Here is a 72,089-nt window from a genome sequence, read left to right on the forward strand (position 1 = left end):
AAAACTGTCTGAAATTTGCAGTGTATAATCAGCTTTATTTTCTGTCTTTTACTCTGTAAAATATGGCATTGAAAGATTTTTGTCATATTTGTTCCATAAGCTGGAAAAAATGTCTGTTATTCCTGCCAAAAATGTTCCTGTGTGCTTTGTCTCTGGTGACTGTTATCAGCTAACCTTGTTCCGAGCGCTCTGTGGACTATATACGGTAACACTGTCCTCCTATGTTATGAAGAAGAGAAGGGGAAGTGTTCTCTAGTCCTAAACACTTTTAGCTGGATTCAGGTAGACCTGCCTAACGTTAGGCAGGCGTAGCGTATCTCATATACGCTACGCCGCCGTAAGTTAGAGAGGCAAGTGCTGTATTCACAAAGCACTTGCATCCTAAGTTACGGCGGCGTAGCGTAAATGTGCCGGCCTAAGCGAGCCTAATTCAAATTGTGAAGAGGTGGGCGTATTTTATGCTAATGAATCGTGACCCGACGTGATTGACGGTTTTAACGAACGGCGCATGCGCCGTCCGTGGACATATGCCAGTGCGCATGCTCCAAATTACGCCACAAAGACTTATTGGTTTCGACGTGAACGTAAATTACGCCCAGCCCCATTCACAGACAACTTACGCAAACGACGAATTTCGATGCGGTTCCGACGTCCATACTTAACATTGGCTCCATCTTTTTGGTGGAATATCTTTAGGCCTAAAAAAAGCCTTACGTAAACGGCGTATCTTTACTGCGACGGGCAAGCGTACGTTCATGAATAGGCGTATCTCACTGATTTACGCATTCTAGGCGTAAATCAGCGTACACGCCGCTAGCGGCCGGCTTAAATAGACAGCTAAGATACGACGGCGCCCGCGGTCGTATCTTAGCTAGATTTAAGTTTATCTCAATTTGAGAATACACTTAAATTTACGACGGCGCAGATTCAGAGTTAAGACGGCGTATCTACTGATACGCCGGCGTAACTCTCTCTGAATCTGGCTATTTCTGTCCTCTGCTGTTCCTTCATACATTCAATAGAGTGAGAGAGCGTTGTCACTCGGACAGGAAGTGTGTTACTGGCAGGAACACCAGCTGAAAATAAACAAAAAAAAAAGGAAAGGAAAATTATTACAGCAACTACATCTAAGGACTGGTGCAATACAATATATTACATGTGTGCTCTTTGGTTAAGATGCACTTTAAGTGCCTTTGTATCATTGTTCTATTAGCAGAGTCAGCGACCAGCAGTCTTTGTTCAGTCAATAATGAGATATTCCATACATGAGACTGGAACATTCTGTAGCAGGAAAAAAAAGTCTTTCCTCTTTAGTTGTCCAGAACTCCACGTAATGTAATGTTGTCATAATCCCTTTCACCACTTTCCTGGGTTCCCCACTCATCTTCATCGTCCTGACCTCTTCCACCTTGCATTTTTCCTCCACTTCTGGGCACAGCATAATCATCCCATCCTGGTAAATAGGGAAACTCATAGCCCATTTCATGAGGATCGGTACCTTGAATTTTCCAGGCATCCACTCTAATGCCCTCTGGCTCATCATACACTGGATTAATAGGGGCTTCTGGATCATCATAGATATGCTCAAGCTTCTGAGGCTTTCTCGGCTTCTTCTGTGCTGATGGACCAAGAAGACCACCAAATCCTGTAGCTAAGAGGTTTTGAGCCACTTTATCAAAAGGAATAGCGTACTCACTCTCTGGAATTGTAGGGTTAGTGGTCACCTTGTTCTGAAGACACAGGGGTTGGATTGAAGCAGGCATAGTCAAAGAAACAGAACGCACAGGTTGCCTTGGCCCAGCGGACAGATCCTCATGGTATTCATGGCCAGTTGGTGAGGAGGCCTCATTGTGACCAGCTTTAATAGCACATTCAATGGCCTGGAAGATCTGACATCCAAAGGATGTCTCAAATTCAAAGTTTCCCTCTCCTGAAGTACAACGACGACCAGCTTCAAATGAAAACATAGTCTGTTGGTGAAGAAAAAAGGAATATGCTTAGTAACCTTGCTAGTGGATTTGATCTAAGACCATCACTATAATTACTACTAATTGTGCCCATTTTTTGACTTTAGGAAAAAGAAACTTGAAATATCAAAAAGCCTGAATAGGATTTATTCACAGAATTTTAGATTTTTTTCTCGTTATTTGAAATATGCAGGTTTGCGAAAAGTTGGGCAATAGGGTTTATAAAGCATATAAATTATAAATACGTATTTTTTTTTGTATTTCTTTATTAGGGCATTTATAGAAGAAAGAACATTACATTATGTATAACTATAATGGTGTATATAATATTGTTTGATTTGTTTGATCCTCAAGTTACATTCTAATCAGGGGCGTAACTAGAAATCACAGGGCCCCATAGCAAAATGTTGTATGGGGCCCCCCAGAGCCGCCCTAGTGTCAATGCAGCGTGACCTGTGCCCCATACAGCGTGACCTGTGCCCCATACAGCGTGACCTGTGCCCCATACAGCGTGACCTGTGCCCCATACAGCGTGACCTGTGCCCCATGCAGCGCGACCTGTGCCCAATGCAGCGCGACCTGTGCCCAATGCAGCGTGACCTGTGCCCCATACAGCGTGACCTGTGCCCCATACAGCGTGACCTGTGCCCCATACAGCGTGGCCCGTGCCCCATACAGCGTGGCCCGTGCCCCATACAGCCTGGCCTGCCTGTGCCCAATACAGCCTGGCCTGCCTGTGCCCAATACAGCCTGGCCTGTGCCCAATAAAGCATTGCCTGTGCCCAATACAGCATTGCCTGTGCCCAATGCGGCATGACCTGTGCCCAATACAGCGTTGCCTGTGCCCAATACAGCCTGGCCTGCCTGTGCCCAGTACAGTCTGAACTGCCTGTGCCCAATACAGCATTGCCTGTGCCCAATACAGCCTGGCCTGCCTGTGCCCAATACAGCCTCACTTGTGCAGAGGAAGAGGCAAGCCGGCCGGATCAGCAGAGAGCGGGATTGCCCGCTGTAATAGCTTTCATTTGAATTTCCCGTCTTCCCGGGGCTCATCGTCACATAGCCCCACCTCTTAGCCCAACGCATTTGATGACGTCACATGTCCGACACTGGACCGGCGTTCTGTCGATCAAAGGTGCCGGACCAAGAGGTGGAGCTATGTGACATGAGCCCCGGGAACACTGGAAGTTCTAATGAAAGCTATTACAGCGGGCAATTCCGCTCTCTGCTGATATGGACAGCTCGCCTCTTCCTCTCCTCTCTCTTCCCCTGGCTGGGAGACCATGCCAGCGATGCTATTATCCTCACCGGGCCCAGTGTTGCCAACCCCTCCAAGTGAAATTTACTGGCAAGTTCCCGCGCCGAACGTTCTGCGCATGCTCCGTGTTAAAATTTCCCAACGTGCTTTGCGCGAAATTACGGCGCCCCAATGTTTTTTTTGAACGGCGACGTGCGTTGCGGCGTTTCGTATTCCCGGACGTCTTACGCAAAAAAAAAACGAAATTCGACGCGGGAACGACGGCCATACGTTAACATGGCTGATCTAAAGATAAGCCGTGTTAAAGCAGGTGTAACTTTGCGACGGGAAAAAACAACTAGCGACGACGTACGAGATTGCGACGAACGCGTGGAACTTCATGGATCGCCGTAACTAGTCATTTGCATATTTTACGGCGACCGCTATGGAATCGCCACCTAGCGGCCGGCCTAGAATTGCATCCTAAGATCCGACGGTGTAAGTCAATTACACCTGTCGGATCTTTTGGCTATCTATGCGTAACTGATTCTATGAATCAGCCGCATAGTTAGGACGGGCGGATCACAGAGATACGACGGCGTATCTCTTCTGTGAATCTGGCCCATAGTATTTAGTCACTAAATTAAGACACTAAACTACAACGGCAAGCATGGCTGGTGCAAAACTATTTTGCACCCAAGGCGAGACCAGCTACTTGCGCGCCCCCCCCCCCCTTTAAAAAAATTAATAATCAACATTAATTCAATAATTTTAGCACCAGAACTCCTGGTGGAAGGATGGAAACAGGTGGACAGGAGTGCAGCAAGTTGGAGGGAGGATGGAGCCAGGTGGACAAGAGAGGGGGGGTCAGCCAGGTAAGGGGATGGAGCCAGGTGGACAGGAGAGGGATGTGTAGCCAGATGGAGGGATGGAGCCAGGTGGAGAGATGGAGCCAGGTGGATAGGAGGGGGTGTAGCCAGGTGGAGGGATGGAGACAGGTGGATAGGAGGGGGGTGTAGCCAAGCAAAAGGGATGGAGCCAGGTGGATAGGAGGGGGTGTAGCCAGGTGGATAGGAGGGGGTGTAGCCAGGTGGAGGGATGGAGACAGGTGGATAGGAGGGGGGGTGTAGCCAAGCAAACGGGATGGAGCCAGGTGGATAGGAGGGGGTGTAGCCAGGTGGATAGGAGGGGGTGTAGCCAGGTGGATAGGAGGGGGTGTAGCCAGGTGGAGGGATGGAGCCAGGTGGATAGGAGGGGGTGTAGCCAAATGGAGGGATGGAGCCAGGTGGATAGGAGGGGGGTGTAGCCAGGTGGAGGGATGGAGCCAGGTGGAAAGGAGGGGGTGTAGCCAGGTGGAGGGATGGAGCCAGGTGTACAGGAGAGGGATGTGTAGTCAGATGGAGGGAGGGAGCCAGGTGGATAGGAGGGGGTGTAGCCAGGTGGAGAGATGGAGCCAGGTGGATAGGAGGGGGTGTAGCCAGGTGAAGGGATGGAGCCAGGTGGATAGGAGGGGTGTAGCCAGGTGGAGGGATGGAGCCAGGTGGATAGGAGGGGGTGTAGCCAGGTGGAGGGATGGAGCCAGGTGGATAGGAGGGGGGTGTAGCCAGGCGAAAGGGATGGAGCAAGGTGGATAGGAGGGGGGTGTAGCCAGGCGAAAGGGATGGAGCCAGGTGGATAGGAGGGGGGTGTAGCCAGGCGAAAGGGATGGAGCCAGGTGGATAAGAGGGGGGTGCAGCCAGGTGGAGGGATGGAGCCAGGTGTATAAGAGGGGGTGTAGCCAGGTGGATAGGAGGGGGTGGAGCCAGACGAAAGGAATGGAGAGCCAGGTGGATAGGAGGGGCTGCAGCCAGGTGTATAAGAGGGGGGGTGTAGCCAGGTGGATAGGAGGGGCTGCAGCCAGGTGTATGAGGGGGGTGTAGCCAGGTGGATAGGAGGGGCTGCAGCCAGGTGTATAAGAGGGGGGGTGTAGCCAGGTGGATAGGAGGGGCTGCAGCCAGGTGTATAAGATGGGGGGTGTAGCCAGGTGGATAGGAGGGGCTGCAGCCAGGTGTATAAGAGGGGGGGTGTAGCCAGGTGGATAGGAGGGGCTGCAGCCAGGTGTATAAGAGGGGGGGTGTAGCCAGGTGGATAGGAGGGGCTGCAGCCAGGTGTATAAGAGGGGGGGTGTAGCCAGGTGGATAGGAGGGGCTGCAGCCAGGTGTATAAGAGGGGGGTGTAGCCAGGTGGATAGGAGGGGCTGCAGCCAGGTGTATAAGAGGGGGGTGTAGCCAGGTGGATAGGAGGGGGTGGAGCCAGGTGGAGGGAGTCACACATCAGTGATAAGGTCTGACTAGAACTTGGAATCCTTCACCCCCAGCGCTTCCCCGACCACCTCTTACCTTGTACACTTCTCTTCAGATCAGCTCCCTCCACATGGCAGCGGGCAGCAGTCAGTGTCACAAGTCCCAGGATTAGCAGATGAGATCTCTTACAGGCTGTGAGTCACAGCTCATGCAGGGAGACCTCCCCCAGCTTGTCCCCCGTCCGATCAGCTGATCTGTTGGTTCCACCCCCGGGCTTCGGCAGACGACCGCGGAGAGGCTGGGAAAGCAGGGCAGGCTGCAGGACCCAGCGTGTGTCCTATGGCTAGTCCATCCGGGTGTCTCTGTGCACAATGTCCCTCATCCTGCTCCTCCAATGGCTGCACGCCTGCACATCACCCAGGGAGGGAGGCGGGGCGGGCAGAGAGCTAACACCCACAGCTGCTGGACATTGACATGGTCACTCTCTGGGGGAGGGGGGGTCTGCCTGCTCCTTCTCCCAGCCAGCCAGATGGAGCTGCGGGAGCCGTTTCCCACTACACTATACTCCGCACCGCACCAGCCACCACCTGCCAGGTCCGGCCCGGGCCCCCCTGATCCTCACTCAGCTGCGGGCCCCATAGCGCCCGCGTGGGTCGCTATGGCGGTAGTTCCGCCACTGATTCTAATTCAGTGTTTGTTAACCTATAAGCTATCAAGGGCCTCAAATGCCGTACCTGACATCACCAAAGGGTCACACATAATGTTCAATATATGTAATGCTTGAGAGGACTGTCAGAAACTGAAGACCTAATAAAGGAAATGAGGGTCAGTGTAGACATGTTACATTTTTGGTTGAGGTCTAAGGGCCACACATCATATACCAAAGGGCCGCAGGGTGGGCACCAGGGTTCTAATGTGATAAAGCGGAGGTCCGCCTAAAAAATATATATTAAAAGCCAGCAGCTACAAATACTGCATCTGCTGACTTTTAATAAATGGACACTTACCTGTTCAGGGTGCCCACGATGTCGGCAGCCAAAGCCGAGCAATCGCTCATCTCTCGGCTGCCCCCGCCGCCATCCTCGGTGAGGGAACCAGGAAATTAAGCATTGCGGCTTCACTTCCCGGTTCCCTACTGCGTATGCGCAAGTCGCGCTACGCGTCCTCACTGGTCCCCGCTGTCTCCTGGGACCAGTGTGTTTCCCAGTAGACAGCGGGGGGAGGGGCGTGACTCCCGCGGGAGTCTATGCCCAAAAGTGGGTGCAAATACCTGTATTTTACTGGTATCTGCACCCCCCCTTCCCCCTGAAAGGTGCCAAATGTGACACTGGAGGGGGGGGAGGGTTCTGAAAAGCGTAGGTTCACTTTTTGTGTGGACCTAGTGCCTCTCCTATACTCTTCTTCTATTTGTCAGTTAGACATCACAAAAAGATTCAAGTTACAACTGCTCTGTACTACATACGGCACCGCTTATCCCAGACACATTCTTGGACAAGACACACAATAACTATACTTTTTAACATTATTATTTTTTGTCTGCATTTTGTTTTTTTAATGCAATAATTTGATTTTAGTTATTAAGAACATATTAGATTTTTTTATGCAAAAAGTAAAATGCTTTTATTCTTAAAGTCCTGATAGATCACTTCATGCTGATCCCCTTTGCAGGTGAAACCTATGAAAAACATTACCCCCTTGCTGCGAGTCGTATGCATATATGTGGGCCCTCGGCGGGTGGGCTTAAACATCGAGAGGTTGCATAAATGCGGCCCTATGTAAACACATTACTGTGCTGAGTACGCACTACCTGCCCGAACCCAGCACAGTAACACGTGGGTACTGGAAAGCTCCCAATGCATACTTTGGAGCTTTCTGATCATGTGACTGTTGTGACTGTCAATCACAGTGGTCACATGATTGAATTTCTCGACTCCACCTCCCAATATTTATAACCTCCTAAAGGGCCAGGCAGTAGGAAGGGGTTAAAAATAAGTGTCTGCACTGTTTAAAATCCAGTAATACACTGTCTCATCCTGCTCACGCTCAGTTGCTCTTCATTTTTGGCATTGTGCCAAAAATCAGAGCCACTAGAAGCCAATCTGCTGACAGCCTAAAGATTTACTGCTGCTTAGGGTCTCTGGGATTCAGCAAAATGGCAGTCTCCGGCAAGAAGAAACAGGAGCAATGCTGGAGGCAATTTACAGCGCACACTAATTTTGGTAGCATAATTATTATTGTGGAATGTATGATCTACGTTAAAGAACATTATTTTTGATCAAGTTGTTATGGGTAAAGTTCTGCTTTAAAAGGAATGTATCAAAATTAATTAGATATTGGCTATAAACATATTTAAAGGGGTTTTCCACCCATTTTTTAAGTTTATTAAAAGTCAGCAGCTACAAAAAGTGTAGCTGCTGGCTTTTAATAAACAGACACTTACCTGCTCCAGCGTTCCAGCGACACGCCGGCCGGGGCTCCGCTCCTCTCCCCCCCTCCCCGGCCGGCGTCTTCATTGTCACTGTGGGCACCCGGCCGTGACAGCTTTCGGCTTCACGGCCGGGCACCCACTGCGCATGCGCGAGCGGCACTGTGCGCGCGCGGCGTGGCCCGGCGCTGCGCTGTTTGATTGGACAGGCGATCGCCTAGGACCTGTTACGTGTCCTAGGCGATAGCCTACAGGGAGGGGCTGCCAAAAGGCGATTAAGCTTAATCGCCTTTTCAGCCCTTCGGCGGAAGGAGGAAGTGGGTCAGGAAGTCCCCAAATGTGGCATGTAAGGGGGTGAGGAGTGGGATAAGCGGAAGTTCCATTTTTGGGTGGAACTCCGCTTTAACAGTAAAACTGACCTGAGGACATCAGCACCACTCTCTGCACCATTAAACAGTGAATGCAGGGCACAATGGTGACGCTCCCAAAGGAGACCATCACATGATGCCCTGTACTCACACTATGTTCTCACTCTTCCAGGTTGAGTGATGCTGGGTATCATTCAAACCTGAAGCTGGCCCTACATGGATCAACATTTCAATCCATGTATGGGTAGGCTGGATGTACAAAAGTCGATCTACAGATTGACTTCTGTACAACTACCCTACAATAACTCAGCAGGAAGGACACACTTGATGTGGGTGGGGCAATCTGCTAATTTTTTTCATTCAACTCGCCTGTTGAATGAAAAAAAAGAGTGTAGCTGTTATAAAAAGAGTGAACTATTTACCTTGTCTCTCCCAAATCTTCTTAGATATGGATAAGGCCAGCTGAAAAGCAGACTGCCCCCCTGACGATCTCGCAGCAACAGGCATTTGCTTTCTGCTACAAGTGTGTACACACCGGACAGACCACACCGTACCGAAGCTTCCGTCTGTCTCACCCGCACTGCAAACTGACCTGTGAATGCAAAAAGCTTGCGGGTAACTTCAAGTTAGACTATATAAAAAAGCAATAGAAAATTCACAGCACTCATTATACTGATAATGATTATAAAATATTTGGGGGAGGGTACTTTAGGATGTTAGTGCTCCATAATGTGCACATATGCTGTTCAAGAGCACTGAGTGTCTCTAAAGATTAAATACTTTAAGTATCAGGGTCTGTCTGTCTACTGCCCTTGAGTGACACCTTGAGTGACCCCTGGTCTGTTGAGCTTCTAAGACCTCCGTAATAGAGGTCCACCTGATCTGGTAAGCGGCCCCTCTGTTTAAATGTGTACCAACGGCTGAAATTTTGGATGTTTTTTCCTTCTCCCCCCGTGATTACAGCAAATCAACATCAGCTGTAGTGGACACTAATTTTGTTTAATACCATCTGTACTTATTTTGGGTTCACAATTTCATATTTATTTTTACATTTCTACACCAGGACACTTTGTTTGTTTGCACTTTTTTGGTTGCACATCTTTTACCTATTTTTGACTTGAAAAATTAATTACCATGTTCAGGAAAGACAAAATATAATATAAATATAATATAATATAATCCTTAGCTTTAAATGCAAGTATTTCATAGCAGTAAATTTAAAGACATTGCTGGAGAATGCAAAATTTGTCCTAAAGCTTTGTGCAGTTTTGCAGGAAAAGCCAAGTGGCAATTACACAAATAGGTGGATCCAGCTTCAGTCTAAAAATGTTATGTTGCCATAGTGGAAAAAATAAAGATTTTGAAATATACTGCATTTTGTCAGCTTTATGAAATTCAAACTCCAGACTTCAATTGAAGCGAAAAGCTAATGTTAAATTACAAAATGACTTATGTAGCAATATAAATTATACTTTGTAAGGAAAGTGAAGCTTTCCTTTGATGTGTCCAGCTCTCATTTCTATAAGAAAGAATCATTCTTACCTGGTGTGGCCTCGTGGCTTGTGCTGTAAAGGGAGTTTTCCTGCAGCTGTAGTCCTTCTGAAGGCAAGGGCTGACTGCCTGATCTCTCAAGAATCCGTCGTTCCTGGAATCAAAGACAGCTTTGTAACTGCAGAAAATGTTGTTTGTTTAACTGCAGCTTGAGAACAAAAGTTTTTCCACAATGGTAATAACTTATAAAAATTGGGGTTCTTTCTGAGGTGTCCCACCAATGAGGATTTAAACCCAACTCTGGGCTTGGATTCCCCTTTCCTTGCATCCCACTCCCCTTGAAGCACCCCCACATCCCTTATAAAAGTCAGTATACATACCTTTTTCTTCAGGTGTCTTCAATCCAGTTATGTCACAGGTCCTCTTCACCCTCTACTTTAGGCAAATGATGGTGATGCAAGGCGAAGCTTAGAGCCTTGACACTCTGGGTTCATAGGAAGCAGGTTGATTGATGCTGGGCATCATTCAACCCAAAAGCAAAGTGGCACAATACCTCTGAGTGGGTGTATATTGCAGCCAGAATTGGCTTTTTATTTTTATGAGCTGCTGGAGGGTTGTATTTTGATGCACATTGCCCACATTGGAATTGGGTCCTAAGCTGTCATTTTCCAAATAGGCAGAAAAGTGGCTTCATTTAGAATTTTTTTTTTAATTCTTAAAATGTTCAAACTAGCAAAACTCTCCAGCAAGTTCAAATAGTTGTTTGTGACTCTAACAGCATCTTGAATCAAAACTAAAACTTGCCATAGAGGAGTATTTTTAAAAAAAATTGTGTGGGGTTCCCAAATGGCCTGGGGGGCCCACGCTGTTTTTAAAAAAAAAAAAGTTCTGTTGCCGGAAATGGTGTTGTATTGCCGGCAATTTAAATGTAATTTTTTATTCTTTATAAATGTCAGTTTTGCTATAGCAGGTTCTATACACAGTACAGATGTGCCACTTTACAGGCAGCCTTATGTCCCGTACACACGATCGGAATTTCCGATGGCCTAAAATCAGATGGAATTTTTCGTCTGAATTCCATTCAAGCTGTCTTGCATACACACTGTCAGACCAAATTCCGCGGTTACGTAAAACACTACGACGAGCTGAGAAAAATGAAGTTCAATGCTTCCGAGCATGCGTTGACTTGATTCTGAGCATGTGTGGTTTTTTTCTCCGTTGGAGTTGCACACAGACGATAGGGATTTCCTATTGTTTTTTTTCCATCGGAAAAATAAATAAAACATGTTCTATTTCTAAACACTGATGGAAAAAAGTCAGATGGGGCCCACACATGATCAGAATTTCCGATGAAAAAAGTTCATCAAATCGTGTGTACCCGGCATAAGGGGACTCCCCATGCACTATATTTAAAGGAATTTAAAATTATTACTGTTTCACTTCTCCTGAGAATATTTTTGCATTGGTGCATGTCCCATGGGGCAGTACCTGGGCCCCCATACTCTTTTCATGGGCTATAATTGGAATATAAGCCTGGGCACTTTTGATTTTTCACGTTAGGGAGGGACACGCCACCATCCCCACCAGTAAAAATCAGGCTGCTTTAGTAGGAGGGTTGTTGCTTGACCTTGGTACCCAGATATACTAAGTGCCTCGGGTCTATTTTGCAGTATTTGCTGCTTTCACCCCAAAAAATTTTCTCTGTCTAGACCAACACATCAATCTTTGGCGTACATCTTTTTTTACCCCTTCCTGTCCATAATTTGTAAAACTGCCCCATGTTCGGAGAGCATAATTGTTCAGAGTTTACAAAGCTGGCAGCAGTAACTTTGACAGCAGAGTAAATAAGGAGAGACACTCTCCCGGTGAAATCTGAAAAACTGAATTCAGCCTTGAACAGTACAGAACACAGCTGGGTGATACAGAGGCAGGAGAGGCTACAGCCTCAGCACTTTCCCCTGCAACATGGTACCCAAAGCAGTTGCTACTTCTGCCTTGACCTATTCCCAATGTTATGAAATAAGCAAGTTAAATCAGATTTTTTTTCACTTTTGTACCCTTTTCTGCTTATTAAAAAACAAATTACCAAATGAGGGCCCCAGAAGGGCTAAAAAAGGGTGCGAAAATCATTATGGTAAGCTAAGAGGTTTAAAAAATACCAAAGCTTCAAAATTTCGTCCGATCACGGGTGTTTTGTTTATCCCTGGACTTGAAAGAGTTTAGCTATGATGATGCATTTAATTTATGTCACATCATTGTGTGTATAAAATTAGAGTTAGGACTGTTCTAGACACATTCATTTTTATATTAGAAACCATTAAAAGACAATCCCAAGTAGCAGCTTTTTGCTTTGCTGCTTAATTAGAGCATACAATAGAAGTTGTGGGGTTAACAGTAGTATAGTATTCATACAATTAATGGAAAAATTGAACCCACGGTTATCAACATTTAAAAAATAAAATGAACAAAAATATATATATATAATCGCCCCTTAATAAGGTTTTATTGGCATATCTAAAAATATTTGCTTTTCAAGACTACAGCATTTTTTTTAGATTGTTTCCCTTTGATCATCTGTATTTAAGCTTTCAAAACTCTGTAAACACTTATTGTTACAGGAAAGAAAAAAACAGGTTATATTGATTCAGTCTAAACTGCATAGTCCAATCTTGTCATTCAGGGGGATTGTCATGGGGCCGGAGGGAATTGCCTGCTGATTTTAGCAGTAAAATACAAATAATATTTGCAAAAATCTGCTATGTAAGCGCGCAGACATGCAGACAGGATTTACATTTGTTGTCTGACTTTCTATTAATGGTGCAATATTGATAAGGTCCAGGAAAGAATAAAATAATCACATTATACAGATGTGAGAACATTTTTGCACAGCATAGTCAAGTGTAATAGATAACAGTGTAGTATGTTTGGATACATAGGCAATTAAACATTATTTTTTTATTTATTTTTTTCAAATATAATTTTTATTGAATCCCAGAAAGGGCAAAACCAAGTCATTACACCCATGACATTGAAAACATCAATCATATAACTTACATGTCCAGCAAATAAAATCGTTGTCTGAGATACATAGGTCTCAAGTAAATAAAAATAAAGAGTATGTCATACAAGTATCTTCTTTTAGTTAGTTCGTCACAAAACTTAAGGTTGAACTAATGAGTAAGGTATGGGGTTGCCCAATCCTATTTTCCATTTTCCAGGAACCAGAGTAGACAAGAGGTGCTTGGATCAAGAGAGGGAAAGTAGAGAAGAAAGAAAAAGAGAAAAAAAAGGGGGGAAAGAAGGGGGAGGGAGAGAGATTTGAGATGGTGATAATTCAAGACAACAGAGGTAGTCATTCAATATGGCTTGTTAGAGGATTTATGATCCGAAAAGGGCCGTTCCCTCTTCAGAGAGGACAAACAGGTTCCAGAGCCTCCAGGTCTTAGAATATTTTTCACGTTTATGTTGTGCTGTAAGTATGAAGTCCTCCGTTTTATTGGTATCCTCTGTCTTGTGAAGCCAACTAGCAATAGTCGTGGTAGTTGTTTTTTCCAGTGAAGAGATGTGTCATACAACTGTTTTTTTATACATTTTTGCGGGAATGGTGGAAACGTGTAGCAGGAAGAAAGCTTGATCATCAGGAATCTTGTATTCTGTAAATTTTTGAGTAATTCTTTTGGACTTCTGCCCAAAAGTATGTCAACTTATGGCAGGATCAAAATATGTGGAGCAGCATTCCTGTGCCCTCCTGACATCTCCAACAATGGTCAGTTTTATTTCGATAGCATTTATGTAACATATGAGGAGTAAGGTACCATCTTGTCATATGTTATAGTTGGTCTCAGATCGATGATTTTAGAGAATCTGTTAATATGTTGTTGTTGGGCTGACGTGAATGTACGATTCAAATCAGTTTCCTATTTTCTCATATAGGGTAGATGTCTCTATTCGGAGGGAGTATTTAAAGATTATAGATTTTAGATAAAACTTGTGGTAGGGCTCCATGATCTGAGCAGTACTCCTCAAAAGTTGTCAATTGGTGAGCAAAACACTGAGAATTTGGAAAAGAATTTAGGAAATGTTGTAACTGGAGGGTGTTCTAAAAAGGAAGCTTAAAGGGGACTGTGTCGCTTACCAACGATGCTATAGAAGGCCACCGATCCACCACTAAAAAATTAGCTGCCTGGTCATGACCTGATTGGTGTAGGATCCTGAACGCATGAGGTCTGAGGTCAGGAGTAAATTGTGGGTTCCCTAAAATAGGGAATAAGTTGGAGTCCCAGGTAGAGAGGGAAGTCTGCATATAGACCCATGAGCATATACAAAGTGTTGTGCCTAGTAAAGGGTGCGATGTTAGTGCAGGTGGTAAGTGATTAAAGCACCACAAAGCACCTTTTAACGGAATGTCCATTTGCACCTGTTCTAATTGTGCCCAGAGTTTAGAACTATGATGACAGCGCCAATCGATAAATCTACCAAGATGGGTCGCCTGATAATACCAATCTGCCGTATTGTTTGGGTAGTGAGAGTTTTCGTGTGCCCAAAGAACCCAATAATGCCAATTTATGCCAATTTTGCAAAAGGAGGGGTGGAAAATAAGATTCATAAGTACGGGATAAATCAGAGGGGATATATGTGCCTAAAAAATTTAATGCTGAGTCTGTCCATTTGATTTTAAAACTGGATTTTTAAGTCAGTAAGAGGGTAGAAGATATGTCGACTCACATGGCTTCTGACTTATTAAAGTTTATTTTCAAATTTGAAAGTGCCCCACAAAGTTCAAATTCTCAGAGGAGGGTCCATTAAAGAGAAGAGTAAATTGTCCACATACGCTGATATTTTGTATTGGGTACCACCATATAGTGGACACCCCTGTCTTGTTCAATTTGTAATGGGGAAAGGGTTGGAGAGTATTCCATTGGCCTTGACTTGAGCAGTCGGGTTGGAATCGATTTTGGCGATCCATTGTATCATGGTTTCCCCTAAGACCATATGTCGAAGAACCGAGAACATAAATTTCCAACTTACACAATCAAACACCTTCTCAGCGTCTGTGCCAAGAAAAACATAAGGTGAATGAGTTGTGTTGGCTACATAAAGCAGATTGAGTACTTTGGCCGTGTTATCCCTTGCTTCCATAGAAGGGATAAATCCCACTTTGTCTAGATGAACTACCTCTTGTTGGTGTTGTGCTAGATGGGTTTCTAAGATCTTAGTGAACAGGGTCTGTAGCTGCCACCCAATGTTGGGTCCTTACCTTCCTTGGAAATAACAGAGATATGAGCTTTCAAGGTTTCTCTAGGAAAGACTGTGTCTGACCCGACCGCATTAAATAGTTTCACCATATAAGGGCCAAGGATCGGAAGAAGAGTTTTATAGTATTGTAAGTTAAAACCGTTAAAGCCTGGGGCTTTACCCATTTTCGCTGTACTGACTGCCTGCTGTAGTTCTTCTAGCTTAAAGGGGGTTTCCAATTCTTCCTGAATTTCGGTTGGAAGCTTAGGGAGCTGGCACAATGAGATATAATCTTCAATTTGAATTTTGTGAGGAGACTAATCTAGTAGGTTATACATTTCTTGAATTGCTGTACAATCTGTTTGGACAATACTGCTGGTGGCACAATTTGAGGTATGTACATTGTCATTTTATGCTCTCTGATCGATCTGGCCAGAGCTTTCTCACCGGAGTCATAACTCATTTTGCAACAGAATTGCAAAGCCGCTTTGGTTTTATACTGTAATAGGTTAGTGATTTGTTTACGGAGGGACATAAGTTCTAGTTCTCGAGAGGGAGTGGGGGCATGTTTGTGCCGTGATTCACCAGTGTACATTTTGGAGATGAGCATAACAAGCTGTTTCCCACATTCCTTTTTAATCTTTGAACCGTGCTTAATAAGTATACCTCTGATAACTGCTTTATGAGCCTCCCACAGAATCCCTGGGTCACAATCTAAATGGTCATTTGTTTGGAAGTAAAAGTTAAACTATAGTTACCTCTTCTAGTACCTATAGACTTTCATTCAACCTCCAAAAATGAGTCCTGGAGGAAGGTAAGTCCAAGAGTGCATAAGTCAGTACAATGGAAGCGTGGTCAGACCACATTATTTCACCAATGGAAGAGTCATGTACAGCATGAAGTTGTCCATGAGGAACCAGGAAGTAATCTATCCTTGTGTAGACTTTATGGGTGGAAGAGTAGAATGTGTAATCTCTCTCTCCTGAGTGTTGCAATCGCCAAATATTTACTAGTTGAGCTCTATGTAGGGATTGTGCTATCCATTTGTGGCAGCCAGGAGGGACAGAGGGAAAGTAGGTGTCTACAGTGGGAATCAAGGGGACATTGAATTCTCCACCTAAAATCAGCTGTCCCTCTGAAAATTCCATAAGTCTGTCTAGAGTACGGTTAACAAAGATATCCTGATGATCATTGGGTGCATAGATAGTTGCTAATGTCACTTGTAAGTCACCAATTAAACCCTTAATGAACACAAAGCGTCCATTCGAGTCTATGAGTGTGTCAAGGCAAGTCTATGGTAGTCTACTAGATAGTAGTATGAAGACTCCTTTGGATTTAGTGATCTTGTTAGTAGAATGATAGGTCAGAGGATAAAATCTGTTTCTGAGAATAGGAAGTTTATCATCTCTGAAGTGAGTTTCTTCTACAAATGCTATATCAGCATAGAAGTGGTTCAGATAATTTAAAAGCATTTGTCTTTTCTCGGGTATGTTAGACCCTTTGCGTTCAGTGATATGATGTTTACATTATCCATCTCCAACTCAGGAGGGGCAGGAAAAAAAGGGGGGGCATAAGAAAAGAGTTTAATAATGGAAGATAGAAAAAAAGTGTAAAAGATGGCTATCAAAGCATCAGTCACTACCCTTCAGTCAAAAGTACACGCAGACTGTAGTCGGGAAGACGTGTACAGTCCTATGTGGGGGAGCGGTTAGAATTAGCCGGGGGAGAGCATTCATAACCCATCCCAACCACCCCAGCAAGGATGAAAGAAAAATAAAACAGCTAAGAAGAAAAATAACAAACAATTTATTTCATATAAACAAGAATCACTGATGTCCATTTCTTATCCCCACAAGCTCCTCCCTTCCAATAGTTAAAGGGGTTGTAAACCTACGTGTTTTTTCACCTTAAAGTGGTTGTAAAGGTACAATTTTTTTTTCTAAATAGCTTCCTTTACCTTAGTGCAGTCCTTCTTCACTTACCTCATCCTTCGATTTTGCTTTTAAATGTCCTTATTTCTTCTGTCTGTAACTCCACACAGCTCCTTTCGCTATCTGCAATGTAGAGAGCATCCTGACTCTCCTGTAGTCCAAGAGAGGGGGTGAGCACGACACTCCACACCAGGGAGAAAGTCTTGCCTTACTGTGTGGAGTTACAGACAGAAGAACAGGAAGTGAGGATTTCTCAGAAGAAATAAGGACATTTAAAAGCAAAATCGAAGGATGAGGTAAGTGAAGAAGGACTGCACTAAGGTAAAAAAATTGTACCTTTACAACCCCTTTAATGCATCCTATGCCTCTTGCTGACCTCCACATTGATACAGGATACAGTAGTTAATTTCTCAGAATTGAAGGCAGCTTTCAACAGTGCAGGCGGAAAATGTAAGTATTTGCAAACCCTAACAATGAACATTAATTGTCTGTTAACTATTGGTCTGTTAACCCTTTTGCTGCTGTAACATAAACAGGAATGTAACATAAATATAATGCATCGTACACACGTCCGGTTTTCCCGTTGGTGAAAAAGCTATGACAGCTTTTGGCCGGGAAAACCAGCCGTGTGTATGATCCATCTCAGTTTTCCCGACAGGAAAACAGCCGGGAACCCCGGCGGGAAAAATGAGAACCCCCGGCCGTGTGTAGGGGAAAAAGCTACCGAGCAGGTTCTCGGTTTTCCCCTCGGTTTTCCCGACTGACTTTTTACCGCCAGGAAAACCGATTGTGTGTACAATGCATTAGAGTAGGGAAATTGTGCCAGTAGCTGAGATGTGATGTGTAGACGTTGTGTAATTGTAGATATAGTTGTGTTAGAGATACAATATTCACAGTATTCAGTAATCAGTCATTAACATATATTCTTCAATTAGCATTTGAAAGGACAGAGTCAGCTTCTAGGCTAGAGATGACATCTAGATGCCAGTAAAAGTATCCCATCCAAGTTAAAATAGATTGCCACCTTTCTGAAGCCTCAAAAGGAGAGGCCTAGTCATTTTGGCTAAAGAAACAGCAGGGGACAGTCACAAGGCCTGCCAACTTTGATTGATATCAACACATCTAAGGATTCTATTTTATCTCTCATAAAAGCTAAAATAGCTTCAGATGAAAATAATTCCTTCTGAAGGTACACATGTTGGGCTACAAGTACATGTAAATCTGTATTTGAAGCGCATTTAGAATCCAGGAGAAACACACAAAACTGTTATATGGCGCCTAATTGCAGCAGCTGAACAGTGATTGCTACTGTCTCGATCAGGCTAATTCACTGGTGTCGGAAATCCTATCTCCGACACAGCGATTGGAGTCATCCTGGAACAATTCAACTCTGGTAACTTAGAAAATGTAGTAACTTGGAAACTAGAACACCCTGTGGGCTGGGACAGGAACACCTCCCAGGGTTGATTGGCCAAGGGGAAATGTCCAACCCGCATCCATATTTCAATACATTGAGAAACATGGGATATGGCCGACGGGGTGATTCCTACAAAGCCGATCCCTCTGGCTGGGGAACTTCCACATGGTTTCCAACATGCTTCTGTCAACGGAGAGATTTCAGTAAAGTTCATTTTAGTTTTTAGTCTTTTTTATTTTCATAGTGAAAAGCCAATTGTGTATGTCTTTTTGTCTTTTTTGTAATTCATTTTTTCCTTTGTATATACTTTATGCACTGTCCTACTTGTGCCATATTCTTTCCATTTTCAGATGATGGATTGAACAGTGCTCCATGAGATGTTCAAAGCTTGGGATATGTTTTTATAACCTAACCCTGCTTTAACCACCTACGGACCGCCCGCTGCAGGAATATGTTGGCTGTTTGAAGAGGAATAGCTAGCTACCATAACCCCAGTATCCTCTTCTTCAGCGAGCGGTCCGATACAAGATAAAAGTGGTCTCTGTAGCGGCTTCTTTTATCTGCGGCAGGAGAGCCCCCCCTCCTGCCGCTCTCCAGTGCCCTCCGCCGCTTACCGGAGCAGTGTATGGAGACAAGTGAGGGGAAGATGGTCCCCACCTGTCTCCATATTACTGCAGAGAGGAAGCGACGTCAAAACGCCACTTCCGCCCATTGCTCTTAAAAGGGACTTTTATATATATATATTTTTTTAGAATGACATAATTTTATTTTATTTTTCTTGCATTTTTGCCTAAATATCAAATTTAAGAGGACCTGTCATGCTTTTTTCTATAACAAGAGATGTTTATATTCCTTGTAATAGGAATAAAAGTGACCCAATTTTTTTTTTTAAAAGACAGTGTAAAAATAACGAAAATAAAGTAAAATAAATAAGAAAAATAATAATAATTTTAAAGCACCCCGTCCTGACAAGCTTGCGAGCAGAAGCAAACGCATACGTGAGCAGCGCCCACATATGAAAATGGTGTTCAAACCACACATGTGAGGTATCGCCACAATCGTTAGAGTGATAGCAATAATTCTAGCACTAGACCTCCTCTGTAACTCAAAACATGCAACCTGTAGAATTTTTTAAACGTCGCCTTTGGAGATTTTTAAGAGTAAAAGTTTGTCACCAGTCCATGAGCGGGAGCAACTTTAATGGGTATCAATTTACTGGGCGTAACATTATCTTTCACAATATAAAATAAAATTCGGCTAACTTTACTGTTGTCTTATTTTTTAACTCAAACAAGTGTTTTTTCCCCCCAAAAAAGTGTGCTTTTAAGACTGCTGCGCAAATACGCTGTGACAAAAAGTATTGCAACGAACACCATTTTATTCTCTATGGTGTTAGAAAAAAATATATATAATGTTTGGGGTTCTAAGTAATTTCCTAAAAAAAATGTTTTTAACTTGTAAACACCAAATCTCAGAAAAAAAACTTGGTCCTTAAAGCGGGAGTTCACCCATTTATTTATTTGTTGACCTTTTCCCCTTAGATAGATGCTCGTTTTGTCTAGGGGAATCGGCTAGTTGTTTTAAAATATGAGCAGTACTTACCCGTTTTCGAGATGCATCTTCTCCGTCGCTTCCGGGTATGGGTCTTCGGGAGCGGGCATTCCTTCTTGATTGACAGTCTTCCGAGAGGCTTCCGACGGTCGCATCCATCGCGTCACTAGTAGCCGAAAGAAGCCGAACGTCGGTGCGGCTCTATACTGCGCCTGCGCACCGACGTTCGGCTTCTTTCGGAAAATCGTGACGCGATGGATGCGACCATCGGAAGCCTCTCGGAAGACTGTCAATCAAGAAGGAACGTCCAGTCCCCCAGCCCATACCCGGAAGCGACGGAGAAGATGCATCACGTAAACGGTAAGTACGGATCATATTTTAAAACAACTAGCCGATTCCCCTAGACAAAACGAGCATTCATCTAAGGGGAAAATGTGTTCTCTATGGGTGAACCTCCGCTTTAAGTGGTTGAACTTCTCCACAACTTTATTCCTGACCTGTCTGGTGTGTTCCTTGGTCTTTGTGATGCTGTTTGTTCACTAAGGTTCTCTAACAAACCTCTGAGGGCTTTACAGAACAGCTGTATTTATACTGAGATTAAATTACACACAGGTGGACTCTATTTACTAACTAGGTGATTTCTGAAGGCAATTGGTTCCACTAGATTTTAGTTAGGGGTATCAGAGTAAGGCCTCATTCACACTTGGCGGACTCCGTTGCTACGGAGTCCGCCTGCTCCCATCGGCTCAGCGGGAGATCAGTCCGCAGATCTCCGCTGAGCCGACGGATGACAAGCTCCTCTCTGCTCACTGAGCGGGGAGGGGCTTGTCGGGCACCGCTGTGTCCTATGGAGCGATCTGATGAAAACGGACAGCATATCCGTTTTGATCAGATCTTACCCGATCCGATCCGCATGGACAGATGGGGACGTGGCCCCCATACGTCTGTTTTTAGCGGATCGGATCGGATGTTAGCGGACATGTCTCCGCTGACATCCGACGCTCCATAGGAATGCATGGAGCGGCCGTTCAGGTCCGTGACAGACGGACCCGAACGGCCCGTAGTGTGAATGAGGCCTAAAGGGGGCTGAATACAAATGCACGCCACACTTTCAGATATTTATTTGTAAAAAAAATTGACAACCATTTATCATTTTCCTTCCACTTCACAATTATGTGCCACTTTGTGTTGGTCTGTCACATAAAATCCCAATAAAATACATTAAAAAATGTTGTGGAAAATATCAAGGGGTATGAATATTTTTTAAAGGCACTGACTGTATTAGCGACAGATGCACGATTACCCTGCAGTGCACCTGAACACATGCCATGCTATCTACTCAAACGTGCTTGTTAAAAGCATATTAAAACAGTATTCATTTTGACTACCGGTAATGTTTTTATAATGTAAATGCTATACTTTTCTTTGACTTCAGGAGATGGACTTTTTCTTTGTTCTAAATTTGATCACCGATGAACTAGCCCATCTCCAAGATTGCAATAAATATAGGGACTGATGCATGAAAGGCGTGCTCACGGGATTGTTTCTATTTTAATTATGGGCTGCAGAAATGACAATGGAAGCTTGTTGCTATGGCCACCCGATCAGCGTGATGGGCCATTTGTAGGGCTCAGAAGGGTGCGGAGATGGCAAGTGTGACTGGATATTAGTATTTTGGACTTAAATAGCAGATTCCTCCCAGAATGGCTAAAGTCTTGGAAGTGCCTTCTTTTCACAGTAGGTAGCAATTTGTTAGTTTTAACATTAGCATGAGAAGTGTGAAAATGCTGATTATTCAGACATTCTTCATTCTACTAAAGAACAGTGGAGTGGACGGCAGGACATATAAGCATTTATTCTATTTTTTACAGAGACATCTTTTTTTGTTACTCTTTAATCTAGCAAAAGTGTTGCTTTAAATTGGAACTCTTGTCAGGGGCTATGGGCAGTCAGATATTTACATCATTTTCTCAGCAACCCTTAATAACACTTTAGAACAAGTCCCCACTGATATCTGTAGCTGAAAGCACTGTGGTTGCTCCAGTAGTTTTCTTTTTATATGACCTGTTAGACAGGGTCAATTGGGTTTTGTTGCAGGCTAGCTGGAAATTTATGTTTATTTTTTTATGTGCGTTGTTCTTCCATGTGCTCCTTGCAGCCAAGGCAAGATATAGGTTGGGGTGGTTGTTATTTGTTTTCACAGGTGGTAAATTGGCGTAGGCACGCATGGGATACCTTCAGCTACTATTGTGCCCTTGCTGGGTGTCTTGTGCATCCCTATACCTTTGAGGCCCCGTACACATGACCGAACATGTCCACTGAAACTGGTCCGCGGACCAGTTTCATCGGACATGTTCGGTCGTGTGTAGGGCCTAGCGGACAGTTTTCCGGCCTAGCGGACAGGTTTCCAGCGGACAAAAGTTTCTTAGCATGCTAAGAAACTTGTCCGCTGGAAACATGTCTGTCGGACATGTCCGATGGTTAGTACGACTCATCGGACATGTCTGCTGGTTATGACGTATAACCAGCGGCCCGAAGTCCCGCGCATGCGTCGAATTGATTCGACGCATGCGTGGAAGCATTGAACTTCCGTGTTAGAGAACGTCTGTGTCTTCTACGTCACCGCGTTCTCTGTCCGCGGGGATTTTGGTCTGATGGTGTGTACACACATCAGACCAAAAGCTCCCAGCAGACATGTCCGATGAAAACGGCCCGCGGACCATTTTCAGCGGACATGTCTCCTTGTGTGTACAAGGCCTAAGGAGTCATGGGCTCCCTTCAGGAAAACCTGCCCCTGATTGGAACAGGTGTGTGACGGTATCGGTATGATATCCCCGTCAACGTTCCCTTCTTCCCATAACGAAAATCACCCCAATATTCCACGAGGAGGGATATCCCTGGAATCGCCCAGAAAGCCACACATGAGACAAGCTTACTGCTTGAACAAGACAGACTTTAATGGTTTTTCTTCTCAGCTTTTTATACAGTCCAAGACATTGAAGCAACAATGAAATCTCCACCCCCCCCCCAATCACACACTAAGGCTAATTACTAAAACATTCTAGACAGGTCGGCACCGACCGACAATTATCATGTCTAATCACTGCACATTCCTTAAACAACAAACCACCTTCACACACTTGAGTTTCCTAAGCAGACGTTTTGTCTGCTTCCAGTTTGACACCTATTAACACCTCTGAGAATCACTAGGTTGTAGACAGCGTTGTCACACAATTAAAGGCCTTTCAAAAGCTAGCCTTATTTAACATATGAACAGTCTTTACAGAGAGAGATGAATCACACATGAAACACCTGTTACCTGTAACCCACAGCATTAAGTTAGCAGGGAGAGCATTAGACTGAAGCATATAGGCAATTGCATCACAATGGCCCCCCCTTTTCTCCCTGCTCCGGCAAACCCGGTTGGACCTTCCCTGGTCCAGTAGGGTTGACGGGTTCAGAGCTTTTAGTCCGAGGTTAACTCCCTTGACAACTGCTTCAGACTCAGGTATGTCACCGGGTCGTCAGATCACACGCCGGTCAGTCCAAGTCTGTGTGTGATCTGCAAAGTCACCAGAAGTCAGTGTGAAGACAGCGAATGGGTCTGTGCGCCGCCGTCTAGGTGTCCCGCTATGGGAGGGGGCAGGTTATGGCTCTGAAGTGACAATCACAGGAGATTCATAAAAAGAAAAAGTTATATTTGTTGAAATGCTGTAGCACTGGTGCTCAGAGTTCGGGGGGGGAGGGGAATCAGAGCCCCATAAGATCAGCCACCCCCTGCTCCCTCCGCAGCCGCCGGTTCTCCTCTTGGAGCTTCTCCAGCTCCATCTCCAGTTCATGGAGCCTGGGGGGGTCAGCCTGCTGTGACCTCAGGTGGTTGTTCTCCTCCTCCATGCGGCTTATGCATTCCTCCAGCTCTATGTACTCACGGATCAGCTCCTGCTTGCTCATGTCCTGCAGGCTCTCCACGTGGTCCTTCATCATCAGGAACTGGGTGGTGGTGTAAGGGGCCACCGGTGGGCCCTTGGTGAACATCTCGGCCCGCATCTGGGATGCCCGCTGCGACTCCCTCTCCTCCAGTCGCTTCTTCTCCTCCCAGGTCAGCTTGTTATACGGCTTCCAGGACCTCTTCTTCTTGGGGGGTAGCTGGCGGTGCCTCTTTCTGCTCAGCTCCCTCCAGGGCCCCTCCGTCTCATGGCTGTCGCCCATGACCAGCTGACAATGGTGTTCCCTGTTGTCCGTAATACCAGATTGTACCGTGAGGACTTCGTAAACGGTGTCCGATGGTTCTTCCGGACCCAGCTCCTGGAGATCCCAAGCCGAGTCTACACAATGGGCTGCTGCTGGTGGGCGGTACCCAGGTTGAGACCAATTTGACCTGGTGTTGTCGTTCATGGGGCAATTCTGCTTGAAGTGACCCAGCTGTTTGCACCGGAAGCAGCGTTGTTCGTTGTCCTCCTGGCGTGGGTAGCGAGGGCTAGATGTCACCGGTCTGTTAGGAGGTTGGTATCTAGCGGCTGGTGGGTGTGAGGGCGCCGTTGGTCGTGGAGGTTGTACCCGTGGTGTGACCTGGTTCGTCTTGCGAGTATCCGCATATTCATCCGCCAACTTCGCGGCCTCTGGTAGAGTCATGGGCCTGCGATCTCTCACCCAATCTTTGACATCCGTCTGGATGTGATTGTAAAATTGCTCCAGGAGCATTAGTTGCAAAATGTCCTCTGCGGTGGTGGCCTGGCTGCTGTTAACCCAGTTAGAGGCCGACAGGGACAACTGGCATGCCCACTCCGCGTAAGAGTCTTTCGTGGTTTTGCGTGAGTCCCTGAACTTCTGTCGGTGGGACTCTGGGGTTACTGCATAACGAGCTAGGAGCACTTCTTTAACCCGGGCGTAGCTATGGATATCCTGATCTGGCACGGTCCGGAAAGCATCAGAAGCTTTGCCTGACAGTTTGCCTGACAATATTGCAACCCAGTCTCCTCTAGCTATTCGGTGCAGGTTACATTGTCGCTCAAAGTCTGCCAGGTAGTTATCAATCTCACAGTCCTTTTCATCAAAAGCTTTAAAAGCGCTAAACGGAATCTTCCTTGTGTCTGCTGTGCTGTACTCACTGTTTGGAGGATGTGCGGCTGCTTGTTGGACTGCTGCCAGTTTTAACTGTAGCTCTGCATCTCTTATTTGTTTATCCTTCTGTAGCTCTGCGTTTACTAACAGGTCCATCACTTTCAGCACCACATCCGGCGTTGGGTTCGGGCCGAACCACGCTAGCTTCTCTCTCATTAGCTTGTTGGCTGGCGATTCCTCCTCCTGAATCACTGGTGTCTCCATCTCTTGTACTGCTGGCGTTGCTGCAATCCCGTCCTCCTGGTCTATCTCCATTGATTCTGCTATGATGACCCGCTTGGTTTTGTTGCTAGCAATCCTTCCACGAACTTCCAGTAGTTCTTCCAGTGTCTGCTTGGAATCCGGGTGTGAAGGGGAATAGAAGGGAAAATCCCACTGCTACCAACCAATTGTGACGGTATCGGTATGATATCCCCGTCAACGTTCCCTTCTTCCCATAACGAAAATCACCCCAATATTCCACGAGGAGGGATATCCCTGGAATCGCCCAGAAAGCCACACATGAGACAAGCTTACTGCTTGAACAAGACAGACTTTAATGGTTTTTCTTCTCAGCTTTTTATACAGTCCAAGACATTGAAGCAACAATGAAATCCCCCCCCCCCCCCCCCCCAATCACACACTAAGGCTAATTACTAAAACATTCTAGACAGGTCGGCACCGACCGACAATTATCATGTCTAATCACTGCACATTCCTTAAACAACAAACCACCTTCACACACTTGAGTTTCCTAAGCAGACGTTTCGTCTGCTTCCAGTTTGACACCTATTAACACCTCTGAGAATCACTAGGTTGTAGACAGCCTTGTCACACAATTAAAGGCCTTTCAAAAGCTAGCCTTATTTAACATATGAACAGTCTTTACAGAGAGAGATGAATCACACATGAAACACCTGTTACCTGTAACCCACAGCATTAAGTTAGCAGGGAGAGCATTAGACTGAAGCATATAGGCAATTGCATCACAAGGTGCATCCGAGCTACTACCTCCTATGTATTGCCTGGTAAACCTCAAGAACACAGCGCTCAGCCTGGGAAGTCTCTGATAAACTCCATGTATAAGCCTTGCAAGAAAGGAGAAAGGCTGGTGCCATGAAAGTCAGCTAAATCATTGTTTCATTGATGCAGGTGAATAACAGTCAAAAAAGCCACCAGGCCTTAATCATGGCAATGATTAAGGCCTCATGGCCGAAACCTGCCCTTAACCCCTTTGCGTCCTTCTGGCCCTTTAAGAACTTCTAGATGATTGAAAAGCTCCCGATCATAAGAATGCATCATGAGCATTCTGGCCCCCGCAGGTGATTGTGCTGGAAGCATACAAGGCACGAGCTGTCAGCACAGTTTTGTGTTTACATAGGGCCGCTCAGCTTTAAAGCCCCACCCACTGAGAGGCTGCACATATGCGTGTGGGTGGGAAGAGATGAATCTATCCAACTGCAATATATGTGCTCCAATTGAGACTCTCAAAATTAATATAGTGTTAGGACTGCCTTCTATGCATTAAGGTCAAAAACCTTCTGTGCTGCAGAATCCCCACCAGCCCCCCCCCCCCCTTATTCTTACATGAGCCCAATCCGATCCAGCAATGTGCATGAGAGCAGGGGCTCTCACCACTGCAGGTCCGAGCCGCCCGCTCTGCGTCAATAGACACAGACAGGGTGGCTTGGGAAGGAGCCTACATGGGTGGCACCATGGAAAGCGGCTTTCCATGAGGGCACTCGCCGAAGAGGAGGAGGACCCCAGAAGAGGAGGATTGGGGTTGCTCTGTGCAAAACCATTGCACAGAGCAGATAAGTATGATATTTTTGCTATTGTATTTTTTTTATGAGGTTTTAATGTCGCTTTAAGGATTAGGTTTAGGGGATAGATTAATAGTTAAGCATGGCAGTGAGGTTTAGGGCAGTGTTACAACAAACCAGAAGTACAAAATACTGACAGTAACGCAGAACCTCTAAGAATGAACTTCATTCTCAGAAGACACAAGAACAATCAAAGTGCAAACCGACAACACAAATGTACAAATTAGAAAGGAAAAAGCTGCATGTTGCCTAAGCTCCGCCATTTTGACATACTTGTTGGGTTTACGTCTCACCTGAGGAAATGCCAAGCTGCAGAGTGCCTTCACCCAATTTGGCTGTTCGGAGGCCTCACTGGCAATAAGATATACCCTCTGGGTGGTCTCGATGCTAAAGACCCGGGTGTCCTTTGGGCTGCTCTCATTAGAGCGCTCTGATAAGCTCACACATTCGCTGAGCTGAAGTAACTTCCAGCACTCTTGTTTGCGGCAAATCTCGGGGGGCTGAAAACCCTCGTACAGTTCTAAGCGGGCCAATCCTGTGGGTGTAGTTCCATACAAAACTCCCCATACCTTCTTCCACTTCTGTAACAACAAAAAGAGAGGGTCATTTCTATTCTCCATAGAAGGCAAAAGTACATTACACAACGTATAGGATATAGTATATACACAATACCAAAATGTGTAGCCAGACCAAATGGCAGTCATATGAACTACAGTATATTTACGTCTCATAGACGTGGACCTAAAATATTTTAGAACTGGGGAAATCAGCCTACTGGCATTTACACATAATTATAGACATAGATGTGCGACATAGATGTGCGCAGCCTATTGCATCATTGCATTAGGGTGTGGACCCCAAAGCTCAAACACACATACCTTTCTCTGCAGCCTCAGCTGCATGGGACAGTGAATGAATGGGAAGTGCTCCATGCTGAGTGGCTTCCTGTTCATTCACAAACTGAAGCATGGTACACATAGTTTACTACACAGTTATTAGGGAACACAGTGAGTGTGTTCACTGCAGTGGCATCGGAAGGGGGGCTGATGGGGGCTGGAGCCCCGAATGTGCCTCCAAAAAGCCTCAGGTCTCGATATCCCTAAATGCATTATTACCCCCGAGCCCTTTACACAGGCAACAGGGAATGATCTCCCACTTATTCTGCGTGGCTAAGTGACATACAAAAAGTCCAGCCTGTGCGTGTGAAGTTCATCATAGGTGCTGTTGGGTCCAGGAGGAGGTGGGAATGACACTGCGGCTGCGCTGGATACTGGAAAATCGGGTTAGCTGCGGAACGGCTCTCCTATACTGGCTCTCTCTCTCTGGTGCGTGCAGCTTGCTGTCTCAAAGTGGTCATGAATGGGATGCGCTACACTACACAGGTAAGGCTACACTACACAGGTCACCTGTCACAGTGGGGTCAGTGTATGTGTCGGTGGGGTCAGTGTATGTGTCGGTGGGGTCAGTGTATGTGTCGGTGGGGTCAGTGTATGTGTCGGGGGGGTCAGTGTATGTGTTAGGGTGGTCACTGTATGTGTCAGGGGGGGTCAGTGTAGGTGTTGGGGGGTGAGTGTATGTGTCAGGAGGATCAATGTAGATGTCAGGGGGATCAGTGTATGTGTCAGGGGGATCAATGTAGGTGTCAGGGGGGTCAGTGTAGGTGTCATGGGGTCAGTGTAGTCCCCTTTATGGACATTGCTTTGTGCACTGGTGCGCAGTCATGTTGGAAAAGTAAGGGGGCATCCCCAAACTGTTCCCACAAAGTTGGGAGCATGAAATCATCCAAAATTTCTTGGTTCCCTTCACTGGAACCAAGGGGCCAAGCCCAACCCCTAAAAAACAACCCCACACTATGATCAACCCTTCACCAAATGATTTGGTCCAGTGCACAAAGCAAAGTCCATAAAGACTTGGATGAGCGAGTTTGGGGTGGAGGAACTTGAGTGGCCTGCATAGAGTCCTGACCTCAACCCGATAGAACACCTTTGGGATGAATTCGAGCGGAGACTGCGAGCCAGGCCTTCTCATCCAACATCAGTGCCTGACCTCACAAATGCGTTTCTGGAAGAATGGTTAAACATTACCATAGAAATACGCCTAAACCATGTGGACAGCCTTCCCAGAAGAGTTGACTCTGTTATAGATGCAAAGGGGGGGCAACTCAATATTGAACCCTACAGACTAAGACTGGGATGCCATTAAAGTTAATGTGCGTGTAAAGGCAGGCGCCTCGATACTACTGACAATATAGTGTGTGTATGTGTATATATATATATATATATATATATATATATATATATATATATATATATATAAACAAACAATGAGAAATAATCATACGGATAGAAGATATTTCTCCCTCAGCACTCATGCAAAAATAATGATATATAAATAAGCTACTACTATAGTAAAATAAAACTGCATCAAAAATATATTAAAATAAATAAATCAGCAACCCACGCCGTTGATCAGCTGTAATACCTTACCCAGGAACACTGCTCCAGCGGTGAGAAGGTATATCAGGATCCAATGATATATTACATGCATTTTATATTTTGTTAAAATGTAAGTGCGCACTCACTTGGGATCACTTTTATTTAATTAATAAATCATTTTTTACTGGATTACGCTATGTGCACTTTTGTTTCTTTGCTTGTCATGAGCAACATTCAGATGGAGGTATGCTGAGTGTGCTATTAACAGCCATCCAACATCCACCCACAGATCCAGCCTCACCTGCTAAGAACAACCAGTAAAACATACGCTGTTAACCTGTTAGGCTGCATTCACACCTCCGCGACAAGATACGCCGCGTACGCGGCGTATTTTGCCGCGAGTGTGTAACTTTTTTTTTTTTTTAACAAAGCCTTCCCATTGCTTTGTATGGCCGAACGCCAATGCCGCCTGAAAAAAAGGGTCCGGGACTTTTTTTCAGGCGGCAGGCGTACGGCGTCTATGAGATGTGAACCATCTCCATAGACAGCAATGGGAATTCTCCCCTCCAGCGGCACGAGCGTCCGGCGTCGGGCGTTTTGTTGCGGAGGTGTGAATGGGCTCTCAACCTGTTACCATCTGGTAAGTGTATTACCTTTGGGGGATTCCCATACAAGCAATAAGGATATTATCTGGAATTTGGATCTGCAAAGATTTGGGTTTTTCAACAACTTTTTTTAAAGTGGACTATCAGTTATCCTACATCCTGCTTTTTTTATTGACACAAGTGGAACTGTTATATCTATACATGAACTTCCTAAGCGCTATGAATATTTTAATGATTTATTTTAACATATTTTTGATGTATATGTGTATATATATATATATATATATATATATATATATATATATATATATATATATACACACACCATAAAGTGCGCTTGTGCAATGTGATGTAGAAGAATACATATTGGCCTAAACTCATGAAGATTTTTATATATATATATATATATATTTATTATAACAAAAAGTAAAATATATATATTTTTATGTTTTTCAAAATTGTCGGTATATTTTTGTTTACAGAGCAAAAAATAAAAACCACAGAGGTGATCAAATACCACCAAAAGAAAGCTCTATTTGTGGGAAAAAAGGACGCCAATTTTGTTTGGGTACACCGTCGAATGACCGCGCAATTATCAGTTAAAGCAACGCAGTGCCGTATCACAAAAAATGCCTTGGTCATTAAAGTGATTGTAAACTCTGTACAACCACTTTCACCTACAGGTAAGCCTATATTAAAGGGTCACTATAGAAATTATTTTTTCTTTAAAATAACAAACACGTTATACTTACCTCCACTGTGCAGTTAGTTTTGCACAAAGTGGCCCCGATCCATGTCTTTGGGGGTCCCTCGGCGGCTGTCTCTGGTCCTCCCTGCAAGAACTCACCGCATTCATGCGAGAGAGCTCGCATGGTGGTGAGTCCTTGCGGGCGCGCTCCCGTGATACAGCGAGCGGTCATAGCCGCTCACTGTATCACTCGGACCTGCCCCTCGGCGCGCTGCATCACTGGATGTGATTGACAGTAGCGCCAGCCAATGGCTGCGCTGCTCTCAATCCATCTATCCGCTCTAGCAAATCAGCGGCCAGGCTGAGCGGCGAAGAGGATCTCGGGACCAAGCGCGGGACTTTCGAGGGGTCAGGTAAGTAAAACGGGGGGCCTTAAAGCATTGATTGCATTAACCACTTAAGGACCGCCTCCTGCACAAATACGTCGGCAGAATGGCATGGCTGGGCACATCCACGTACAGGTGCATCCTGTACTAGTACCCCAGCCATGGGTCGCAGGCGCGCGCCCGCGGCGCACTCCTGCGACCCGGTCCGAAGCTCCGTGACCGGGACCGTGGGACTCGCGGACCCGATCACCGCTGGAGTCCCGCGATCGGTCCCCGGAGCTGAAGAACGGGGAGAGCCGTGTGTAAACACGGCATCCCCGTTCTTCAGTGTGGTGGCAGCATCGATCGTGTCATCCCTTTTATAGGGGGACACAATCGATGAAGTCACACCTACAGCCACACCCCCCTACAGTTGTAAACACACTTCAGGTCACACATAACCCCATCAGCGCCCCCTGTAGTTAACTCCCAAACTGCAATTGTCATTTTCACAATAAACAATGCATTTTAAATGCATTTTTTGTTGTGAAAATGACAATGGTCCCAAAAATGTGTCAAAATTGTCTGAAGTGTCCCACATAATGTCGCAGTCACGAAAAAAATCGCTGATCTCCGCCATTAGTAGTATACATTTTTTTTTATAAAAATGCAATAAAACTATCCCCTATTTTGTAAACGCTATAAATTTTGCGCAAACCAACCGATAAACGCTTATTGCGATTTTTTTTACCAAAAATAGGTAGAAGAATATGTATCAGCCTAAACTGAGGAAAAAAATGTTTTTATATGTTTTTGGGGGATATTTATTATAGCAAAAAGTAAAAAATATAGAATTTTTTTCAAAATTGTCGCTCTATTTTTGTTTATAGCGCAAAAAATAAAAACCACAGAGGTGATCAAATACCACCAAAAGAAAGCTCTATTTGTGGGGGAAAAAGGACGCCAATTTTGTTTCGGAGCCACGTCGCACGACCGCGCAATTGTCAGTTAAAGCGACGCAGTGCTGCATCGCAAAAAGGGGCAAGGTCCTTTAGCTGCATTTTGGTCCGGGTCTTAAGTAGTTAAGGTGAAATTTTTTTTTCGTTTACAACTCCTTTAAGGCTTACCAGTAGGTGCTGGAAATATCTTCTAAACATACATGTTTAGGAGATATTTACAATGTACCCGTGTGCCAATATCTTCGGCGCATGCAGACTTTAGAAAGGGCACGACCGTCACGACATGACCCCATTAGAAAGGGCACGACCGTGCCCTTTCTAAAGGGGTTATGTCGTGACTGGAGGCTCCCACGTGACTCCGGCCAGTCACAGAGCCAAAGTCCGTGGGCCCCGAAGGAAGAGGGGTGAAGATGGACGCTTCCAGCCTGTGGAACAGCGGTGACATCCCAGGCTTCGGTTTCAAGTAAGTGACACATAATGGGCTACTATGCAATGCATAGTAGCCCATTATGCTTTACCTTTGCAGGGTTTATTTCCTCTTTAAGGGGGCAAATTTTCCGGTCCTGAAGTGGTTAAACTACTAGTATGTCTTTGGTGTGTGGAAGGAAACCAGAGTACTCTAAGGAAGCCCACACAACCACAAGTCTGCTCTGTGCTGACACTTTTATAGTGAGGGGCTGGCTTATCCAAAAGCCCTTTATTGGGCCTTCTAAGCCCGCTGGCCATACCTCAAAGGCCATATATAACACTAAGGCCCCTTTCACACGGGGCGGATCAGTAATGATCCGCCCCGTAAACCTCCGCTTGCTCAGCGGGGATCGCTCCGTATATCCCCGCTGAGCCGGCGGATGACAGGGCGGTCCCCGCACACTGTGCATGGAACGCCCTGTCTTTTCTCTACTCTCCCCTATGGGGGGATTGGATGAACACGGACCATCTGTCCGTGTTCACCCGATCCGCCAGACGGATGGAAAAGTAGGTTTTCCCTCCGTCACACTTTGGCGGATCGAAGCGGGTCACCGTTGACATCCGCGGCTCCATAGAGGAGCATGGATCGCCCGTTCAGGTCCGCCTAAAAAACTGGCAGGCGGACCTGAACGGGCCGCCCGTGTGAAAGAGCCCTAAGGTTTAACAGAAAATCTCCTGGGCAAATCATCACATCATGTAAATTCGCTGGGACTGCAAATCTTTACCCTGCAGGATTCAAATCAAACCCATGGTAACAGTGAACCTCATGCCTAAAAGTGATGATGACAATTTGCGAAGGTGACTCTCCCCAATGGGGACACAGACGATAATAAACATCTTACAGAAGTTTTATCTCTATCCAGGGTCACTTCTATCCTCAGGTGCTTAGGGCCGGATCCACAAAAGGGATACGACGGCGTATCTACTGATACGCCGTCGTATCCCTGTTTCTATCTTTGGAACTGATCCACAGAATCAGTTTCCAATAGATAGACAGAAGATCCGACATGTGTAAGGGACTTACACTGCCGTATCTTAGGATGCAGTACCGCATCCGCCGCTGGGGGCATTTCGAGTCGAAATGCCGCGTCGGTTATGCAAATTAGCACTTACGGAGATCCACAAAGCTTTTCAGCTTCGTTTTTTCTCCGTAAGTATTAGTTTGCAATCGTAAAATTAGGGCTGCTTTTACAAGGCCTAAACTGTTTAGGCCTTGTAAAAGTAGACCCTTCTATCCCGCGTCGCCGTCTTTTTTTTTTCAAATTTTTTTTTTCCCGCCGCAACTCGTATTTTTTTTTTACGCCCGTCGCGATTCTCAAAACTCGGCGCAACGTAAAACCGCGCTAAGCACGTCGGGAAATTGATGTCGTGAGCATGCGCAGTACGGCCAGCGCGGGAGCGCGCCTAATTTAAATGGGACTCGCCCCATTTGAATAGGAACGCCTTGCGCCGGCCGGATTTAAGTTACACAGCCGAAAATTTCTAGGTAAGTGCTTTGTGGATCAGGCACTTAGGTAGAAATTTTCCGGCCGTGTAACTTGAATTGAAAAAGTTACGTTGCGCCGGGTTTTTGTGGATCTGGCCCTTAATTTCGACCAAATCAGATGATGTCAGCTGCATGACAGAAAGGTGTTTTTTGAACACCACTATTCCATCATTCTGGATAGAAATGCTGGTTATAACTTTCAATACCTATTTTGTGGCATAAAAAAAAAAACATTTACAATGCAAAAAATAAAATTCTGTGACCACAGATGTTCACAGCATGTGACAAGCAAAGTTCCTGAAAATGGTACTAATATGTCAAATCTGCAAGGCCTGGGACTTCCTCCCCGAAATGTTTCTGCAGAAAGCAGCAGAATAAAACAGGTAAAACAACTGCCATTTCTACGTTTCTATACATGTCTCAATGTAGGGAACTCTCTAGTCAAATTTTCTAGCAAGTTCAAAGCCACATCGCAAGTGAATACAAAAATAATTTACGAAAGGGAAAACTGCAAGTAAACATTTCAAATACTTGATTTTTCTGTGCTTTAAAGTGGAGTTCCACCCAAAAATAGATTTCCGCTTTTCGGATTCCTCCCCCCCTCCGGTGGTCACATTTGGCACCTTTAAGGGGGAGGGGGAAGCAGATACCTGTGTAATCCAGGTATTTGCTCCCACTTCCAGGCTTAGATCGATGCAGTATCCGTGGCGATCTACGCCATATCCAGCCCCTCTTCCGTCCCCCCCGCTGTCTTCTGGGAGACACACAGGTCCCAGAAGACAACATGCGCAGTAGAGAACCAGAAAGTGAAGCCACATGGCTTCACTTCCTTATTCCCTTACCGAAGATGGCGGCGTCTCCACCCAAGAGCCGAGGGACAGATTGGCTTTGGGTGCCAATATCGTGGGCGCCCTGGACAGGTAAATGTCCATATATTAAAAGTCAGCAGCTGCAGTATTTGAAGCTGCTGACGCTTAATAAAAAAAAATTGTCGAAACGCAGCTTTAAGTTGCTTACTTTCCCTGCAATTTTTTAAAGCGGAGGTGCAGCCGCGATTTTCTTTTTTAAGTCAGCAGCTACAAACACTGTAGCTGCTGACTTTTAATAAGGACACTTACCTGTCCTAGGTCCCCGCGATGTCGCCCCCCCCAGGCCGATCCCTCGATTGTGGCAAGTCCCGCCGCCGCCATCCTCACTAAGGCTTCACTGCCCGCTTCCTACTGCGCATGCGCACTTTATGAAGGGGCGGCTGTTCTCTGGGATACACACAGATCCCAGAAGACTGAGCGCCCTATTCCCCAGAAGACAACGTGAGGAGGACAACCAGCCGCGGACTAGGAAGAGGCAGATTAGGAAGATCTGCCTAGCAACCACCATTTCTGGAAATAAAAAAATAAAAAATAAAATATATTATTTATTTTTTTACCATTTTTATGTAATTTTTATTTTTAGGGAGGACCTCCGCTTTAAGTTGGTGTTGGGTCTCATTAAATCAGACCTGCAGTAAATGAAAGTGGTTCTAAAGTTTAGTTGTTTTTTACTTTAATGCATTAAGGTAAAAAAGACTCCACTAACTGCCCCCCCCCCCACCCCAAACACCTACTGTACCTGAGTCCTCCAATGCTCTTACGCGTGATTGGACAGGTTTGAAAAAGGTTAATTATGTTTTAAAATGTGTGATTTATTTAACATTTTCAATACTTGATTCTTCTATTTGTCATTTCAGAACTAACCTAAGGTTGACCAAATGGTAACTGAATAGGATTTTCAACAACATCAATTGATTTTCTCTTGACTTAGGATAAAAGATTTTGTTGAACTGAAGGAACACAAAAAAGACATGAGTAAAAAAAAATGTCTTTGGATAAAAGATTTCATTGAATTGAAAGAACACAAAATAAGATGTGTAAAAAAGTGACTTTAGTTAGATGTCATTGATTTGATAGAACACACAGTAAGTTGTGTAAAGAAATGACTTTGGATAAAAGATTTCATTCAGTCGATAGAACACGAAATAAGACGCTTAAAATTGACTTTTGATAAAAGATTTAATTGAATTGAAAGAACACAAAAATGGTCATGAGTTGGAAAGAAAAAACACCAGATCTTAACAAAAATTTTGATCAAATAGAAAAAGGTCAAATAAAAAAACATGCGTGGCTAGCACTGCTAAAATGTATTTGAAGGACACAGTTTTCCCCCCACTGCACATATTATAGCTATTTAGCTACATAACATACGTGTTTATAATCATCGTCTGTCACCAAATAATTGCCACCCAACTAAGTCCCCAGCATGCAAGAGTTTTTTGCTATTATGTCCCTAGGGCAGTGGTAAAAAGAAAGCTGCAATACTCAACTTCAAACTGGAGTAGTTGTCCTCCAGCACTATCTATTCTTCACCACAAGATGTCCTGAGTCTTCCAGATTGAATGACATCCAGTGCTGCTCAACCTGAAAGACTGAGAAAAGACAGTGGGGTAGATTCACATAGATTTGCGGATCTTTAGATCCGCGTAATCTATCTGATTTACGATCCGCCGGCGCAATTTTGCGAGGCTAGTGCAGTATTCAGAAAGCACTTACCTCCAAACTTGCGCCGGCGGATTGTAACTCACCCGGCGGAATTCAAATTCCGCGGCTAGGGGGAGTGTACAATTTAAATCAGGCGCGTCCCTGCGCCGATTTAACTGCGCATGCGCCGCCGGTGAAATTTCCCAGTGCGCATGCTCCAAATGACGTCACTAGGACGTCGTTGTTTTCGGCGTGAACGTAAATTACGGCCATCCCTATTCGCGACCGACTTACGCAAACAACGTAAAAATTCAAAACTCGGCGCGGGAACGACGGCCATACTTAACATTAGCTACCCCTCATATAGCAGGGGTAACTTTCCGCCCGAAAAAGCCGAACGCAAACGACGTAAAAAAAAAAGCGACGGGCGAGCGTTCGTTTCTGAATCGGCGTATCTCCTCATTTGCATATTCGTCGCGAGTGAAACCCGAAACGCCACCTAGCGGCCAGCGGAAGATTGCAGCCTAAGATCCGACGGTGTAAGTCACTTATACCTGTCGGATCTAAGGGAGATCTATGCGTAACTGATTCTTATGGAGCCGTTGTCGTATCTCTTTGTGAATCTCCCCCAGTGAATGCAGGATGTCGTGGCCCTGTCCTGTATACAGCTGTGTACACTCACTGGGGGTGATTTACTAAAGCCAAACAGACTGTGCACTTTTCAAAGTGCAGTTGCTCCACAGCTTAGTAAATGAGGTAAAGTTTCACTTTGCAAAGAATACACAATCACATGCAAGGAAAACTGAAAAAAAAACCAAAAGAAAAAAAAAAAAGCATTTTTGCTTGCACGTGATTGACTGATGAAAGTCAGCAGACCTTTACTAAGCTCTGAAGCAGCTGCACTTGCAGAGTGCAACTGCATTTTGCAAAGTACGCAATCTTTTTGTCTTCAGTACATCAAGTCCAGCAAATCTCCCACAGAAAAGTTACAGAAAGCAATAAAAAAAAAAAAAAAAACTAACAGGGGTTCTGAAGCCTCGTACACACGACCGAGGAACTTGACGGGCGAAGCACATCGTTTTCCTCGTCGAGTTCATTGCAAGTTTCTCCATTCCCGTCGAGGAAAAAGAGGACATGCTCTCTTTTTGGCTCGACGGGATCCTCGACAGTTTCCTCGTCAAAAAATTTACACACGACCGTTTTCCTCGCCAAAAACAAAATCCCAGCAAGTTTCTTGCTGGTTTTTGCCGAGAAACTCGGTCGTGTGTACGAGGCCTAACTCTTCCCTAGTCTGTACTTTTTGATCTGAGAGTGTCACACCTATCAACAGGGCCTCTGTTAGGAATCATGGGGCCCATACAACCTGCCTGATGCCCCCCCCCCACACACACACACACAAACCTGGTGGTATTTTTATACAATATTTTCACAAAAAAATACATGAAAATCCCACCCCAATTCACCCTCCTAGTACAAATCTCCCTCACCCCAAAAATTCCCCAGCCTAGCACACATCAAACTTTCTATCCTAGAACAAATCTTCTTCTGCCAAATCTCCCCTGCCAGCACAAATCCCCCCCCCCCCCCAATCCCTCCTATTAGCCCTGATTTCCCCCATCGGCTCCTGGTACACAATCACCCCATCTCCCCTCCCAGCACAAATCTTCTTTCTTCAATCCCTCCCCTAGGACACAGGCCTCGTACACACGACCGAGAAACTCGTCGTAAAAGAAAAGAAACATCGTTTTCCTCCACAAGGTTCTTGTCAGGTTTGTCGAGAATCTTGACAAGCTTTCTTTGCGTACACACTGTCAAGACAAAATCTCATTGTTCTCAAACGCGGTGACGTACAACACGTACAACGGCACTATAAAGGGGAAGTTTGATTCCACTGGCGCCGCCCTTGGGGCTGCTTTTGCTAATCTCATCTTACTGCGTGTTAAGTAAAAGTTTGGTGAGAGACGATTCACGCTTTTCAGTCTGTTACTGCGTGACAAATGTGCTATCTCCATTACAAACCCTACTTTTACCGAAGGTGCACTCCCGTCTCATACTTTATTCTGAGCATGCGCGGGTTTCTAAGCATACACGCGAACGTGTTTCTCGTAGTAAACCAGCCCGACGAGGAACACAACGAGAAATTGAGACTCCAGACGAGGAAAAAGAGAACTTGCTTTCTTTTTTGCTCGTCGAGATCCACGACAGTTTTTTTCGACGGAAAACATACACACGACCGCAAAAAAGCTCTGCCACCAAGTTTCTTGATGGATTCTGTCGAGGAAAACGGTCGTGTGTACGAGGCCTTATTCCCACAAATCCCTCCTCCTAGCACAGGGGTCTCCAAACTGCGGCCCGAGGGCCAGATGTGGCCCTTTTGCTTGCTTCTATTCGGCCCTTGGGGAGCTATTGCTTCCACTGATATGAGGCACTATTCCTCACACTGATGCCAACTATAGGGCACTCTTACTTCCACTGATACCAATGATGGGATACTATTCCTCCTACTAATAGGGGCACCACTCCGCCTATTGACCACCAATCCTGAGGCCATTTTTATTGTCACTGATGCCAAAATTTTCTGCCCCTGCTGGCCACAAACCGGCCCTCCTAAAGTCTGAAGGACAATAAACTGGCCCTTTGCTTGAAAAGTTTGGAGACCCCTGTCCTAGCTAGCACAACCCCATCTAAGTTACTCTTCCCAGAACAAATTATTCTGTAGTCACAATTCTGCAGAGATACCAATAAGCTTACAGATTTTATTGCTAAAGCTTAATTAAGCTGAGATTAGAAGCCGATTGTTTTTTTTCTGCAAAATTGTCACTACTTTTGCCCTCTCTAGCTTTGGTAATAAACTCCACAGTATTGTACCGTGCAGCAAATGATTTATATAGCATTTGGATACTTGCACGTACATTTTTTATTCTAGATTGTCATAGATGCACGATATTATGAACGCTGTGACTTCAAGCATGGTTTAAAATGGAATTTCAGTAACATTTTTGCATAGTTCACTATAATTTTACATAAGAATAGCGATTTCTTGCCTCGGCCTTCTCAAGAACCTCAGCCCCTCTGACAAACCAGTTTGAGTGTACAAACATACAGTGCAATATCGCAGGAAATCACTGAAAGTAACTAGTAAGTAACTAGGCAAGTATACAATGTATTAATAATGGTAATAACACAATTTAACATTACCAGTAGGCATGGGCGTCCGCTGCGGCGATACACAATTAACCCTTTCTTCAAATGCTAGCAGGGGTTAAAAGCGCCCTGCTAGCGGCCGAATAGCGCAGCTAAAACAATGGTATAGCAGCACTTTTTTGGGGCGCTTTACCGATAATGCGCTCAGCTGGCAGTGTGAAATAGCTCTTGAGATAATTCAGCTTCACTCCATGCCCATATAAATATAGCCTAGAGAATGTACAGACCCCCCTTCAGCACAGACCCCTCCATTCAGCACAGACACCCCATTCTGCACAGACCCCTCCATTCAGCACAGATGGACCCCCCCTTCAGCACAGACCCCCCCATTCTGCACAGACCCCTCCATTCAGCACAGATGGACCCCCCGTTCAGCACAGCCCCCCCATTCTGCACAGACCCCTCTATTCAGCACAGACCCCCTCCTTCAGCACAGATGGACCCCCATTCAGCACAAACCCCCCCTTCAGCACAGACGGACCTCCCCTCCCCCCATCCCATTCAGTACCTCAGATCAGCCATCAGCACGGCCGGGTCACAGGCTCACAGAAGGTTCCCTCCCCTGTGTATACATAAACACTGGAGGGGGTGGCGGCTTCACTCTGCTCGCTGTGTCTGTGTAACATCTGGCCCGGGAATGCTCAGACAGCCCGCGGCCGCGAGACTCTTCAACACCTTCTCGATTTTCCAGGGGGGTCATTTGCCCCCCCTTGCCCTATGGAGCGGACGCCCATGCCAGTAGGGGCTAGGCATAAGATGACATTTGGCATCAGGTGAACAGTAGCAAGGCTGTCTCAAGTGAAGCAGTGAACAATAGTAAAGTTTAATCTGCCAGAGAGCATTTATGGTGTTTTTGTACAACATTAGACCCCCTCCCCCCAGCAGCAACAATGGTTCTACCAGCAGCCAGCATCAATAGACCTCTCCCTCAACAGTAGATCCCTACCAGCAACATAATATCCCCAGCAACAATAGACTCTCACACAAAAACAGATCCCCAGCAGCCAGCATTAATAGACCCTCCAGCACACCCCACGCCCCTTGCTATTACATACATTCAGTGCTGGAGGTGCCGGAGCTGTGTCCCCCTGTGTTCCCACTGAAAAAAAGCCCTGTGTTCAACCAATTTACATGGTACAGTAAGGAACCTAAAGCAGCATTTTTTCCCAAAATATATTTCAGCCTTTCTATAAATCTTCATTGATTATTTCCAGCAGACGTTGAACACAGTTGAATGGGCTGCATTAAGTAAAGTTCAGCCTAGTACACACGGAACGAATGCCTGGCGGCATCGGCCAGTTCAATAGAAATTGGCCGACATTCGGCTCGTCTGTACTGCAGCTGGTCCGACAGAAGCCGGCTGAACTGGGCATGACCAAAAAAGGTCTGTCGATCACCTCCCAATCAGCACTCTTGGCCAATGGCTGACCAGAGGGTTCTGGCTGTCAGAACAGATTAGAACAGCAGGGGGGGATTTATATACTAACATCGAATAGTGAGTACAGCGGCTCCTGGTGGTCAAAATTGTCAATATCAGAAATATTCAGGAATTCTCATGTGTAATCCTAGGATGATGCCATTTCTTAAGAAGAATGCTAAAAATAGATGTAATAAAATGTAATATTTTTCAAAGAATCGTACAAGCTGTTTTACTGGTAAATCTCCAAAAAAACTGTCAAAGTCTTACCAACAGGTTTAGAGTCATGGGAAATGTTATAATACTACCTTTTATTAATTAATGCTGGGCGTTCATTCTGTAATGCATTCCCATAGGACAGTGATGGTGACCCTTGTCACCCCAGATGTTTTAGAACTACATTTCCCATGATGCTCAATTACACTGCAGAGTGCATGAGCATCATGGGAAATGTAGTTCCATAACATCTGGGGTGCCAAAGTTCGCCATCACTGCCATAGGACATCTGGCCTGCTTTACTTTTCTAGTTTTCCCAGCCATATTTCCAGAATGTGATGGAAGTATATTATCCAAGCTAGCAAGGAAAACTTGCAACACATTTGTGGCAGTATTGAATTGTTAAGTCTGTTAACTTGCTGCAAATTTTCACTGGCAAGTTCTAGTTGACACTTTTCCAAATTTTTGCAAAATTTGCATGGCAAGTCTCCAGCAAAAGCGAAGTTGCAGTGGTGAGTCTACTGCAAGAGCTCTGCAAGTCTACAGTATGAAAATTCAGCCACAGTGACCCCTGTGGTGGGATGACTATTGCACAACATAACTGAACCAGAACTTGCAGAATGTTTGCAAAGAAAGTTGATCTGGAGTCATGTGATGTTGACTTGCTGCAAACTTGTGAAGCCTGGCAAGTCTAGGAATAGCTTAGCAAGTCATTTTTAAACTTTCAGCACAATTTTTTGCTATCTGGGATGATATTACAGTTGGTTTTGTATCTTGTCTTTTGTTGAAAAATCTATAAATGTGATTGAAACAGAAAAAGTTGCCAAAGTCCAGTTCACAAAACATTGTTTATTTGTGAATTTATAACATCAAACTCCTAGCAACTCAGTACTATTTTTTTGTTTCTAGTCTCACTTCATGTCTACAAACACCACCAAAGGGAAGTTATGTGTATATTTTGGGCATCATGCTGTCACACGCTGTACAACAGCATTTTTCAACCTTTTTAACACAGAGGAACTCTTCAATTAACTTTCCGGGTTCTTCATGCACCACAAAACTCATAAAAATCTTCTTCTAAAAATAAAATCTTCCTGTGCTCAAGGAACCCCTGCTAACAATTACTATGTCTACAGCGCATAGTACATTAGTGTGATGGTTGATAGAAAGAATGCTCCTTACTTTTTTGGTCATTGGGTAGAATCCCCCCTTACATATATTTAAAAAGATGGATGGTGTCAGTGGTTACCCTTTAAGAGAGGCAGAATTTGATCAAGGAACCTCTAGCAACCTCTGGAGGAACACTAGTTGAGAAAGGCTGCTTTATAGTCTTTATCATGCTTTAAAGGGGTTGTAAAGGTAAAAGTTTTTTCACCTTAATGCATCCTATGCATTAAGGTGAAAAAACATCCGATGGTACTGGCCCCCCCGAGCCCCCGTTTTACTTACCTGACCGTTCGAAATTCCCGGGCGTGTTCATGTGATATTCTTGGTTTCCCAGCCTGGCCGTTGATTGGCTAGGCTGGGCGGATTGATAGCAGCGCAGCCATTGGCTGGCGCTGCTGTCAATCACAGCGGATGACGCGGCGCGCCGGGGGGCGGGCCGAGTGATACAGTCAGCGGCTATGGCCGCCGATGTATCACGGGAGCGTGCTCGCAAAAGCTTTCCACCATGCGAGGGAGCTCGCATGAACGTGGAAAGCTTTTGCGAGGAGGAGCCGAGACAGCCGCCGAGGGACCACAGAAAACACGGATCCGGGTCACTCTGTGCAAAACGAACTGCACAGCTGAGGTAAGTATAACATGTTTGTTATTTAAAAAAATTCTGCCTTTAGTGTCCCTTTAAGTCGGACATAGGCGGAGCAATTATCTTTCCTTCTCACAAAGTTATTGTGTTCTCCCGGCAGTGAAAGCTGTCCCAGCAGAAGAACACAGTGATAATTGCTAGCGGGTATGTAGCAAGGTCCCAGCCCATGCTCCCTTCTGTTCAATGATAACCTCCAGGGCCAGAGATAGCTGGCATCTTTCTGTGTATGGTGGGTTGTGAGGCATAGTGGGTGCAAGGTGGATAGAGTTATTGGGCACCAGAGACTTCTTGAATGCAAAAGAGATTTTTATTTCTCTTAACAAACTTTTCTGGGTGAGAGCAGGGCTGTCTTTTCCATTGGGCACGCTGGGCAGTTGCCCAGGGGCCCCACTTGTCTGGGGGGCCCCCATCGGCTGCCCAGCGACCCCAGTAAAAAATGGTGGAGAGCAGCGGGTCAGAACTGTAGAACTGTATCGTGTCTACAGTCTCTGAGGAAGAGTCTGAAGAGGAGTCAAGAGTGGGAGCGCCACCGGGATGGGGGTCACGGGAGATTTCAGACATGAGGAGACAGTAGGATAAAACCAGAGCAGCCAAGCTGGAGCCATCTGACTGAGCCGTGCATGTTGCACCTGAGAGGAGGTCAGTGATAGCGCCGCCAGTCCAGTCTAAGGGGCGGGTGGTTTCTGATGTAAGGGGGAAGTGAATACAAACATATTAGTGACCCCCCCCCCTTAGTGTATTTACTCTACGGAAGGTGGTCTCTGGTCACCAGAGTGCCCCCCACATCAGAGTTCCTGGTGTTCCCCTTTACACCAGAGTCTGCAGGATTCCCCCTTACAATTCAAGGACCCTGATGTAAGTGGGAACTCTTATGTAAAGAGAAAGCAGTGAACTCTGATATAAGGTGGTCTCTGGTCACCAGAGCCCCCCTCCACATCAGAGTTCCCCCTTACATCATGATCTGCAGCGTTCCCCTTTACATAAGAGTTCCCTTTCACTGTAAGGGGGAATCCTGCAGACTCTGATGTAAGAGGAAACTCTGAGCAGGCTGGGTTATAGTAACCTAACCTTCATGTCAATGAAGAAATTTGTAAAACTGTAATTCTAGGTACTTTTTTTGCAGTGCCAGTAATAAAAATGTGGTTCTGCCAGTAAATTTCATGATTTTTGTCAGTAAATTCTCGTGCACGATTGTGTAGAAAGGGCCCCAGTGCACTGTATTGCCCGGGGGCCTATAATGCTCTTAAGATGCCACTGGGTGAGAGAGGGTAAGGGCCAGGACACCCTTGAGTAGTCGCAAGTTCAATTGGTAGACTCTGAGACTTCAATAAGAGGATAGCCATGTAGGGAAAGGCATCCAGCAAAACGCCCTATCTGCAGGTGCAGAAATGCTGTCTCCTATTGCAATAGTCTTTAAACAGTTCTTAACATAAAGCGTAACAGTTCTCTCACTTCTACTACAATCACTCCTTGTAGTTCCTCAGCCCACTGAGCTCCCAGTCTTTCACTAGACCCACTGATTCAACTGAATCCCTTGTGCTCCTCCAATCTTCACGGTGGTATCTTCCTCAATCGGCACCCCCGTCTCTCTGCTGGGTCCCTAGCTTGGCACTCAAGACACCTCTCAAGCTTCACCCCACTTGCCTGCTCGGTCCCTGGCTTGACACACAAGGCAGCTTAGCAAGCGTCACCTCCGCTGGATTCCCCTCTACCTCCGACCACATCAGTTTCTCCAGCTGGCAGAACTGTCACTTTTGGTTGAACTGCAAGCCGCAGTCCCAACCCTGCACTGCTCTCTTGCTTCTAGATAGGCCCTCGGACAGCCTAGCAGCCAGATGTGCCCGAGATAGGCACAATCTCTGGCCTAGCAGTCCAGGCAATACAACATACGTCCATCCAGGTGGCACAGAACATAGATCACCTGACCTCACCCAATTATATAGGCTCCTTCAGCAGGCCAAGGGATTCAAGAAAACCCCTGCCCATTTGGCTGGGATGCCCCATATACCCATAATCTGACCTGGCATAGCCCTACTCATATCTAGTAGCCCCAAGTACCTGGCCTAGTGGTAGAAGAGAAAAGTGCAACAAGGCCAAACTTAGGGAGAAATCAATAGATCGCTATCAATCAACCAGGATAATTTTTCCTGGCAAGTACATTTGTGAGGAGCAACCCTGCCTAAACTCCAGGTATAACAGCCGCTAGCAAAAATCGCACGTAAAATCCAACAGGCTGATTATACCCAAGTTGATCAATCGATCAGCTTGGGAACATTCAGCTTGCTCATACATTATTCAAACTGTCTATGGCCGGCTTTAGAGACTTTATCCTTTCCCAGATGGCAAGGATAACTTGCCACAAATTTGTGGCAGTATTGAATTGTAAGACTGTTAACTTGCTGCACATTTTCACTGGCAAGTTGTACACTTGCAGAGCACTTGAAGCACAAGTTCTAGTTGACATTTTTCCAATTTGTAGCAAATTTGCGTGGGAAGTTTCTAGCAAAAGCAAAGTTGCAGTGGTGAGTCTACAGCAAGAGCTCTGCAAGTCTAAAGCATGAAAATTCAGCCACAGTGACCCCTGTGGTGGGATGACTATAACAAGGGATTTTTTTCAGCTGGAACTTGGTGGAACTCAGTTCCACCACCTCTGGCTCAGGCCCTCCGCTTACTGCCTACCACTATCACTTGCAAACACAAGTCCGACCCCTGTGTTTACAAGTGATAGCTTGTCTTTCACCGGCTCCCTAAAATCCGATCTCCTGAGTGCCTCCCACTCAATGCCGGATGTGGACAAGGGAGGTGCCGGTGCTCGGGGTACATCCCCACTGGATGATCTCCCTGCAAGTGAGAGAGGTAAAGCCACCTACAGTGTGTAAAAAGTACTAGAGCTGGTTAGGTGCTTCAGCTTCATACAGCAACAAAAGTAAGACATGTGGGCGATGGTGGAGCTTTTAAGAGGGAGGGAGAAGATGGGGGGGGTTGTATGGAGAGGTCAGAGCTGAAGAAGGGCGAAAGTGAGATGTAAATGGGGGATGCAGAGGTAGGTGGCTGTGGAAGGAGGCTGAACTCTGCACTCTCTATGTAGCTCACCCCCAAACTCTGCACTCTGTGTGTACCCCCCCCACACCCCAACACTGCGATCTGTATATAATGCACTTATGGTGTTTATTGCCCCTTAAGATCCTCCTACTGGTGGTGAAATGTGACCACACTATTAACCCACTATGTGATGAGGTTTGGGGGTGTATGTGTGTGTGTGAGGGGGTTTTGGGGGGTCATGGTTAAGTTCCTGCACCTATTTTCTGCGGGGGAAAAAAATCCCTGACTATAGCACAACATAACTGAACCAGAACCTGCAGCAGACTTGCAGAATGTTTGTGTAGCATTACCCCCAGTGGAGCTGCTGGATTTTTGGGCGGCGTGTTACCTCGTGGCTCCTCCAAAATTCCTAGGGGTGAATGATGCGTATTGCATGTAGTAGAAGTAAAGGAATGTCCAGACAGGTGCTCTATGCTGTGCTCTTTATTACCCAGCCGGGTAAAAACAGTAAACTTGTGGTGAGGAAAGTAAAGCCGAAGAAGATAGGAGAATAGCAGATTCAGGCGTAATGATAGGAAACAGTCCTGCTCCCAAGCGTAACACTTCTTAGCACCACTTCCGCCGGAGTGGGTCTAGTGTACCCGGACAGGCCTCTCTCACTGACCTGGCAGCCGGAGTATCACTCGGACAATTGTAGGATAAAGTCTCTGCCACAGACCCTCCTTGGTGAACTTGAACTTGGGAGAAAGTCTCTGCCACAGACCCCTCTCAATGAGCCTCAGAAAGACAGGTCCCCTCTGGGTTGAATTCTTGGAGATATGCCTCCTGAAATGAGTTACGTCAGGATCTCCTTCAACTTGTCGCCCAGGTACCGACCGACGGGTGATCAATCCCTCGGTGTCCGGCTACCTCGATCCCCGGTGGTTTGTCCAGGCCCTTTTGAACCGCCAGCCTCTCAATGGCGCTCCTCAAACTGACTCCCCACCGAACAGTAGTACAGCTTGGGATCCTCAAAGTGGGAAACCAGTCACTCACTGGGTCCCCGTCACTGTTCAGATGCTCCGGGTCAGCATAGCCCCGGATCCAGGAACACCACATGGCACGCACGCCCCGGCCAGGTAGGCCATAACGCCGGGGCGCCCTGATGTGGCCACCCTAAAGGTGGGTGCCACACCGGACGAAGAAGACCCAGAACCAATGGCGTCTGCCCCATAAATACCCCTCCTCAGCATGCACAGCGAGGACAAACCCTTGTGATTGGCTGCTGGGAAAGACCACCCAAACCTTAACTCCACTGCAGCACCAGGGATGGAAGAACACCCCAGCACAGCAGAATTGGGCTCACAGCACAGCCAAGCTGAGACAGAGACCGCAATTTGCTACTAACAATCTGGATCAGAGTTTACCTACACTCTGATCTACCCTTAAATTTAACTAGCACCAGTACTGTAAAGTACACAGGCGCTACATTTGCAAAGAAAGTTGATGTGGAGTCATGCAATACTGACTTGCTGCAATTGTGCAACAAACTTGTGAAGCCTGGCAAGTCTAGCGATAGCTTAGCAAGTCATTTTTAAACTTGAAGCTCAATTGTTTTCTATCTGGGATGATATTACAGTTGGTTTTGTATCTTGTCTCTTTCTATTTGAAACAGAAAAAGTTGCCAAAGTCCAGTTTACAAAACTTTGTTTATTTGTGAACTTATAACATCAAACTCCTAGCAACTCAGTACTATTTTGTTGTTCCTAGTCTCACTTTATATCTACAAACACCACCAAAGGGAAGTTATGTGTATATTTTGGGCATCATACTGTCACACGCTGTACAACAGCATTTCTCAACCTTTTTAACACAGAGGAACTCTTTATTAACTTTCCGAGTTCTTAACGCGCCACAAAACTAATAAAAATCTTCTTCTAAAAATAAAATCTTTCTGGGCTCAAGGAACCCCTGCTAATAATTACTATGGCCCGGATTCAAAAGACTTATGCCGACGTATCTAATTAGGGTTGTCCAGATACCGATACCAGTATCGGTATCGGGACCGATACCGAGTATTTGCGGGAGTACTCGTACTCGCGCAAATACCCCCGATACCTAAATAGAATACTTCCCCCCCCCCCTTTCCCCCCCCGTCGCTGCCGCCGCATCACGCCGCCGCATCGAGGGACATGGCTAGAGGGACATTGCTGCATATGTGAGGGACATGGATAGAGGGACATTGCTGCATATGTGAGGGACATGGCTAGAGGGACATTGCTGCATATGTGAGGGACATGGCTAGAGGGACATTGCTGCATATGTGAGGGACATGGCTAGAGGGACATGGCTGCATATGTGAGGGACATGGCTAGAGGGACATGGCTGCATATGTGAGGGACATGGCTGCATATGTGAGGGACATGGCTGCATATGTGGGGGACATGGCTGCATATGGGGGGGACATGGCTGCATTTGGGGACACATTTAAAAAAAGTATCGGTATTCGGTATCGGCGACTACTTGAAAAAAAGTATCGGTACTTGTACTCGGTCCTAAAAAAGTGGTATCGGGACAACCCTATATCTAATGATACGCCGCGTAAGTCCAGGGATGCGCCGTCATATCTATGTGCTTGATTCTGCAAAGGAGATACGCCTGAATTTCGGCTCCATCTGACCGACGTAAGTCTCCTACGCCGTCGTATCTTGGGCGCATATTTACGCTGGCCTCTAGGGGCGCTTCCATTGATTTACGCATCGAATATGTAAATGACCTAGATACGCTGTGTCAAGAACGTACTTGCGCCCTACGCAGTAAGCTACGCCGTTTACGTAAGGCGTACGTCCGGCGCAAAGATAAACCACCAAATAGTAGGTGTAAGTCATGTTAGGGTATGGACGTCGGAACTGCCGTCGGATTTTACGTCGTTTGCGTAAGTCGTACGTGAATGGGGCTGGGCGTAGGTTACGTTCACGTCTTATGAATTGAGCCAGCGTTTCTTAGGGAGTAAATTCGACGTGATTCTGAGCATGCGCGCGCATGCGCCGTTTGTTCGGCGCTTCATTTACATGGGGTCACGATTCATTTTAATACAACACGCCCACTACCTGCCTACTTTGAATTAGGCGGGCTTACGCCGGCCCATTTACGCTACACCGCCGTAACTTACGGAGCAAGTGCTTTGTAAATACTGGCCTTGCCTCTCTATGTTACGTCGGCGTAGCGCATATGAGCTGCGCTACGCCCGCTCAAATATACGCCACTCTACCTGAATCCGGCTATATGTCTACAGTGCATAGTACATTAGTGTGATGGTTAGTAGGAAGAATGCTCCTTACATTTGTGGTCATTGGGTAGAATCCCCCCTTAAAGATAGCTAAAAAGATGGATGGTGTCAGTGGTTACTCATCAGAGAGACAGAAGTTGCTCAAGGAACCTCTAGCAACCTCTGGAGGAACACTAGTTGAGAAAGGCTGCACAGACACGAGGAGAGATAGAGCTCATCTGCTTCTCCTCCTTCTGAGTCTGCCCTGCCCACACTCCCCGGGCATGTGTTGGCACTGGACAAGTTTGAACCCAAAAAAGCATCAGACAGCCTGCCTGCGCCTCAGCCTCCATCCTGGTAAGCTCACCCTCTCTAGTTTCTCCTGCCTCCCAGTGTATAAAAAGGGGTGCTGTGCGGACTCTTGTGATCCTGAAAAATCTTAGAATGTTTTCCTCGATCCATCACTTTTCCGCGCTCTTTGGGCCACTTGACTGGGCTTTCCCCCCAGGCCTAAGGCTGCCAGCCCTCCCCTGGTTCTGAGCATATGTGTTTGTACTTTGGACAAAAGTCCTACACGTTTTTTTGGTTTGTTCACACGGACTGCTATTTATTCACTTGATAATTCTCAGGTTTCTACCTAATTTAGAAATTAACCCCTTCTTGTTATCCTACTGAGGTCTCACTAGGGTTGCCAACTCATCCCTTTAAAACAGAACACATATTAATTACACAGGTTCTGAGGCTAATTTAATGCAAATAAGGCACCAAGTGAGTTTATTTACCTCCTTAATCAGCCACAGAACCTGTGTAATTAATATGTGTTCTGTTTTAAAGGGATGAGTTGGCAACCCTAGGTCTCACAGACCTATTTACAGATATCATTTTTTTCACTCAGTCGGTGTTTCATAATTTCAATTGATATTTATTTAGCACTTCATTATCACTAGTGTCACATTTTAGCTTACAACAGTGCAGCTCTTCCTTTGACCATTATTATTAGTGTTGTATAACATTTTAGTTGCCGCTTTACTATTTATCGAATTAGCGCAGTACACCCCCGTTTTTCACTTCTGTACACACGATAGGACTTTGCACTGTAGGACTTTTGTTGCCGAAAAGTTTGTCCGTTTGGAGAGCGAACATTTGTCCAATGAAAACCGAAAAAGTTTGTTCGATGGAGCGTACATACAGTCGGATTTTTTTGAAAACCTGGGAATTTAGAAGTTTGTTGTCAAAAAGTACGACCGTGTGTGTGGGGCTTTAGACACATTACTAAACCTTGTGGGCAGCCTTCCCAGAAGAGTTGAAGCCGTTATAGCTACAACGGGTGGGCCAACTCAATATTGAACCCTATAGACTAAGACCCCATACACACTACTCGATTTTCTGTAGATTTTTGTCTTCAGATTTACCAAAACCATGTAGTGCAAGGATGGCCGTAAAATGAAGGATGGATGGCCGCACTCCAAACCAAACAGGTTGTCTTTATTTAAACGAACAGCAAAACATACCAGATCACAGCAACAGAAACAGGAGGATAACCGACGTTTCGCACTGACTTAGTGCTTATTCATAGCCATGAATAAGCACTAAGTCAGTGCGAAACGTCGGTTATCCTCCTGTTTCTGTTGCTGTGATCTGGTATGTTTTGCTGTTCGTTTAAATAAAGACAACCTGTTTGGTTTGGAGTGCGGCCATCCATCCTTCATTTTACGCCCATGCTTGCCTAGTGCACTGCCAGCACCCTTGGAATCCTACACCTGTGTATGACCCTATAGCAGACCCACCTTGAGCGGTGATTTTCCTTCTTCTCATGTAGTGCAAGGGCCTGCTTGATTGCATACAAATTGAAACTCTTAACCCCTTCCATACCGCTCCATAGGGAAATGACGGCGGCAGGAACCCCTCGCCGATCCGGGTGGACGTCATATGATTGCCGCCAGGCACCTGCGATTGCCGATAATCACGGCAGGAGTGTGGATCTGTGTGTCACAGAAAAAAATCGCAAATCGCCGCCAATACTAGTAAAAAAAATTATAAAATAAAAATGCCATAAATCTATCACCTATTTTGTAGACGCTATAACTTTTGCGCAAACCAATCAATATACGATTATTGCAATTTTTTTTTACCAAAAATATGTAGAAGAATATGTATCGGCCTAAACTGAGGAAAAAAAAGTTTTTTTTTTTTTTAATTGTGATATTTATTAAATAAAAAAGTAAAAAATATTGTGTTTTTAAAAAAAATTGTCGCTCTTCTTTTGTTTATAGCGCAAAAAATAAAAACCGCAGAGATGATCAAATACCACCAAACGAAAGCTCTATTTGTGGGGGGAAAAAAACATAAAGATTTAGTTTGGGTACAGTGTTGCATGACCACGCAATTGTCATTCAAATTGCAACAGCGCTGAAAACTAAAAATTGGTCTGGGCAGGAAGGGGGTGAAAATGCCCTGTATGGAATGGGTTAAGGTTTGACCTCATATTATGTGGTTTTGGTAAATTTGAAGACAAAAATCTGCAGAAAATCTAATAGTGTGACTGGGATGCCATTAAAGTCCATGTACATATAAGGGCAGGTGTCCCAATACTTTTGGTAATATGGTGTATAATAACAAATAAGAAAAAAAATGATTTACGTGTTATGCAGCCTGACTACATAACAAGGATAAAAAGCAAGACTTCAATTAGACTTCAAGATAAAAAAATATATTGGCTAAAGCCTCGATCACACGGGGGCTGAGGACCATAGACTGTGAATGGGTTGTTTGTTCATGCAGCTGCTCGCCCCAATTTGATTGTCTGTGTTCAGAGCACTTGCACACCTGTCAAACTGGGACAAGCGGCGGTGTCTGCGTTCCCTTCGCATTCCCCATACACTTACATAGGCTGGCTGCTTAATAAAGAGACGGCCCATTCACAGTCTACAGGCCTCAGCGCTTGTGTGAATGAGGCCTAACAATTAGATAAAGGGGAAAAAACTGCGCTATTAAAGGTAAATAAAAAATGACAAAAAATAAGAAATAAAAAGGGATGGACCAATCCAAAAGCAGCAGCTAAATGTGGGATATACACTTAGGCCCCCGTACACACGTCCGAGAAACTCGACGGGCAAAACACATCGTTTTGCTCGTCGAGTTCCTTGTGAAGCCGCCGAGGATCTCGGCGAGCCAAGTTTCCTCATTGACTAACAAGGAAATAGAGAAAATGTTCTCTATTTGGCCCGACGAGATCCTCGTCGGTTTCCTCGGCCGAAAGTGTACAGACGACCGGGTTTCTCGGCAGAATACAGCTCCGATCGAGTTTCTGGCTGAATTTTGCAGAGAAACTCGGTCGTTTGTACGGGGCCTGACAATTAGAAGTTTTGACAGACAGGTAACAAAGTTATTTTTGTTGCACTCACCTTTCCAAAGCGTTGTTGATGTTGAAGATACAGAGAGCCCTGTTTTACTAATCCCCCTTCCATCGCCTTGCCCTGGGTCTGCCCACGTATGGCGCGGTCCCCCTATACTGCACTCAGTCTTCTATAGTACTGGTGGCCGCACACCGTGCACTATCCCTAAAAAACACTCTCTGCAATCTCTGAACCATGAACGCTTTCTTCTGCATTAAAGCAAAAGTTAACTTCCTCAGATCCAAACACCGTCCTCACCCTTCATCTCTCTTTAAAAAAAAAAACAGCTTTGTAATGCGCAGAAATACTCTCGTCACCCTGCCATCAACTTCCCCTTCAACATCTGTCTGAGCCTTTTATGGACTCTTCATTCTGCTCTTCTGTCACTCTCTATGATAGATCCTGGATACTTTCAGTCTTACAGGGTCTGTCTATTTCTATGTCTCTCTTTGCAGTCTCCTGTGTTGCATTCTGTCATTTGTAGCTTTCCTCTACCCTTCAATATTTTTGTTCGTTCTCCCTCTGTCTTGCAGTTCTCAGTTCCTCCCTATCTTCAACACGCTTCCGCTGTGAAACTCACCATGTCATCAGAGAAAAAGTCTATTTGAGTGTGTTGCAGACAACTGCCTCATCTTGTGATTTATGTGTACACCTATGTAGATCTGGTGACACTTGTGTGAACACCGCATAGTGGTGATGCACCTGTCTGCATGGCCTAATTTAAAAGTGAAGCATGGGAATCAATTGTTTTTTTCTTTAATTATACTTACCTAGGTGAATGCAGCAGCAGTTCGATGCTGCATCTGTCCCCCGCTGGCTCTAAGACTGAGAACTGAGCGATCAAACACCATTGATTGCTCAGTTCTTATGCCCCGTACACACGATCACTTTTTGTGATGAAAAAAAATGACATTTTTAAAAACGTCATTTAAAATGATTGTGTGTGGGCTTCACATCGTTTTTTGTCTTCTGAAAAATGACCAAAACAAAATTCGAACATGCTTCAATTTTTTATGTCATTTTTTAAAATGTCATTTTTTGTGTCGTAAAAAATGATCGTGTGTGGGCAAAAACGACGTTTTAAACCCGCACATGCCCAGAAACAAGTTATGAGACGGGAGGTAAAACTACCATTCATAATGGAGTAAGCACATTCATCACGCTGTAACAGACAAAAAAACAGGAATCGTCTTTTAATAACAAGTAACCAGCTAAAAGCAGCCTCAAGGCAAATAGAACTTTTAGAGTGCCGTCACTTTGTTCATCATTTTTCAAAAACGATGGTGTGTGGGCAACATCATTTTTAATGATGAAGTTGGAAAAATGTTGTTTTTTTTCATGATGAAAAATTACATTTTTTTCCAAGACAAAAAGTGATTGTGTGTACGGGGCATTAGGCCTCGTACACACGGCCAAGTTTCTCGGCAAAAACCAGCAAGAAGCTTGCTGGGTTGTTTTTTTTGCCGAGGAAACCGGTCGTGTGTACACTTTTCTTACAAGCAAAGATGTGCAAAAATAATCTCTGTGCTAGAAGATTTCTGAGCAGTCCAAAAAAGTGCATACAGTCTAAGTGCAAATGCAGAATCCAATTTCTATTGAAATATCATCCAATACAAGGTGCATGTGCCTCCATCCGATGCAGGTGCCCACGTTTCCCCCAGCCTCTCACCTCATCTGGCTCATGAATAAGCCTTTCTGGTAAATTCCACTGGCTGAGTGATCACTGGCAGATCAATTTCTTGCTCATTCAAACACGGTCAGACTCCCCGAATTTTCATGCTCAAATAACATAAAGAGGAAAAGGGGGGCTCATGGTGCAGTATATTTGGTAAAAGTAATTTATTATATGGCAAATACACTTACAGTTATATGGCAAACAAACAGCATGTATGTAAAAAGACTTCCGATCTCGGCTGCGACCGGAAGTGACGTCATCACGGTTCTGTCCTTTTACTTTTCACAGCATTATTGGTTGTTTTGGCACAACAAATGACTGTGCAGCTGTCACTTTCTTAGTAACCAATTACATCATTGGTTGCTAGGATGCAAGCAAATGGTCCACAAAGTGTCCTACACCACGGCCGCTGTAATTCAAGCGCCCGGCATCCGAAAAGGGAAAAGGGGCCGGATGCCTGAATAGGGGGTGGCAGCGATGGCCATGGATAGATTCATGCAATGCATGAATCTATCCATGATACATATAAGGGGGTGGCTGGAGAGAGGGGGCGGTGAGCCCTTAATGGATGGGCCAACCCTGCTGTCGATCGTTCGGTTCTCAGGGCTTCCTGAGCAAAGAGCTGCTGACTGTCAGTCACTGCTGTCTTCTCTGCCCCCCCCCCCCTCGCTCAATGGAGCGCTGGGCTGTGGAGGGGGCGGCCGGCTCAGGCTCTCAGCGACTTTCTATGAGGCTGACCCAGGTGCCGATCCAGGCATGTGGGCAGATCCTAACTATATAGTTGTGATCTTTCCCGAGCCTCTGTGACGTCAGCTGACAGCGGCCAACGGGCCATAGAAGAAGTGCAGAAAAACAAGCTTTGGCTGTACTTCTCCTTTAACTTCTCCTCTTTTTTTTTATTGTTTATTTATAAATTTTTGAAAATCATACAAAAGAGAATATATATGAATCATTAACAGTTTGAAAAAATACAGGTATACACTGTCTTAGTGAACTACTGAGAATACATAATTTGTACAAATATAGGAATGGCAATGTGAACAAACAATTGCCTCAAGTGGGAGAAAGAAAGTCAATCCCATTAAAAAATTATGGAAAAAATAGATCAATAAAAAATCAAGTAAAACACCAAAAAAAACATTTGAGGTAAGTTTGAAACAACCACCCGTCCAGGGGTCATAGAGGTCACACAAACCTACATAAAGATCCGCACACAAAGAAAACCGAATTGCAAACACACTAGAGAAATACTTAGGCAATTGACGTTAACTAACTCGGCTCATCTCCTTCAGACCCATATACTGAATCGTCCCATACTGACCACATTTCCGAAAATGTATTTTCCGTACCCTCCACTGTAGCCTTCAAATGCTCCATTCTGTGTATGTCAGCTACAGTAGTGAGCAGCTGTGGGATTGTTGGGGCTGAGGTGGACAACCACAGTCTAGGGATGACCCGCTTCGCTGCCAGTAAAATAAAAGACATCAATTGGCGCAAGGCCTTATGCCCCGTACACACGATCACTTTTTGTGATGAAAAAAAATGTCATTTTTTATCATGAAAAAAAATGAAATTTTTCCAACTTCATCATTAAAAATGATGTTGCCCACACACCATCGTTTTTGAAAAATGATGAACAAAGTGACGGCACTCTAATGCCGGTCGTTTTTTGTGATGAAAAAAAACCGACGTTTTGAATCATGAAATAAAACAACGTTTTGAAACGACGTTGCCTACACACCATCGTTTTTTCAAAATGCTCTAGCAAAGCGCGGTTACGTTCAGCACTCTTTTCCATTGAACCTAGCTTCATAACTTGCTTCTGAGCATGCGCGGGTTTAAAAACGTTATTTTGAAACGTCGTTTTGCCCACACACTATCATTTTCATTGACACAAAAAACGACGTTTTGAAAAACGACACAAAAAATTTGAGCATGTTCGAATTTTTTTTTGTCGTTTTTCAGAAGACATAAAACGACATTTTCCCCACACACGGTCATTTTAAATGACGTTTTCAAAAACGTTGTTTTTTTTCATCACAAAAAACGGCCGTCTGTACGCGGCATAAAGGGGAAGTTCTATTCGCCTTGAGGCTGCTTTTAGCTGGTTACTTGTTAGTAAAAGACGATTTGTGCTTTTTTTGTCTGTTACAGCGTGATGAATGTGCTTACTCCATTATGAATGGTAGTTTTACCTCCCGTCTCAAAACTTGCTTCTGGGTATGTGCGGGTTTAAAACTTCATTTTTGCCCACACACGATCATTTTTTATGACACAAAAAATGACATTTTAAAAAATGACATAAAAAATTCAAGCATGTTCGAATTTTTTTTTTTGTCATTTTTCAGAAACAGTCGACCACTGACCTTAGGGAAACCCTGACCAGACCAAAAAAAATGATCATTGCTCCACTAAATACAGTGCAACCAAAAACTAAATTTAGCCTAACTTTTTGTCATGAAGGGGTTAATGTCCTATGTTTTCACTTTCATCAGTGTTAGATCTTATGTACACAGGGTTTCTAAATGTAAAAAAAGAAAAAGAATTCTGAAGAAGATTACATGCACTAGAACTAACTTGTATTTATGATTGCTTGTACCATACATCCTGTTGCATTACGTAAGCGAAGCAGTTTTTATATGCTGCATTTGTTCCTCTGTACAAGTCAATCGGGATGCTATACGAATACATATTAATCCAATCGTCGTTGCATTTCCAAAGCAATCCATTTAACATCCATGTACGCAAGACCTTCAAAGCACTCTGCTTCCCCTTTCTACTTTTTATGTCTAATAAACAGAGCATCAAAAAGCACAAACTAAAGAAATACAAAGACTTTCACATTTTTTACAAATTTCTAGGTGGAAAAAGCAGCAACAAATGTTCCTGTGTAATGTGGGAATAGCAATTAGTCAGATGTCAACCATTTATCTCTATATATCTAGATGTTGTTTGTAAACGTCAATGTAATTATTAGTTGTCAATTGTCAATGTAATTGTACAGAATATTTAGACAAAAACAAACAACCGCTTGCGCTCAAGATAAATGTTTCAGCAATGAAGACTTTTTCATCTTTATTAACTCCAAATGAGGCAAGGATTTGCAGCCCCCTTAGGACCGGGGAAGCCCCAAAGGAACATTAGGAAAAGCAAATACAAAGGGGTGCACAAGCCTTGCGCATTACCTTTATATTCCAAATATAAAACACGTGTATTCACAAACAGCATATGATATCAAGCTCATCAATATCCACAATGTCCCGCATCATCTGTCAACTGTGCGAATCCCATGAGGAAGACACTCCGAAAGACTTACGCATTTCAAAATAATTGTTTTTGTTATTTATAAATATTTTTTTGTTTAATGACGGACTATGCATGATCATGATTTGACTCTGAGGCCTTGTACACACGACCGAGAATCTCGTCGTAAATGAAATGTCGTTTTCCTCGACGAGGTTCTTGTCAGGCTTGTCGAGAATCTTGTCAAGCTTTCTTTGCGTACACACTGTCAAGACAAAATCTCATCGTTCTCAAACGCGGTGACGTACAACACGTACAACGGCACTATAAAGGGGAAGTTCGATTCCACTGGCACAACCCTTGGGGCTGCTTTTGCTAATCTCATGTTACTGCGTGTTAAGTAAAAGTTTGGTGAGAGACGATTCACGCTTTTCAGTCTGTTACAGCGTGACGAATGTGCTATTTCCATTACGAACGCTACTTTTACCGAAGGTGCGCTCCCGTCTCATATGGAGTTCCAGACTCTGGGCCTTCCTGGCCTGGAGCAACTGATGCCACAAAGGGGCCCCAGTGACTGACTGGGTCCCCCTTCTACTGAGGCGATACAAGGCTGTATGCCGCTCGGTGGGGGATCGGCTTGAGGAGAACCCGGAGACAGGTTGTCCAAAAGGGCTTGAACGAACCATGGGGGATCTGGTGACCTGGACATTGACAGGTACACTTCCACTGTCAACCGGCGACCCTAGCGCAAATTTACTGGGAGGATAAGCTCAACTATTTAGCTCATCCAAGTTCTAGGCCTGTGGCAGAGGCCCCATCAGAGCCAGGTCTGTGGCAGAGTCCTACTCCTCCCAGCATCCTTAAAGTGACACTTCGGCTGCCAGGCTCGTGGCAGGAGTCTGTCCGAGGGCACTTCACCCACTCTGGCTGGAGTGGCAACGAACTGTACTACTATTACTGAAAGCAGGATTGCTTTCCTCTCTTATCCAGGCCTGATACTGCAAGGTTCTCTTACTTCATCAACCTTTCCTGTCCTACCTCATGTTGATGTTGGTCATGTTGGGCCGAGAAATAAAGCATTCAGAAAACCTTATTGGACATTCGTTTACTGCTCTACTCACTACCATCACCCCTAGATAATGATTAGAGGTAACTTAATTCGCCAATCCCAAATCAACCAGCGGCTCCTGAAGGGGTAGCGCTACATTTGAAAAATCAAGAAAATTTATTGAGGCAAAATGAGCTGAAAAAATCTTCAAAACTACCTCATTCGTATGTAAAGTGAAAAAAAACAGCTGCTATATATATATATACTGTATATACAGCGTACATAGTATTGCACAGAGCAGCCTGGATCCTCTTCTTTTTGAGTCCCTTCCACTCCACTGAGAGCCTACCATAGCAAGCCAATGCCAATGGCTCCCGCTGCTGTGTCTGAACCTATGAGGAGGGAGAGAGCAAAGAAAGACATTGATCTTGTGTACATCGCTGGATTAAAATCGGTCTCAGGAAAGTATAAGGGGGGGGTTGGCCTTCAGAACCACTTTAATGATTGAGATTGGATATACTTTAAAGCTGAACTCTGGGATAACCAGTATTCCAAACTTTTCCTTTGTGCAGAAGCTTACTGTAATAAAGACCAGTCACTGCTGCTGTTTTCCCTTGTGCAGGGACACTGGTCCTGTATCTGCCCCTATTCTGTAGTTTTCTGCAGGCAGCCTGTAGTGTGTTGAGCCTGCTGGGTCCCTCCAACAGCTCTTCTCTCTGCACAGGTTTTGTAATGCACAGTGGGGAAGTCATTGCTAGTTTTACAAGGTTAATATCTTAGTTTGCAAAGGCATTGGTGCACCCAAAATAGATGTATACATATCCTTTGTGGCTATTAACGAATAGATGTAACTGAAAGGTGTCAGAAGTTCAGCTTAAAGGAGAAGTTAAGCTATTCTGTTCTTGAATGTTCCATTTAATCCAGACATCCCAGATAGTCTCTCCTATGATCGTATGCTGCCTTGGACTCAAGACTGGACTTTTCCAACTACCACATTTCGTTAATCCAGTGACTCGACATTTCCTGACTTTCCCCGAGCTGCAAAAACAGCATCAGATTCCCCAAAAGCTCATACTTACAGATTAGACATTTTTTCTCTACCAGGTCCCCTTCTTTGACTTTGGAGAGGCCAACCGACTTTGAGGCCTTATGCGCTAGAGGCCCTCATGAGCCTCAAATGATCTCTACCATCTATAAAATATTGCATGAGGCAGTCCCTATGGCGGTGAATGCCCACCTCTACATGAGAAAGTAGACTCAGATCTTACAACGTGATATCTCCTTGTTAGATTGGGAGAGAATTTGGAAGCACACTCCCAAGATCTCTTGGTGTGTGGCCCATACAGAAACTGCATACAAAGTCCTGATGCACTGGTATAGGACCCCAGATATTTTACATGCCCGCAACCGAACAGTCTCAAAACAATGCTGGAGAAGTAATAGTGCTGTGGGCGCTCACTTCCACATGTTTTGGGAATTTCCCCCTGTTCACCATTTTTGGCTTCAAGTCCAGAAATTGTTAGAAAATATGGTGGGTATTCCCGTCCCTCTGACGCCCATGCACTGTTTGTTAGGTCTCCCTTTCCCTTGTAACTCTAAGGCCCCGTACACACGATCGAGTTTCGGCAGAATTCAGCCAGAAACTCGATCGGAGCTGAATTCTGCCGAGAAACCCGGCCGTGTGTACACGTTCGTCGAGCCAAATAGAGAACATGTTCTCTATTTCCTCGTTGTTCAATGAGGAAAGTTGGCTCGCCGAGATCCTTGGCGGCTTCACACAGAACTCGACGAGCAAAACGATGAGTTTTGCCCGTCGAGTTCCTCGGACGTGTGTCCGAGGATGTCATTTAAAATGTGTGTGGGCAAAATGTCATTCAGGTAAGTATGATTTAAAAAATATAAAGACAAACCCCGAACTTCTCTTTTAACCACTGATTTATGAATATTCATCAGACTTCATCAGAGGGTTCTCCTGGGGCTGCTGCCCCTGGAAGGCAGCTAGAGTGTTACTAGAATTGCTCTTCGGGCTATGCTGGGCTTTGGGCCTGGAGAAGACTATTAAAGGACTTTTGCTGGAGGGCATCATTCTGGAGTCCTGAACTGGAGAAGTATCTTTTATCCCCCTCACTGAAGAGTGTTGTGTGGAAACTGTGTGGCAGACAGCTTCTAGGACATTGTGGAGTAAGATCAAGTTTGGGACTCTCAGGTGTGCTAGAGGGAATTAAAGCGGGGGTTCACCCAAAAATAAATTTTTAACATTACATTCAGCCGAGTTGTCCTAATGACAATCGGCTGTTTTTTTTTTCCCGGTACGTATTTCACCACCGCTTCCGGGTATGTCTTCTCCGGGACTGGGCGTTCCTATCTGATTGACAGGCTTCCGACCGTCGCATACTACGCGTCACGAGTTGCCGAAAGAAGCCGAACGTCGGTGCGGCTCTATACGGCGCCTGCGCACCGACGTTCGGCTTCTTTCGGCAACTCGTGACGCGTAGTATGCGACGGTCGGAAGCCTGTCAATCAGATAGGAACGCCCAGTCCCGCAGAAGACATACCCGGACGCGGCGGTGAAATACGGTATGTACGGGGAAAAAAAAAAAACAGACGATTGTCATTAGGACAACTCGGCTGAATGTAATGTTAAAAATTAATTTTTTGGGTGAACCTCCACTTTAAGTGCCAGAAGTTTCTGGAAGGACTTGGTCTGCTCTTATAGAAACCTAGAGTTGCTGTCCCTTACTTATCACCTTCAGACAAGGCTGTTGCTACAGGATAAATGGAAGCAAAAAGGTATGGACAGCCGCACTCCGATAAGTGTAAAAAACAATAAAAGCCTTTAATCCAGTAAAAAAAACACTGCACAAACAGAGAAACAGCAAACGGTGGGATAATATAACTGACGCGTTTCACATTGTTATACAATGCTTAGTCATAGCTGTTGCTACAGGATTAGTGCTAAGAAGTTTGCCCTTGTGGTAATTTCTGATATTTTTTAAATCCCCTCCTTTTCAAGTTTAAAAATTCACAAACAGACATCACCTAGACCAGTAATGGCGAACCTTGCCACCCCAGATGTTTTGGAATTACATTTCCCACAATGCTCAACTACACTACAGAGTGCATGAGCATCATGGGAAATGTAGTTCCAAAATGTCTGGGGTCCCGAGGTTCGCCATCACTGCCCTAGACTGAACTGTCTGTGGCAGGCAACCTCTGTGCTAGCTAGAGAGACCTGGGCCCTTGCCTAATACTCATGGGCCCCTCCGTGGGTGAGCACTACACACAGATTATCAGACCAAATTCAGCCGTGTCAGTATGGGGTCAATTTACTAAAGAGAGTGCAAAATCTGGTGCAGCTCTTCATAGAAACCAATCAGGACGCCCACTAACACACAGCTCCTTTCTCTATTGGCAAAGTAGAGAGTGTCCTGACTTGCCTGCTCGCCCCTCCCCCCTCAAGAGGCTTTCTCCACACCAGGGACAAAGCCTCGCATTACGGTGTGTAGTAACAGACAGAAGAACGGGAAGTGAGGATTTCTCTGAAGAAATAAGGACATTTAAAATCAAAATGGAAGGATGAGGTAAGTGAAGGAGGACTGCACTAAGGTAAAGGAAGCTGTTTAGGGGGGGGAAATCCTTTCCAACCCCTTTAATGGCCCTGTAATCTATTATATTCTTTTTTTTTTTCAAATAACAATTTTTTATTTTCGAAAAAAGGTCAATACAAAATGTAGCAGCATTTCAAGTGTAAGATAATAGAGGTAATACAAAAATTCCAGCTGAATGTGCTTACACCGCGGCCACATTCTTGGTTATACATTCAGTAACGTATAAAACAACTAGGTAACAAAGAGGAGAGGAGAAGAAGTGAGAGGGTAGAGTAGAAGAAGAAGATGGGGAAGGAAGAGAAAAGAAAAAAAAAGGGGGGAGGAGAGAGAGAAAAAAGAAAGAGAAGGGGGGAGACTGGGGGAAGGGGGGGAGACTGGGGGAAGGGGAGGGGGGGGGGAGCAGGCAGGAGTGTCGGGTGAGGTAGTGTACCTTGGTGGTCTGTTGTCAGCTCACGGCGGGTCCTCCACCGAATGCCACCTCTCCCAGACCAGGTCATGGTCCTCCAGCCTATCCCGAATCCTAGCTGTCATTTTTTCCATAAGCTCTACATCCTTGACCCTAGCATAAAGGGCTTCCTGGGGTGGGGGCGTTGGTTTCTTCCAATAAAGTGCTATCAGGCATCTCGCAGCTGTGGTTATGTGTCTCAGGAGTTTCTTATAGGGTTTAGCTATGCGGGGTTGGGATAGGCCCAGTAGGAACAGCTTCGGGGAGAGGGGTATGGGTGCCTCCACGAGGCGGGTCAGGAGCTCTTGCACCCGAGTCCAAAACTGGACTATCAAGGGACAGGTCCAGTAAATGTGGAACAATGTGCCCCTGGCCTGGTTGCACCGCCAGCATCGGTCAGAGGTGGAAGGATAAATCCTGTGGAGGACGTCTGGGGTCAGGTACCAAAAGAACAGCACTTTATATGTATTTTCCTTATAGAGGGTGCAGATTGAGCTCTTGGCCGCCTGCCTCCAGACCGCCCTCCACTCATCCTCTTCGAGCTCCCCTCCCAGCTCCTTCTCCCAACGGAGCATGTAGGTGTGTTTGCCTTTAGTTTGTAAGGGGTATTCATTTAGAATTTGATAGATATCTGATATGAGGCCCCTGCGGGCTGTGCCCTCGAGTATGATGCGCTCAAATGGGGTCGGTTTTGAGAAAAGGAGCCGGGGGGCCATCGTGTGGGCGTAGTGGCGGATCTGTAGGTAGCTGAAAAAGGCTTGTCGTGGAATGTCGTGTTTGGCTTGGAGCTCAGTGAAGGAGTGCAGGGTGCGGGATCTGGGGTCTACTAGGTGACCAAAGTGAAACAGATTTCGCGATGCCCAGGGCCATGACATCTGGTGGGTGAGACTCGTCGGTAGTTTAGGGTTATAGAGGAAGGAGGTCAGCAGGGAGCTATCAGACGTGAGTCGACAGTCTTGGGCTAGCCTCCTCCAGGTACTTTGCAGCTGCCGCATGGAACCCAGCAAACGTCCGGGTTCCACCGTCGCGTTTGCGTTCCATAAAAGATTATTGGGGTGTATTGGGGCCAGCCAAATCTTTTCCACCTCCGTCCACCTGTTGTAGGACTTCTGGGGAAACCATGATGCCACCGCTCGAAGTTGCGAGGCCTGGTAATATTTGACCAGGTCAGGGAAGGCCAGTCCTCCCTCGGTGCGCGCGGCCGTCATGACCGAACGTGGGATCCTGTGGCGCTTGTAGTTCCACACATACCGGAGGAGGTCCGCTTGTAGGGCGCGCAGGTGAGCGTACGGGACCGGGATTGGTAAGGTCTGGAAAAGGTACAGCAGTTTTGGCAGGATCACCATCTTTATGGCTGCTATCCGGCCCAAAAGGGATATCTGGTGAGACTTCCATTTATGGATCAACGCCCTTATTGAGCTGTATAGGGGGGGGAAATTGGCCTGGTACAAGGATGCGAAGTTCGGGGTGAGCTGGACCCCCAGGTATTTCAGGGAGGTTCGCTCCCAGTGGTACGGGAAAACGGACTGTAAGTGCAAGGCCTCGGGTCCGGGCATATTAATTGGCATGGCCATAGACTTGGACGTGTTGGTTTTATAACCCGAAAGGACCCCGTAGCGTTCTAGTTCCCTTTGTAAGTTGGGTAAGGAGATGCGGGGACGCGTCAAGGTCAGAATGATGTCGTCGGCAAAGAGGGAAATTTTAAATTCCCTTCCCCTTACTGGGATACCCCGAATATCCGGGTTGCCGCGAATCGTTGCTGCTAGAGGTTCTATGCAAAGGGCGAAGAGGAGGGGGGACAGAGGGCACCCCTGGCGAGTGCCATTAGTAACGGGGAAGGTGGATGAAGTGGCAAAGGGAGTTTTCACCTGTGAAATCGGATTAGTATAGAGGTGTCGGACCGCCTGGAGGAAAGGTCCCCCAAAACCCATGTGTCTTAACGTGGCGAGCATGAAGGGCCAGCCAAGGCGGTCAAACGCCTTTTCTGCGTCTAGACTCAGGAGCAAGGACTCCGAGCCCTCCCTGCCCGCCACGTCAATTAGGTCAATCACCTTTCTCGTGTTGTCTCCCGCTTGGCGGAGGGGGACAAAGCCCACCTGGTCTTTATGGACCAGGGAGGGTAAGACTACGTTTAAGCGGAGGGAGAGGACCTTCGTAAAGATCTTAAGATCTGAGTTCAGCAGGGCTATTGGCCTGTAGCTGGCGCATAATGCGGGGTCCTTGTCTGGTTTAGGGATAAGGGTGATAAATGATCGCTGCATGTCTTGTGGGATGGGGGTACGTTGTAGAAAGGCGTTGAAGAGCTTCGTCATGTGGGGAAGGAGTGTGGGGAGGAAGGTCTTGTAATATTCGTATGGGAACCCGTCTGGGCCTGGGGATTTGCGAGCGGGTAGGGCCTTAATGGCCAAGGTCAGTTCCTCTCCTGTGATGGGAGCGTTTAGGGAGGCCAGGTCCTCCGGTTTTAGCCGAGGGATGCCCGCCTGTGTCAGGTATCGTGTCATCCTATCTAACAGGTCCGGGGAGGGGGGGTTATGGGGGATTTCTGGCTTGTTGTACAAGTCCGCGTAAAATGCTGCGAATGCATCCGCAATACTTTGGGGGTGTGATACAATATTACCCGATCTGTCCTGGACCTGGTGCGGGGTGGAGGCGAGTGCGCGGTCTGTTAGTTTCCTTGCCAATAAAGCTTGCGCCTTGTTGCCCTTGTCATAGTATACCTGTCGTAGGCGAACTAGGGCTTTCTCGACTCGACCCAGCGCCAGGTCCCGGAGTGTTGACCGTACCAGGGCGATACGTTTAAGGAGCATTAGGGAGGGTGAGGTCAGTAGGCGATTTTCTAGGGTTCGGAGCTGCGTTTCCGCCTGCTCTCTAGCCGACTCAGCGTTCCGTTTTAGGGCCGAAGAGATGGCCATGCAACGTCCTCTGATTACCGCTTTATGCGCGGCCCATAGAGTGGCAGTGGAAATGTCCTGGGTGTCATTTTCGTTAAAGTAGAGTTGAAGGGCAGAGTCTATTTCCATTTTAGAGGGGGTGTGCTTCAGAAGGAAATCATTTAGACGCCAGTTATAGGGCCTACGGGTGGGGGCGTTCAGGTCAAGGGTCAAGGTAATGGGGGCATGGTCGGACCAGCAGATGGGCAGAATCCGTGCTGTCTCAGTAACACGTAACGTGGTGTTGTTTAGTAGGAAATAATCTATGCGCGAGTGCGTATGGTGGGGGGATGAGTAAAATGTAAACTGGCGGTCCCCTGGGTGAAGCGCCCTCCAAGCATCAAACAAAGCATGCCTCCTCGTTAGCTGGCGGAAGAGCCTAGAGTCCCGCAAGGCCCTTGCCTGCGAGGCCCGAGGATTCACCACCAGGCGATCCCAGGTAGCCGAATGAGGTAGATTAAAGTCCCCTCCCACTACCAATAGGTCGTGGGGGGATCTGGCCAGACGAGCAAAAACCCGACCTAGGAATCTATGCTGATGTGCATTGGGGGCGTACAGCGTGCATAGGGTTATGTCCCGTGAGTGCCACGTTCCCCGCAGTATAATGAAGTGGCCTAGGGGGTCTATGTAGGAGTCTGTGCAGGTGAAGGGGGTGCCCTTTTTTACCAAAATTGCTACCCCTGCCCGTTTCCGTGAGCTAAAGGCCTGATATATTAAGGGGAAATATCTGGACGCGAACGCAAAGGAGTCGCCCTTAGAGAAGTGCGACTCCTGTACCATTACTATCTCCGCCCCTGACTGCCTAAATTCCCTAAGTGCCAGATGACGTTTCCTGTTGGAGTTAAGCCCGTGGACGTTCAGGGATAGTAACTTAGCCATACTGTGGGTGGAGTGACCGTGGTTCATACTTAGCTGGAGTCAGGTGCGTTGCATTCGGTTCTGGGAGGGCGAGTGGAGGAGCCGCCGGGCCGACAGCCACCTGGACGCGCCGTTGGATCCTGCCTGCGGGGGGGGGGAGAGAGAGGTGTCTGAAAAGAAAGAGAAAGATGAGAGCAAAAGACCAAAAAAAGCACACATCAACATTCAACAACGTGGGCCCGAGTGGCCTAGGGGCCCTCAGGTCCCAACAGTTCCTTAAGGACCTCCCGACCAAAATGTCCAAAAATGTGGGTCGGGGGGGCAAGGGGGTGGCGTGGAGAGGTTCCACTAGGGGGATTGGGAAGGAAGGAACTCTCAGGCTATCAGCCATGGGGGGGGTCCGTACTCAGAAGGGCAGCCTCTACGGTGTCTCGTCCAAGACAGGCCCGATGTGTGGCGTTAAGGTAGGGCTGGGGCAACCGGGGGGTAAAATAACTGAATAACAACAAAAAAAATAAAAATAAATCAAGAGGGCTTCATGTAGATTTCTGGGCGGCTCTTGTGGCCAGGGCGGCCGTCTCAGGTGGGGCTGTGCCTGGGGGATTTTCGGGCAGGGTCACGTCCCCTGGGGCGTCTGGGCGGGGGGACTCTCTGCCAGACCACTGGTGGAGGGGGTGGCGTGGCCACAAGGTCCCAATCCGGCAACTGGGGGACGGGGATGTCCAGGGTTCTGCAGAAGGCGTCTAGGTCCTCCGGGTAACGCAAGGTGGCAGAGGTCCCCTGGTGGGTGGCGGACAGGCTAAAGGGAAAGCCCCATCGGTAGACAATGTCTCTGTCCTGTAAGGTACGGAGCAGGGGTTGTAGTAGCCGTCGTTTCTGCAGGGTGATCCAGGAGAGGTCCGGGTAGAGCTGTAGTGGGTTGTTGTGAAAGATTAGGTTGCGAATGGGGCGCGCTTTACGCATTATAGCTTCCTTCATCGGGTAGGAGTTTACACGGCATATAACATCGCGCGGTTTGGAGGCAGGACCCTTTGGCTTAAGGGCTCTGTGGGCTCTATCCATCTCAATGGGCTTGTCAGCTGGTGCGCCCAGTATGTCGTTGAATAAATTCTGGAGGGTCAGCTGGAGGTCCTCCGCCCCGTCGACTTCGGGGAGACCGCGTATGCGGATATTGTTGCGGCGCCCCCTATTGTCCAGGTCTTCAATGTGCCGCTGCATATCCCTGAGCATAAGGTGATGGTCTGATGCCTGAGTTTGGGTGCGGTGCACCGCCAGTTTAGTCTCTTGTATCTCCTCCTCCGCCATCTCCACTCTGTCAGCTAAGTGCTTGAGGCCTGTGTGTAGGGCCTGTATTTCAGTGCGGCATGTCGCCTTAACGTCTTCAATCAATTGTTTGAAATCCTCTTTCGTGGGGAAGGCCTGCATATAGGACTGCCATGGCGGGGGAGGATATTGGGGAGCTCCTCTGGTGCCAGTGGGGTTATAAAGTGGATCGGTGGGGGACGGTCGGTGGCTGGAGACCAGTTCTGCGTGCCTTCTGGGCTCTAGGGGGGGGGGGGGGTTGATGGGATGAGTCCCATGGTTCGGACCAGGCCTCAGCCTGATCCCCCAGTGAGGTGGGGGCCCCTCCGTGCCACGGGGTGCTATTGCTGGCCATGGCTGCATATGAAGGGGGAGAGATCCCTCTCCGATCTCCGACCTCGGGCTGGATGGCCTGATGGATCTGTCCCCTGACTGCAGGGGAGGTGTATTGAGGCCTAGCACTGGCTGAGACGCTGCCCTGCTCTGGGGAGCTCATGGAGGCCTGGGAGTTGGTGGGGGCTTGGAGAGCCGGAAAGTCCTCCCCAGTGAACGTGGGAGAGGAGGAGTGCTGGGCCCCGTTTTGGAAGTCCTGATCCGGGGCGGTGCGGAGCAGACGGGGGAAGGCCCCCGTACATTGGGTGTCCCGGTCCCGGGGGTCGGGGATGGTTGCGGCCTGTGCCGCATGGTCCGCGGCAGGGGGGCAGGGGTGCGGGGTTCCACTCACCCGTTGCTGGGAGCCATCCGGGCTCTCAGAGGAGGCCGAGGTCTGCGATCGGGTCGGGGATGGCTCTGGATGGCTGGTCTGAGGTGAGCGAGGGGGAGATGTCCCTGTGTTGAACGTGGCCGCGTCCGGCGCCATCTTGTCCCCTTCACCCGGCGGCATGTCGGGTGGCTTAAAGTAGCGCTCGAAGGTCGTGGAGGAGCCTGGCGGGGGTTGGGATGATCCCCGTGCCTTTGTGGATCTGGTGGTCCGCGAACCGCCCATGGATGGCTGCAGAATCCCCCGGTTTTCTGCCTAAGTGCTGCGGGCTGGAGAGGAGCTCTCAGGGGATGCTTCCTTCCAGGCTGGCTTCCGGTCACGCCCCCTCTATTATATTCTTAATGGTTTCTTACTGTGTTTTTCAGTCTCCTTGTAACTTCCTCTGTGAGCTTCTGAACTTCTCCTTTCCCCCCTCAATTTCGTTTTGTAGGAAGAAGTAGTGTGTGTTAGTTGCAAGACGTGTGCACACTACAAATCCCATAGTCCGTAGTCTCTAGTCCATAGTTACATAGTTAGTCAGGATGAAAAAAGACACAAGTCCATCTAGTTCAATCATAAATTATTTTTAAATAAAATAAATAATATCATACAATCCCATATACCCAATTCTATACCCACAGTTGATCCAGAGGAAGGCAAGCGAGAGAGAGTGGCTAACTTCCTAAATACAGTGGAACCTCGGATTACGAGCATAATCCGTTCCAGGAGAATGCGCGTAATCCAAAGCACTCGCATATCAAAGCGAGTTTCCCCATAGAAGTCAATGGAAACTAAAATATTTAGTTCCGCATTGACTTCTATGGCATGCAATACCGCATGTGGCCAGAGGTGGGGGGCGCCAGAGAGCTTTGAAAATACTCAGAAAGGCACGGGGACAGTTTGGCTGAACTCGGAAAACCTCAGGAAGGCTTGGGAACAGAGTATTTCCGCGTTTTTCTGAGTATTTCCGAACAGGTCCGCTCGGCTCAGGCCAAATGCGGTACTGCACACCACTGTGGCTTGAATTCTGCTTGTTTTGTGAGACAATACTCGCAAACCGAGTCAGGATTAAAATAAAAACAAAATGCTCGTATTGCGAATCGCTCGTTAACCGCGTTACTCGCAATCTGAGGTTCCACTGTACCATGGGACAATAGAAAATGAATGTAGCCACCCTTTAATAGGAAGTCATTTGAAGATTTGGAGGAGGCTGAAAGCATTAGAAGGGATTTTTTTGAGTTAAAGTGGAACTTCACTCTCTCAGGCCCCGTACACACGGCCGAGGAACTCGACGTGCCAAACACATCGAGTTCCTCGGCCAGTTCAGCCCTGAAGCCGCCGAGGAGCTCGGCGGGACGAGAGCTCCCATAGAACAACGAGGAAATAGAGAACATGTTCTCTATTTCCTCGTCGAGCTCCTCGTCGGCTTCCTCGGCGAAATTGTACACACGGCCGGGTTTCTCGGCAGAATTCAGCCAGAAACTCGGTCGGAAGCTGAATTCTGCCGAGGAAACTGGTCGTGTGTACGGGGCTTCAGGCTGGATTCACACCTAGGCATTTTTAGTGCTTTTTGCATTTTGCAGATTTGCACTACAGAACAACGTGTTCCATAGAAACCATGGTAAATGGACTGTAGTGCAAATCTGCAAAATGCAGAAAGCACTAAAACTGCATTAGTGGCTATCCAGCCTCAAACAACATTGACTATTTTTTATCATTATGCTGCTAGCATTAGTAAACAAATAGTAACAGTATTGCATTAAACTGTGTTAAACTTTTTTTTTTACCTTTCTGCAGTTACTTCCTGGTTCCAAGCCTAGGCAAATGATGTCATGCATCCCAGGAGTCTTCAGGAGGGGAGGAGGGGTTTTCTCCGCTAAGCACACACCTCCTGCCTGCATGCCTGATCTAAGGGCAGATGGATTTCAGGAAGTAATTGTTACATGAATCATCTGCCCTTACTCAAGTTGATTACGGCTAAAAATGCTAGGGGGTTGTTTTTCAATGTGATTTCTCAGCAAAATAAAGCATGGAAACATAAATGGATGGGAGAGATTAAATGTTAAAATGAATTAAATAGCATTTTCAGTTTGTGACGCTCAGGTGAAGTGTAGTTCTTCTTTAACCACTTAAGGACCGCCTCCTGCACATATACGTCGGCAGAATGGCACGGCTGGGCACAAGCACGTACCTTTACGTCCTCTTTAAGTGCGCGCCGTGGTCCGAAGCTCCGTGACCGCGGCCACGGGACCCGCGGACCCGATCGCCGCTGGAGTCCCGCGATCGGTCCCCGGAGCTGAAGAACGAGGAGAGCTGTGTGTAAACACAGCTTCCCCGTTCTTCACTGTGGCGCTGTCATTGATCGTGTGTTCCCTGATATAGGGAAGCACGTCCAGCCCCGCCCCCCTACAGTTCGAAACACATATGAGGTCACACTTAACCCCTTCAGCGCCCCCTAGTGGTTAACTCCCAAACTGCAATTGTCATTTTCACAGTAAACAATGCATTTTTATAGCATTTTTTGCTGTGAAAATGACAATTGTCCCAAAAATGTGTCAAAATTGTCTGATTTGTCCGCCATAATGTCGGGGTCACAAAAAAAATCGCTGATAGCTGCCAATAGTAGTAAAACAAATTTTTAATAAAAATGCAATAAAACTATCCCCTATTTTGTAAACACTATAAATTTTGCGCAAACCAACCGATAAACGCTTATTGCGATTTTTTTTACCAAAAATAGGTAGAAGAATACGTATCGGCCTAAACTGAGGAAAACATTTTTTTTTATATATTTTTGGGGGATATTTATTATAGCAAAAAGGAAAAAATATTGCATTTTTTTCAAAATTGTCGATCTATTTTTGTTTATAGCGCAAAAAATAAAAAGCGCAGAGGTGATCAAATACCACCAAAAGAAAGCTCTATTTGTGGAGAAAAAAGGACGCCAATTTTATTTGGGAGCCACGTCACACGACCGCGCAATTGTCAGTAAAAGCGACGCAGTGCCGAATTCGCAAAAACTGGCCGGGTCCTTTACCTGCATTTTGGTCCGGGTCTTAAGTGGTTAAGAATACATGCTTGAACAGAAATTACCATTTTTTAAACCAGAGTTTAGTGTCAAGAAATGTTTTACATATTGTCAAACACCACAAAAAAACAACAACTATATTGTGATATATTATTGTAGGTTTAATGGTTTAAAAACTGCATGAAATCCACAAAGAATCGATGTATATGATCTTCCAACACTTCTAACAGAACATGCTTTAACCACTTCAGCCCCGGAAAGGATTTACCCCCTTAAATCGCAGATCGCCACCATTACTAGTAAACTATTACTAGTACTTACTAGTACTTATTATGTAAGGCGCGGACAATTATTACTGACGTTTTCATAATAAAAGGTAATTGTGTTTCGTCTTTCATATCACCGCTCTTAGGCCAAATACAGTCAAGTGGTTACCACTCTTGCAGAAGTGGGGTTGTAGTTTCAGTTCCCACCAAGAAAGAGCATCTTCCCATAGAAAGACTTGTACCTGGATTGGTTGTAGTGTCTGTTCCTCTATA

At 46.0% G+C, this 72,089-nt stretch overlaps 1 protein-coding gene across 1 annotated transcript; it reads right to left on the reverse strand.

The window, feature by feature from the left end:
• Positions 1-921: 921 nt before the first annotated feature.
• Positions 922-53,256, reverse strand: DOK2 (docking protein 2). Its single transcript, XM_040346134.1, has 5 exons — positions 52,684-53,256; positions 27,121-27,408; positions 9,822-9,924; positions 8,702-8,871; positions 922-1,970 (listed from the first exon to the last, which is right to left on the reverse strand). The coding sequence occupies exons 1-5, from the start codon at positions 52,744-52,746 to the stop codon at positions 1,311-1,313; spliced, it is 1,284 nt and encodes a 427-aa protein (XP_040202068.1). The 5' UTR covers positions 52,747-53,256; the 3' UTR covers positions 922-1,310.
• Positions 53,257-72,089: the final 18,833 nt, after the last annotated feature.

Source organism: Rana temporaria, chromosome 3 (assembly GCF_905171775.1).
Source record: "Rana temporaria chromosome 3, aRanTem1.1, whole genome shotgun sequence".
In the NCBI taxonomy this organism is placed as follows: Eukaryota; Metazoa; Chordata; class Amphibia; order Anura; family Ranidae; genus Rana; species Rana temporaria.

What these genes read in the sequence shown, in the direction of transcription:
- DOK2 (XM_040346134.1), bottom strand. Translation starts at nt 52,746, where the DNA reads ATGGAAGGGGGATTAGTAAAACAGGGCTCTCTGTATCTTCAACATCAA. An exon ending in ATCAACAACGCTTTGGAAAG is followed by an intron (nt 27,409 to 52,683) that starts GTGAGTGCAACA and finishes TTGTTGTTACAG; the next exon opens with AAGTGGAAGAAGGTATGGGG. An exon ending in GCAGCTTGGCATTTCCTCAG is followed by an intron (nt 9,925 to 27,120) that starts GTGAGACGTAAA and finishes CTTTGATTCCAG; the next exon opens with GAACGACGGATTCTTGAGAG.